At 40.3% G+C, this 72,089-nt stretch overlaps 1 protein-coding gene across 2 annotated transcripts; it reads left to right on the forward strand.

Annotated features, from left to right (window-relative positions):
- Positions 1–15,554: 15,554 nt before the first annotated feature.
- ATG4C (autophagy related 4C cysteine peptidase) lies at positions 15,555–57,280 on the forward strand. 2 transcript variants are annotated; one of them, XM_045027379.1, is made up of 11 exons: positions 15,555–15,670; positions 20,459–20,587; positions 22,209–22,292; positions 23,002–23,235; positions 29,416–29,707; positions 31,874–31,944; positions 33,981–34,117; positions 37,794–37,872; positions 38,540–38,616; positions 43,155–43,274; positions 47,647–57,280. In XM_045027379.1, exons 2-11 carry the CDS (start codon positions 20,512–20,514, stop codon positions 47,815–47,817), a joined length of 1,341 nt encoding a protein of 446 aa, XP_044883314.1. In that variant the 5' UTR covers positions 15,555–15,670; positions 20,459–20,511; the 3' UTR covers positions 47,818–57,280. The 2 variants fall into 2 exon arrangements, with proteins under 2 accessions (XP_044883314.1, XP_044883313.1); XM_045027378.1 differs by having other exon boundaries at positions 29,377–29,707; positions 47,647–57,279.
- The last annotated feature ends 14,809 nt before the right edge of the window (positions 57,281–72,089 follow it).

Raw genomic sequence — 72,089 nt, forward strand, 5'->3', positions numbered from 1 at the left:
CTATGCTGCATCTCAGTAGGCAGAGCCTGAAGCAGTAGGCAAAGACGGCTTTATGCCATCTTTGCACTGCCTAGATTCTGAGCTGTTGTAGGGGTTGTAATGGACCCACTATAAATTAGAAGAGTCCAGGGGCAGCCTTACTTAGGCTGGCTATGGACTTCTCTGAAGCCCAGAATCCCTATAGTACTGAGTGCTAAGACCATGTCCCCTCTCACCCTGATCTGTCCCCTCCCAGCTTTGCTGCTCCAGCAGTTCACCTTGGCCTGTGTCTGCGAGGAGGTTGGAGAGCATCTCACAAGGCTCCTACACCAGGGGAATTCTCCTCTACGTCTTTTATGCTGTAGCAGCATATAGCCCCTGGAGTAGTGGTCAGAAGGACTCTTTCTGGCAGCCGACGGTGGGCCCCATGTGCGGGTGGATACTGATCCACGACCAGTTAAATAAGACACTCGGGTGGTTTTGCATTGCTCAGATGAACACCTTCAGGCCCGTCCCCAACAACCAGCAGTATGCGAGAGACTACGACAACGCGTACACCATGAAGTCCATCATGGGGGACACCACTCAGGACTGGGTGGGCTGGGTGCGGGTGATCATCAAGACCCACTGGCCAAGACCCCTTCAGGCCAAACATTGTGAGACTTAAACCAGTAGAAAGAGAAGATTTTTATCACTATCGCAGGGGACACAGTATATGAATCTAGTCCTGTAACTTACTGAGAGACTGGGCTTTAGAATTATGATGATATTGCATACAGAAAAGCTAATACTGATGATTTAGAGGTTTCTAAGATTCTGATTATAACTCTTCTTTCCTTCTGAATGCAGAACTATTGAACTCATAGTAACAAAAGAACCTGACTTGGCATACAGGGACATGAAAAATAGTCCCAATTTTTTAAAACTTTGGAAATACAGATTAAAAATATTTTTGTTCTTAAATTTGTGGTATATAGTGAATACTTAATAATAAGGTGTATAATTTTCAAAAGCACCCAAGTCCCATTGACTTTCAGGGAGGCTTAGATTCCTAAGTCACTTTTGAAAATGGCACTTCAACAGAAAAATTAAGTAAGTCCCATTTTCAAAGACTTAGGGTACATCCATACTACCCGCCCAGATCGGTGGGTAGCAATCGACTTCTCGGAGTTCGATATATCGCGTCTCATCTAGACGCGATATATCAAACTCTGATATATCACTCCCGTCGACTCCGGAACTCCACCACCGCAAACGCGGTGGCGGAGTCGACGGGGGAGCCGCGGACATCGATCCCGCACCGTGAGGCAGGGGCGGCTCTAGCAATTTGGCCGCCCCAAGCAGTCATGCCCGGGAGGCGCCCCCGAGCCGCGGGAGCAGCGGACCTCCCGTGGGCATGACTGCGGAGGGTCCGCTGGTCGCGCGGCTCGGCTGGACCTCCCGCAGCTGCGGGCGGTTCGCTGGTCCGGCGGCTCCGGTTGAGCTGCCGCAGTCATGCCTGCGGGAGGTCGAGCCGAGCCGCGGGACGAGCGCCCCCTCCGCAGTCATGCCTGCGGCAGGTCCACTGCTCCCGGGGCTCCGGTGGACCTCCCGCAGGCATGACTGCGGCAGGTCCGCCGGACCAGCCTGCCGCCCCCCCGGGAAAGGGCCGCCCCAGGCGGGTGCTTGCCCCGCTGGGCTCTGGAGCCGGCCCTGCCGTGAGGACGGGTAAGTAGTTCGAACTAAGGTACGTATTCGCGTAGCTGAAGTTGCGTACCTTAGTTCGACACCCCCCCCACCCCCCCCAGTGTAGACCAGGCCTTAGGAAGTTAGGAATCTAAGTCTCAATGAAAGTTAATAGGACTTGGGATCCTAGCTCACTTTTTAAAATGTCTACCTGTCATGTAAAAGATTTTATGATTGATTACTCATCAGGATGGCTTGACTTGTAGAATTTGAGTAATGTGGCTTTCCCAAATAAAACCTTTAAACTACACCATCATGCAGCGTAATATACCATTGCAAATACCTGTAATATATTTTTATGCATTGTTTCTGATTATATTTTCCCTTCTCATTGCAGATCTAAATTGATCATTTGATAAAGTTTGTATTCTCAATTATAGCTCACACTCTGTGCTGTTCTTCCAAGATGTACACCACAGTAAGGCACAACGCAAGGGGGATGGACTGCAAAAGTAGCTTTAAGCCACATTTGCATACATTTGATTCTGAGCTCCATGTCCAAGGTCCCTTGTAGCACTCAGTCAGCTCTGCACAGGGAAGTTGCATCCACGATGCACTGTAAAGTACAGAATTCAGGAGCTGCTCTAATTTACCATGTCCCTCTTCCATGCTTTCTATTAGCTATTGCACAGCAGCTGATAAATGAGAATCCCTGTCACTAAATGTATTGGATAGAGCTGGGCAAATTTTTCTCTCTTTTTTTTCCCCCATTCTATTTATTTATTTATTGGAAAATAGTAAAGTCACACCAAAAACTGCCTTTTTCAGGGCACCAAAACTATTCACAAACTTGCGTTGAACTTGGTGAATAGTTTTGGCTAGAAAAAAGCCTGGAAATGTCTGAATATTTTTTGAACAAACCATTTGGACATTTTGTTTTCAAATGACTTTTTCGAAATGGAATGTTGATTCCAAAGGCTATGTTCGATCCATATTACATTTTGGGGTGGTTTGGGCAGGAAAAAAATTGGGGAAAAAAATCAGTTTTGGTTCAAAAAGAACCAAATTTGGGAAGGGAGGTGGGTAGATTTTTCTTTTTCTTTTTTAAATAAATTATTTTGTTTTAATTTTGTTCAAGCAGGTAAATATCCATAAGTAGCAAAGTATCGAAGTAATAATAGAGATGATAAAATCCAGACTTCATGTTATCAAATGTGTAAGATCTGCCCACATAGAGAAGAATGTATATTTAAGTTTCCAAGCTATAAAATGAATAAAACGAATATAGTCTTGTAGCTAATGTAGATTAAACCATTATTTATATTCCCTCAGTGTAGAATTATCCATTGCAGATTGATAGGATATATGGTCTAAATATGAAAAAAAATATCTCAACCCAGTGAGCCTCAACAAGCAAATATCAGAAAAATAATAGAAACATTTCTTGTTACTTTCCAGATAGCTACAGCCCAGCAACAAACTACCACATCAGTGCCAATGAATTTAAATCATATCAGATGGGTGAGGCTGGTAGAAACGTATACATGACCTTGTGAGGAAGACCAACAGATACTGTAGATTGACTGTCTCAACAATTTTTCAGCGCATGGAACATTAACCAACAGAATGAAGGGAAAACTGAAGATCTGTAAGAAAAGGTGCAGTCTCTTTTCTAGTATGCTCCCAATAACAGCAAACACTAACATTCATGTTATCAATAAATCTTTTCTCCACACTACTGACAGGCAGACTGACTGAGCTTTTGGTTCAGAACCATAAACTCTGAATTCTAATCCTAGTGCTGTCACTGACTTGCCGTGTGAGTCACAACCTCTCTGCCTCAATTTCCTCATCTCTAAAACTGGAGATAATCTTTACTTGAAAAGGTGGTGTGGAACTAATTTGCTAAATTTTATACATTGATTTTGAAAATATGAAGTGGTATGTAAGAGCTAAGTAGTACTGTGATCCTGCAACCATTATTGGAGTAGTGCAGGGGTCGGCACCTTTGGCACACGAGCCGATTTTGCCTGGCACGCGGCTGCCAGCCGGGGTCCCAGCTGCCGGCCCCGCTCAGCACACAGCTGGCTGAGTGAATGGAACCCCAGGCTGGAAGGAGGCTGAGCGGGGCTGGCAGCCAGGACCCCAGACTGGTGGCAGGCGCACCCCCCAGCTCTCCCCTCACCGTGCTCGGGTTCTGCGGCTCCCAGGAGTGTGAACCGCCGGGGCACGGGGCCCTGAGCCTGCTGCGGGAGGGTGGTGGCAGTGGCTCATACTCCCGGAAGTCGCAGAGCCCAAGTGCAGCGAGGAGGGAGACGGGGGGTGCACAGGGACCGCCGCCCGCATGCATCCGCTGCAGGAGCCCCCCCGGGGGGGGGCCACTGGGCCACAGCCCGGGCAGGTGTGCCCCCTGGCTTCCCCCTCACCGCGCTCGGGTTCAGCGGCTACCGGAAGTGTGAGCTGCTGCTGCCCCTCCTGCAGCTCCCCCCTCCGGCTGCCTCAGCACTCCACGTGGAGCCAGCATCTGACTGGCATGGGCATGGTAAGGGGAGTCCTGGGGCGCAGTCAGGGAGCAGGGGGAGGTTTGGATGGGTTGGGAGTTCTGGGGGTCCTCTCAGGGGGTGGGGAGTGGTTGGATGGGGCGTGGGAGTCCCCAGGGATCTATCTGGGGGCGGGGGTGTGGATAAGGGTTGGGGCAGTCAGGAGATGGGGGTAGGGTTCTGGGGGGGCAGTTAGGGTGGGGGGGAGTCTCAGGAGGGGCAGTCGGGGACAAGGAGAAGGGAGACTTAGGTAGGAGGTGGGGTTCTGGGGGGCAGTTAGAGGCAGGGGTCCCAGGAGGGGGCAGTCAGGGGACAAGGAGCAGGGGAGCATTGGGGGTTCTGACCGAGGCAATTGGGGTGGGAAGTGGGAGGGAGTGGATGGGGACGGGGCTAGGGCAGGGATCTCCCCTCTTTTTTGATTGTTGAAATATGGTAACCCTAGGCGAGGGGGGAGCCGGGGGGCACATGGGGGTTGGCGCCCGCATACATCCACTGCAGCCTGCAGGAGCCCCCAGAGGGGGCCCCGGGCCATAGCCTGGGCAGGAGGGGCGGGGCAGCTGCTCCCCACTAGTGGCGCCGCCGCCTTTGCAGGGCTGCTGCCCCCCTGCACCGCACCGGCTCCTCCACGTCTGGAGCTCGCTGCTGCTGCAAGCGGAACACTCTGGCTCTCCGGTGCCTCCGGAAGGCGGCTCCTCCCTGCCGAGCAGCTGCAGCGGCCCAAGCCCGGCAAAGCCAGTAAGTGGACTCGGGGCAGGGGCCACCTGGGTGGGGTGGGGAGGGCTCACGGGGGGGGGGCTGTGCACCCTCCAAGGGAGTTCAGGAGGCAGGGAGGGGGGGAACCTGGTCTGGGGAGCAGCCCCTGGGCATGGCTGGCCCCTGTTCACGGCTGGCCCCTGGGGTCTATAAAGGCTCATTGGGATTTGCCCCTCAATGAACCGATGTGTGGGGAGCAGGGGGGCACAAGGTGGAAGTTTCTCCTAGGACGCAAAATATCCTTGCACTGGCCCTGCCCCAAGGGGTGCGTGCCCACTACAAGTCAAGTACTGCAACTTGATTTTCTTGGTTGGTGTGAGGCAGTTGAAATAGTTTGCAGCCAATTATTTAAGCATAAAACGAACGATGATTTCACTTTTAAATGACCACAGCTAGTTATAAAATCTGTACTAACATGGTTGTAAATAGGAGTTATTCATAGGGACATAGATGTTCAAGATGGAGAGACACTGGATGACCTAGCCAATATATCTATGTGCCAGTGCAAGATTATTGCCAGCTATAGATAGATAGATATGTAAAATGGCGGAGATGTGGAACCTCTCCCACTCCACCAATCAGCAGCAAGGCTTTGAAGGCTAAAACTACTCCGGAGCCTCATTGGCTGGGGATGGGCAAATAGGAGTAGCTGACCTCTCTACATCCCAGAGTCCTGGTTGGCTAGAGATCTGTCAGCACGCAGGAAGCCTGGGGGCTATGCCCCCCACTTTTTAACATATGTTTCTTATGTGCTGTGGGAAAGACATGATCATACTGCTAATGGCCAAGATGCACTATGAGATCGGATCAGATGCATTGCCGTGAATATCACGGCAATCCTGGATAATCATGTAATGAAAACTGCATTAAGTTTACATTTTTTGCTCAGTAGATATCGTATTACTTCTATCTTACAGCCTATTGATGGTGTTTGTTAGGTTTTCTAAAAATATATTTATTTTATTTTTTATAAAACATTAGAAAAAACATAATTTTATATGGTAGCTCATAGACGGGGAAACATTTACCTCCCTTCAAAGTTGTTTGATATTATTTATTTTGTTGACACCTTTTTACAAGGAGGTTTAAAATTTAGGGTTACAACTGTTAAAATATTCATTACAGATAAACAAGGATGATTCAATTGTGATGTTACAGAATTGCAAGTTACAGTTCAATAATAATAATAGTGCAGTATTAATAGTGGAGTATACGCAATAAAATTATAAATGCAAGTGACATACAATACATGAAGTGCAAAAATAAAATGAAGACCCAATGTTTCGAACTAAAGTTGTTGGGTTTTTTTGTTTGTTCATATTATAATATACCTTAAATATTATAATGTGGCTACATTTTGTATTCCGGTTACTTATGTTACAGCTGTACTCTACAGGATATTTAAGTAATACTTTAATTCCCCTGCCACGTTGGCCTTGGCCCCCGCACACACTTCTATAAAGGTTCTGGCACCCTTGGCTGGTAGGAAATACCACTCCTCCTTGCCACTGCCAGTTCTCCACTGATTAGATTGCCAATCGAGAAGGGACCATGCAGCCTGCAGCCCGGAGAGCATGTTGCCACTGCAAGGATACAGCAGGTTGAGATTTCTCCACTAAAGAATCAGCCACTGTCTCAAGGGAAGGAGGAGCCTTAGTCTGGGACAAAGGAGCCAAGACTGGGGCAGGCAAGATTGTTTTTGATTGATGGAGCTTGAGTTCCTTGTAGGCATCTGGGATTTCTGTATCATACCCACTGACTGTTCTTAGCAATCTCAGTGGGATTCTGTATAGACTAATAAAGCTGTTGGGAGAAAGCTGTGCCTTGGACTGATTCTTGGGTGAATTCCTGCCTTCCCAAAGGCAGAGAAGAGAGCCACCAGGACAAAGAATTAGACTGAAATGGATGTTAAGGGAAAATGAGTTTCACATAGTCTAGCCAAACACCTGCTGACCTAACATATAATCCATAAAAGGCACATACTGGATCTAAAACCCCAGAATGAGGCTCAAAGAGGGCTCCAGTTAGTACTGGAACAAATTAATTAGGAAGGTTGTGGAATCTCCATCATTAGAAGATTTTAAGAGCAGGTTAGACAAACACCTGTCAGGGTTGGTCTAGCTCAGGGGTCGGCAACCTTTCAGAAGCGGTGTGCCAAGTCTTCATTTATTCACTCTAATTTAAGGTTTCGCGTGCCAGTAATACATTTTAACTTTTTTAGAAGGTCTCTTTCTATAAGTCTATAATATATAACTAAACTATTGTTGTATGTAAAGTAAATAAGATTTTTAAAATGTTTAAGAAGCTTCATTTAAAATTAAATTAAAATGCAGACCCCACCCCCCGGACCCGTGGCCAGGACCCGGGCAGTGTGAGTGCCACTGAAAATCAGCTCGCGTGCCACCTTTGGCATGCGTGCCATAGGTTGCCTACCCCTGGTTTAGCCAATACTTAGTCCTGGCTCAGTGCAAGGGATTGGACTGGATGACCTATTGAGGTCCCTTCCAGTCCTACATTTCTATGATTTTTTATTAAATAAAGCCAATCTAGATTCTACCATTAAGGTTTTAAAAACTACCAAAGACAACATACATGGATAGTCTTTAGGCCCCATATATGTTGCAACCATAACTTCATCCGGGGCCCCCAATTACAACATTGTTGAAGTGTTGTTGGGACCTAAGTGTCCCTACAACTGGTTTAAAACTCTGAAACATCCAAAGCTTTAACCTGGTTATGCTAGATAGGCCCTAATGCACTACAGCTCTTATCCAAATTATAATCAGAGTAAGGGAAAATCCTTGGTGTAACTAGCATTCCTGACTCTGTTTATAGTTGTAATGTAAACAGAGCCTTCAGTTTAATTCACTTTATGGACCTCCAGTGTAAAGAGTGCATAAGTGAGCAAACAAGCTTCTGTATTCTGGACTAGACTCCAGCAATAAACAGGCATTGCTGGAAACCTTAAATTAAATTAAAATAGCCCAGTGGTATGGTCACAAAGACAAATGTTCTTATAGGGTTGGCACAGGATTAAGAAGAGTGAATCCTGGCCACACTGGACAATGGGAGACACTTAGGGACATAATACTGGGAGGGACTGACTGGAACATCAAGTCCAGCCCCCGCTGTTGCACACAACCCCATCATATAATCCCATTCATAACTTTATCAAGCTCCATTTTAAAACTAGGTAGGTTGTTTGCCCCACTACTATTGTTCCAGAACCTCGCTCCTTCTAATTATGTACTATATCTGACCCAGGGCTTTCCATGGGGAAAGGCATGCGCAACAGTACTACCAACATCTTAACTAATCTGCTATTTTCAAATAAGCCCTCTCCATTAAGTGGAGATACATGGAATATATCAATAATCTCTTCCAATCATCAAGACTTGAAGTGCTGGGGGTCTTGACGTACCCAGGATGCAACATTATCCAAAAGTTACTCCAGTATAGGGGCTGAATTTGTAGTGAGAAGATGAGTTGGAATTAGACTGCTGAAGAGATGAGAGGGTTTGAGGTGAAACAGGATAAAGAGGATAAATAGAGAGAATAGTAGAGAAAGGAGGAATAGGAAAATAGGAACGAGAGAGGTGACAGAAAGAACCAAAAATATAATCAGGTCTTTTCTCTGTCTTCCTAGGCATTTGTACAGTGTGTAGCATAATAAAGCCATTATTCTGACTAGGGCTTTTGGGAGCTGCCATAATATAATCTACTTAATATTTAAAAGGAACCAGAATGAGAGGATAGAAAAGGGAAGAAGGTGAAAGTAGTACAGGAATGAAAAGGAGAAGATGATACAGGAGGAGAGGGAAAGGGAACAAGAAAGAAATGGCTTGCTATAGCAGTAACTCCTCCTGTCAGGCAATATTTCATAGGCAAGAATGACTTGAAATGTGATAAAAGAGGTAACGCTGTTCCATTCTTTGGGGACAACAACGTTAATGTTACTTTTGTACAAACACACTGCAATATCTAGACCAAATACAGCAACTTTGAGGGACACTGTAGACTGACTCCCCCAGTTGTTTCTGCCTACAATACTTTTTAAAATGCCCGTATATCTTCTTTAACTGCTCTGTTGATCTTGGGAGTGAGAGAAAACTATCAACTCATGACATCAAGGGCTAAAATGCTAGATGGGGGAAATCCAAACTTCTCTGCTGGGAAATTTAGCAACAACAAATTCAGGGAATGACCAATCAATTCTATGTATCTCAAAGTTATAGTTAGGTTCAACCTATGTGTCCATATACTGAAGGTTCACAGACTGACTATATCTAAGAATATTGATATATTTATGACACTGCAGCAATTCTACTGCACTGACGGCCTTCTGCACCCAGGTGTAGTGGGAGGGAAGAGAAGTAACTCAGCTATTCACTGAGGTATCTGTCCACTAGCCAGATACATCTTTTAAAATAAGTGACTACATTTTGTTATCTTTATTTTCTGAACTTTTAAGAGAATTTTTACTTGGTTCTTATCACAGTAGGTGAGTGACGTTCTGCCAATAATAATGATGAGTCATCAGGCTTGTTACCTATGCTGTCTAGCTCTTGCACAACAGTATAAAAGATCTCTTACATTACCTTCAAAGCACTTTGCAAACACCAGTTAGGAAAGGTATTAAATAATAATTGATATTGTCTTTATTAGCCTATTTATTCAATTCTGTCTGCCATTACTGCTTGTTCTATTATTCTTACATAAAGTCCCTCAAAGAAAACACACTTTCCACTGATAATATGTCCAGCATAACCCAAAGTGCAAATAATAGAAATATTGCAAATTAAGAGAGCCATCTATTGACAACTAGGTGAAACCTTTTAAACTCATTAAGGGCCAAATCTTATCGCCTAACTCATGCAAGTAGTTCCATTCAAGTCAGTGGACTACACATGAGCAAAGTAAACTGGATAATAAGGATCTTTGAATGTTTAATGTTCCCATTACATCCCTCAGCTCTATCTTGCTCCTTTTAAAGGTAATTATATTAATAGGCACAAGAAGGTAAGTGATTCAGCAAGTCAGCGACAGAGCTGGGAACAGAATCTAGGCTTCCTGCCTCCCTGTCCCTTGCAGTAACTATTAGGCTCACACAAGCACTGAAGATCAAGAAGTTTAGATGGTGAAGGGTGTTCTTCACCTCTCTGAACTATCTCCCATCAATACAATAAGTCAGGGACACTCATTAGTTCTGAATATCAAATAAAATCATGCTAAGAAAGTTGTGGTGCAAAGCAAGCATCTTTCTAAATCAATGGCTCCCAACCTGTGAGGCCCACAAGGGGATCATGATTCCTCTCTGAAGCAGGTACAGCGGTTCCAGTTCCATCTCATCTCAGATGCCACTAAGGTGATGAAAAAACAGAGCGGGACTCTGAGCTCCTGCTCTGGTCCCCATGAGACTAGGAGAAGAAGTTGTTGACACTAGAGCAGTGGGGCTGGAGTAACTGCTAGACTCCTGCCCCTACCGCAGAAGCTCTCCTTTGGAGTGGCGGGAAGAAGGTCTGAAACCAAAACTACAATGGCCTCTTCTGCAGCCTATGTAAGGCTAGTGAAGTATAGAGCATCTCCCTTAACTTTTAATCTTGTATTTGTCACAAGTTTACTATGACTTGTTCTTGCCTGCTAATATAAAAAAGCAATATACACTTAAATTATGTTTTCTATCAACAGATTTTAAATATTTACTTGCTGGTATTGCATAATTTAGCACTATTGGAGCTGGGAAGTCGTTTGTATGGAAGTTCATGCTATTACAATGCTAAAAGTATAAACTCCCTCTGTGACTTTTGTGTGAAGTTTGCTATATGCAAGACGTTTTCTCCAATCTCTCTCCTACAGAAAGGCTCTCAACCTTTCCAGACTACTGAACCCCTTTCAGGAGTCTGATTTTTCCTGTGTATCCCCAACTTTCACCTCACTTTAAAACTACTTGCTTACAAAATGAGACATAAAAATACAAGTGTCGCAGCACATTATTACTGACAAATTGCTTACCTTCTCATGTTTACCATATAATTATAAAATAAATCAATTGGAATATAAATATTGTACTTACATTTCAGTGTATCATAAATAGAGCAGTATAAACAAGACATTGTCTGTATGAAATTTTAGTTTGTACTGATTTCACCTGTTGTAAAGTACCCCTGGTTGAGAATCACTGATTTAGTGTATGTGAAGCAAACTAATTCCACGTATATTGTTATTTATGGTTGCTTTGTGTAATTATTTTGTAATCAAAGCCTTGTTTTGCATGATCTGACAGATGCACAAAGCAGAAAATAAATATTTTCATTCTCTTAACCTGGGTGACCTAGGGATTAATAGTGTATCTCCAGATGGCATATTGTGTGTCCTATCAAATTAAGACAAGTTATTAGATTTCATTGTAGGGAGGTGCAGGCGACTAATGTCAGGCAAGGGACTAGTCATTTTATTTGATACATTGAACTACTCTTTGTTCTTATGTTGGTAAATTCTGGCCACCCTAGCTGCTCTGAACTCCGTATGCAAGACCATACACTAACAGACAAGTACCCTTATCTGTCTTTGTATCTGAAAATAAAAATAAAGATTAAACTCTAAAAACATATTTTCAAATTAGGTTATAAACCAGTAAGGGCAGGGATCTTGTTTTCCTCTCTTTGTATAGTGCCTACCACAGTGGACCCTCACTCCTGATTGGGCCTTTGACAGCTTAGTCCAAGAGCAAACAACAATATATAAGACTACAATCCTGTTTTGATTATTTAAACATTTTATCATCTTTTTTTGGCAGACAAACACATGCAGCATAAATTACTTCCAGTCCTTCCTCGTCTCTTTCTTGAGCTAAAAAAGGACAATAAAGAATTGTATGCTGCAGGTGCAGCAGTAAAATAGAAGCTAGCTCTTTTATAACATTTTTAATCAGTTTCTCTCAAAGCTCTTTTGCTATCATTATCCCTATTTTACCGATAGAGAAACTGAGGCAGAGAAAGGCAGTGACTTGCCCTACCACCCTGCATGGTCAGTGGTAGGCAGGAATGGAACCCAGGACACCTGCATTAGCTCTCCACTGGGTGTATGGTACTTTCATGTTTCATGTGATGCAACATTTCTCTTGTGTGATTGTAACAAATGTGTGTCTAGAGAGAACTTGGGGATCTTTTGCTCTAAAACAGCTCCAATAACACGAGACAAGTAAAATATCTATGGAGTATATTAGCACTGAGTCGCATTTCCCTATGTAGGTAACCTGATATGGTCATATGTTTGTAAGGAGATCTGACATTTCACAGAATCATAGAAATTTAGGACTGGAAGGGACATCAATAAGTCATCTAGTCCATTCCTCTGCACTGAGACAGGACTAAGTATTATCTAGACCATCCCTGTCTAACTTTTCTTTAAAAACCTCCCATGACACAGATTCCACAGCCTCCATAGGTAATCTGTTCAAGTTCTTAATTACTCTTATAGTCACAACCTTTTTCCTAATGTCTAACCCAGAGGCTGGCAACCTTTTAAAGAAGAACCATTTTTTAATTTTTATCTTTGACCAAAATATTTTGAGACACACATCACATGCAAAGTATTGGGGTGCAGGAGGGGGTGAGGGGTGTGGGAGGGAGTTTGAGTGCAGGAGGGAGCTCCAGGATGTTGCAGTGTTGGGGTGCAGGAGAGGGTGAGGGATGTGGGCTCTGGGAGGGAGTTTGGTGCAGGAGGGGGTTCTGACCTGGGGTAGGGAGGTCGGGCTACGGGAGGGGGTGCAAGGTACAGGCTCTGGAAGGGAGGTGCTTACCACAGGTGGCTCCCAGCCGGCGGCGCAGCAGGGCTCAGACAGGCTGCTTGCCTGCGCTGGTCCCACGTCGCTCCCGGAAGCAGTTGGCTGCTGGCATGTCTTTGCACACTGGTGCCTGGAGCTGCCCGTGTGCACTCACCTTATAGTAGTTTTGTCTAGCCTGTATTTCTCTAGTTTGTTTATGAGAAGATCATGAGACTTCATCAAAAGCCTTACTAAAGTCAAGCTATATCACATCTACTGCTTCTCCCCATCCACAAGGCTTGTTACCTGTCAAAGAAGGATATTAGATTTGTTTGACATGATTTGTTCTTGACAAATCCATATTGATTTATCTTATTTTCTTCTAGGTGCTTACAAATTGATTGTTGATTATTTGCTCCATTATCTTTCCGGATACTGAAGTTAAACTGACTGGTCTATAATTTCCTGGGTTGTCCTTATTCCTTTTTTTTTAGATAGGTTCTATATTTGTCCTTTCCCAGATCTCTCCCGTCCTCCATGAGTTCTCATAGATAATCGCTTATGGCTCAAAGATCTCTTCAGACAGTTCCTTAAGTATTCTAGGATGTATTTCATGAGGACCTGCTGAGCTTAGGACATCTAACTCATCTAAGTAATTCTTAATTTGTTCTTTCACTATTTTATCCTCAGATTCTACCCCATTTACATGGATGTTCACTATGTTAGTTGTCCAATCACTACTAACTTTGATGGTGAAAACCAAACTTTGATGGTGAAAACCGAAACAAAAAGGCATTTAACACATTGCTGCATTTTCTGTTATTGTCTTTCCCTCCTCATTGAGTAATCAGTCTACATTGTTCTTGGTCTTCCTCTTGCTTCCAATGTATTTGTAAAATGTTTTCTTACTACCCTTTAAGTCCCTGGCTAGTTTAGTCTCCAATTTTTGCCTTGACCTTTCTAATTTTGTCCCTGAAGGCGTGTTTGTGTGTGTGTGTGTGTGTGTTTAAATATATATATTCATCCATTGTAATTCAACCTCATTTCCACTTTTTGTATGACTCTTCCTTGAGTTTCAGGTCACTGAAGATTTCCACTTCCTATCTTTCATCCAATAGAAGGGAGTAGCGCAAAGAAAGGGCATATAAGTATTCTTTATGCACTCAAACCTGCCACTAGTGGAATGGGAACACAAGAATGCAGGAACCTATTGCTTATATAGTATCTTTAGAACAATTGCCAATCTCAAATTCAAAAATCATGAGTCAGATGCCCAAAAATAATGAAATTGGGCCAAAAATTGCAAACTATTTTCAAAATATTATATTGTTTATTGTCCTGTCTTTAGATTTTTTTGAACTTCCTCTGCACCCCCTCACTCTCCTCTGCTCATGTGTATTACAAATACAGTGTCGCCTCATCTCCCAAACTTTACAGAGTAAGGTGATTTTTGGCCCCTGCTACAGGAGCTCTTACTAGAAGACTCAATTGAGATCAAATGACAAAGATTTGTGTTAAAATGCCACCTGATGGTGCAGAGCTTCCAGCTTCTCCCCAGAGCCCAAAATGTTTACTAATTCTGTGTTCCACTGCCTAGCCCAGCAATTAATTCTGCCCCACTATTCATCTGCACCTCACCCCTCAGCACATCTCTACTCCTTCTGCAATTGTGAGGGCTTTTCACCCCTGCTTCCAGGATTGGGATGGCAGCTGCAGCAGGGGCCTATTCTCTCCCAGACTTGATGTTGCACTGGTGGAAAGGGAAAACTGACTGACCCATTTTTCAGAGGGGAAAAAAAAAGCAGAACTACCTTGAACTGCTGGAAAATTTCTGCTTCCTCTTCCCTTGCTGTGAAAATGTTATGAGCTGCTCCCTCTCCCCACCCACATCTCTTCTCCCAGGGCGGGGGCACCAGTACTATCTTCCCCTGCAGCAGTTCTGATTGGAAGGCAGTGGTGCCTAGTGGATAGGACACTAGACTTGGACTCAGGAATCCTACAGCCAAGTCTTGGCTTTGACATGAGCCTGCTGGGTAACCTTAAGCATGTCATTTCACCATTAGGTGCTTGGGTTTCCCATGTATAAAATGGGGGGAAATGCTACTTACCTCCTTTGTAAAGAACTTTGAGCGCTTCCTGATGAATATGCAAGAGCTGGGTATTATTATGATTGGCTGCTTCTCCACAGGAGGCAGGTACATAGGGAAGGCAGCCAATCAGAGGAGATATTCCCCCTGGCCAGTGATGAAAATCAAGCTTCTGGAGTATCAGAGGGGTAACCATGTTAGTCTGGATCTGTAAAAGCAGCAAAGAGTCTTATGGCACCTTATAGACTAACCAACGTTTTGGAGCATGAGCTTTCGTGGGCGAATACCCACTTCGTCGGATGCATGTGACTCAAGCTTCTGGAGTTATTGCTAGGCTGGCTCCAGCAAGGCATTATTGGCGATTACACCTGACACTGCTCTGGTGCGTTTAACAAGCAACTGACCCGTCCTCGCCCCCTCAGGAGCTGCCAGTCTGTTCACAGGAGGGCGGGGCTGCAGGCGCAGCGCAAGGGCCGCCCCCGTTTTCAGCGGCACGTGCGTTTCCACTGTCACGCCCGCCCTCAGCGCCTCCTCGCCTTCGCCTGCGGGGCTGCGGCTGCCAGGCTTGGTCTCTGCTGTAAAAATGCTGTAACCGCGGCCAACCACGAGGCCGGGGGGTGGGCACACGACAACCCCAGGGGCGGTCCCCAGAGAATACGGCTCCCGGCATACCCCGCGCGCGCCGTTTCTCCCCGCCGCGAGCAGAGCATGCTGGGACTTGTAGTCTCTGGCGTGTCCAGCGCGGCTGCAGGCGTCCCGTGACCGGAGGCCGGAAGTGGAGGCTCTGGAGCGCTAACGGCTCCTGGTTTTTCCTCCTGAGCTGTACGGCGGCCGCGAGGGGCCAGCCAGCGCGCGGTGCTGGAGTGAGCGGGCCGTGCGGGGTGAGCGGCTTCCCTTTCCCGTCCGTCAGCGGGGGCGGAGGGAGCGTCCGGGTCCTGCCCGCGGGCTGGAGGGGGCGAGCGTGGCTCCTGCGGGCCCCCATGGGGTCGGGGCAGCGGGAGAGGGTGGAGCCCGCGCCTCTCGGGGGACGGGGACAGCCAGCGCCCGGGGGGGGGGGGGAGGTGGGAGTGGTTCCTGGGGCAGCCCTTTCCAGCGGGGCGTGTCTGTGGTGGGGGGAGCTCCTAATCCCCTCCCCCCAGCTGCGGGGCGAGCTCCTCTGTGACCCCTTGCGGGGGGATGGAGAGACGCGCCTCTCAGGTGGGGTGTCCCCCGGAAACTCCCGAGGGTCTCGCCAGGGTGACCTCACGACAGGGCATGAGCCCGTCCTGGGTGCCGTGGGGTGGCTGGCTGGGCCCCCCATGGTGCATGCCTCGGTGCCGTGGGGAGGGCGGCGTTAGTTCCCGCAGTGAATGGGGGAGAGGGATGCTTAGTGCGAGGTATGTGCCTTCCTGTCTGATTCAGTTTTGGGGCATGGGGAGCAGGTTAAGATCATAATTAACCTGCTTTTCCATCTAGGGAAACAATCCTCCCCAAAGGGAAGGAAGCAAAGAGACTGCCCTGGGTGAGGCGGTATTTGGGGGTGGTTTAATTATGCCAGCAGGAGAGCGCTTTACCGCCGGCATAGAGCGGCTACACAGGAGACCTTACAGCGGTGCAACTGTGCTGCTTTAAGGTCTGTAGTTTAGACATTCTACAAGGGCTGCAAACTTTGTGCTCTTTAAATAAGAGCTTAAATTCTGTAGTAGTTGATGGCTTAGGCCTCACCAGAGAGCTGCTCACTTGCTGTTGATGAGTGAGCAAGCAAAGTTTTCAGTACCTTCAAGGGTTTTAAAAGAAGGAAGTTAGTACGTGTACTTTGATATTTCATTATTGTACTCTTCATCCATCTCTTCCTCTTATCCGTGCTTTATCATTCAAAGCAAGCATCTGTAAACTTTGTTCATAAAGTGCATGTGTATCTATGATGCCTCCTAAATACCTAGCCAATTATATTTTGTAGTACAAAATAAAGTTGTGAATAGCTCTTTATGCTTAAGAGGATACAAAAATGCAGTGTGACACCCTTACTGCTTTCAACAGCCCGATACTTACATTCAAGAGCCTTTAGAACAAACAAATCCCAGAAGAATCAGTATCTCTCTTCTCTCCATGAAGTTACTAACAAGGGTAGTTTGCAGAACTAGCACTAATTTCTGCCAATTTAAGTACCAAGGGATAATCTGAAACAGTTCCTAAAGGTCTGCCCGTCAAAAGCTTTTACTCAGCATTAAATCCTGAATGGGTAAAATGTTCTATCTTTGTCTGACATAAAAGCTTGTTCTTTTCACCTGCCCTTCAAGGATACTGTTTTGAAATACCCTTTACATTTATCAGAGTGTAATTTATTGACTGTCTGAATGTGTGGTTTTTGTTAGAAAAGTGACTGTAAAAATCATACCTTGGCATTCCATATTTGGTCTCTGTCAATGACTACCATATGAATTTTGTACACTGTCATTACTGCAAGTGCAATCTCTTTTCTGAAAAACAAACTGGTTTCTTTTTTCTTCTCATATCACCAATAATAAAGATCCTGGAATCCAGAATTTTGTTCTACTTAGCATGGGCAAGAAAATGCTCCTGAACCAAGTATTTTAAAGTAAATGTGTTTCTGGTGAAAGGTTCCAGCTTGACAACTATAGAAACTGAAGTCCTCTATTTATTGGCAAAGCATATGCAATTTGGGCAGTTGTATTGGTCAATAGCAACCTTTCCTGTTAAGTGGCACTGATGGACAGACTACCAAGGGAGTTCTGTTCAGTTCTCTCAGACCTCTTAGGAGAAGAAAAAAAATCAGGTGAGGGTAGTATGCAGCTTTTATGTATTATAAAAAAATGGGGCATTTGAAAGCTGAATCAATTTGTGCTGCAGCTTCTAACATGTTAATAAGTATGCACTGCATTTTTCATTGTTTGATTATTCCAGGAATCAGTTTCCCTTTCTTGACAACTTGTAAGTAGCTTTTTAAAACGTTAAGTGAATTAGTTTGCAAGGTAATTGCTGCTCCCACCATTTTATGTATTCGGTCTAGTTATGTTGCCAAAATGATCACATTCTAGCAACATGACTAGACCGAATACATAAAAAATATGTATGAAAAACCTTTTTCTCTTTTGTACAAAACAAGATAAAAGTAGAAAGGAAACTACAATTAGCCTGTACATGTGATTAGAAGTGATGTAAAGTACACTATAAAAGATCTCTAGAAAATATTGATGGAATAAATACTGTTGCAAAATATATTTAATTTCAAAATCTTCTATAACAAATTGTTTCTATACAAAATAGTCTCAGTTCTGTTGTACATAAACCTGTTTTCAGTAACTGTTTTCTACCTTTTCCTCCACAAGCTCAACACCTTCCTCAGGGTATGGCTACACTTGAGAGTTGCAGCGCTGGGAGTTGCAGCGCTGGTCGTACAGCTGTGTACGGAAAGCGCTGGTGTGTGGCCACGCTCACATCTACCAGCGCTGCAGTGTGGCCACATTTGCAGCGCTGTTGGGAGTGATGCATTATGGGCAGCTGTCCCAGGGTTCAAGTGGCAGCAGCGTGCTTTTCAAAAGAGGGGGGTGGGGTGCAGTGTGACAGGGACCGGGGGGGGAGAGAGAGAGTGGATTTTTGGAGCTGACACTGTGTATCAGCTCCCTGCCTTGCAAAATCAGAAATTTTTCCCGACCCCTTACTCTTAACTGCAAACAGCCTGCAGACCAGATAAGCAGCTGCTCCAACGGACTCCCTTTCTCACTCCTGCCCCCGCTGTTTCTCTTGTCAAGCAAACACTCATCCCCCTGCCTGCCTCATTCACAGCAAGGTAGTGGGTAGCTGTGTTTGTTTTTTAGATAAGCAGCTCCCGGAGCCCCGAGTTCACAACAAAACAAAGAGAGGCAGCATAACAAAACAAAGGGAGTAATTTAGTTAAAAGCATTCTGGGATATCTCCTAATACCCTGGAGGCCAATAACAGCGCTGGTGTGTGGCCACACTTTACGAGCAGCGCTGTAGCACCAGCGCTGCAATGGTTATACCCCAAGCAGACCCAGGTGTACAGCCAGCGCTGCAGCCAGGGAGTTGCAGCGCTGGATGTGCCCTGCAGGTGTGGACAGTTACTAATTGCAGCGCTGGAAAGCCTTATGTGCTCAGAATCCTAGATGTGAGCAAAATAAACTTCTAAAACTCTCTTGTATAGGGATTCAAGCATTCTATTCTAACTACAAATTGAAACTTGAGTGTGCCGTCACATACACTAGTGTGGTCTATGTGGTCTAGATCAGTGTGTGGAATAGAGAGCCGATGGAGGGCATATTTTATTTAGCTTTGTACAGTAGTTTTATTGTATATTTGGAATTAAATGCTTTTATTACATATTCCTAGAACATGTGATTGTTTTTCAGTTCCTGGAAGTGGAGGATTCTGAAAGTTTATTATTGTTTCTGGTCATATTAGGTTTAAGTACCTAAGCATGCTGGTGATACTATACAATGTATACTCTGTGCCCATAAAAAAAACAGGAGTACTTGTGGCACCTTAAAGACTAACAAATTTATTTTAGCATGAGCTTTCGTGAGCTAAAGCTCACTTCTTCGGATGCATAGAATGGAACACACAGACAGGAGATATTTATACATACAGAGAACATGAAAAGGTGGAAGTATGCATACCAACAGGCAGAGTCTAATCAATTGAGATGAGCTATCGTTAGCAGGAGGAAAAAAAAAAAAACTTTTTGAAGTGATAATTAAGATGGCCCATAGAAGGTGTGAGGAGAACTTAACATACATACATTCCCAGTCTTTATTTAGACCACAGTTAATGGTATCTAGTTTGCATATTAATTCAAGTTCAGCAGTCTCTCTTTGGAGTCTGTTTTTGAAGTTTTTTTGTTGCAAAATTGCCACCTTCAAGCCCGATGCCAGCTCTGTCCACATATCCATTCAAGTGATACCATCACAGGACCTAATCACATCAGACACACCATCAGGGGCTCGTACACCTGCACATCTACCAACGTGATATATGCCATCATGTGCCAGCAATGCCCCTCTGCCATGTACATTGGCCAAACCGGACAGTCTCTACGCAAAAGAATAAATGGACACAAATCTGACATCAGGAATCATAACATTCAAAAACCAGTGGGAGAACACTTCAACCTTCCTAACCACTCAGTGACAGACTTGAAGGTGGCAATTTTGCAACAAAAAAACTTCAAAAACAGACTCCAAAGAGAGACTGCTGAACTTGAATTAATATGCAAACTAGATACCATTAACTGTGGTCTAAATAAAGACTGGGAATGGTTGGGTCATTACACCAATTGAATCTATTTCCCTATGTTAAGTTCTCCTCACACCTTCTATGGGCCATCTTAATTATCACTTCAAAAAGTTTTTTTTTTTTTTCCTCCTGCTAACGACAGCTCATCTCAATTGATTAGACTCTGCCTGTTGGTATGCATACTTCCACCTTTTCATGTTCTCTGTATGTATAAATATCTCCTGTCTGTGTGTTCCATTCTATGCATCCGAAGAAGTGAGCTTTAGCTCACGAAAGCTCATGCTAAAATAAATTTGTTAGTCTTTAAGGTGCCACAAGTACTCCTGGGGTTTTTTTTTTGCGGATACAGACTAACACGGCTGCTACTCTGAAACCTGTCTCTATGCCCATAGTTATGTTTATTTTTTGTTTTTGCAGTAACAAATTCATGTCTTGCAAGACAGTGATGGCTTTTTCTCTAGAATTTGAATATGGAGGCCACAGGGACAGATGAAGTGGAAAAGCTAAAATCCAAGTTTATGTCTGCATGGCACAACATGAAATACAGTAAGTGAAACAGTGGATAAAATCCAGACTCCATTGAAGTAAATAGTTTTGCCATTGACTTGGGGGCGGGGTGGAGGGGCAAGATTTTGCACAGTAAGTGTACTTATATGAGTGTATTAATCAAAAATGTAACTTGGACTTTGAAACCAATTTGTACTTCAACAATAAACTAAACTATTTGGGAAAACAAACTAATTTAGATGTTCTCCTTCAATTTAAATATTTTAAGGATTTGTTTTTCAATGACTGACTTAGATCAGAAAAACAGATGGGCATTAAGCACAGATGACGTGACAGTTTTGCATAGGATCTTAAACAGAGAAGTTGTAAAATCAGGCTATGTCTAAGACCACAGCAGCACAGCTGTAGCTATACCGCTGTAGTGCTTGTAGTGTAGATGCTTCTTACATCGATAGAAGGGGCTTTTCTGTTAGTGTAATTAATCCACCTGTCCAAGAGGTGGTAGCTAGGTTGACGGAAATTGTATCTACACTGTAGGGTTAGGTCAACATAGCCATAAGACTCAGGGCAGGACATTTTTCACATACCTGAGTGACAGAGGTAGGTCTATCTAATTTTTAGGTGTAGACCAGACCTCAGTATGAGCAGTTCTCACTGGTAGCGTATTTTGATAAACTTAAGACTCTGGGTCAAATCCTGTCTCCATCAAAGTCAATGGGGTATGGATTTCACCCTTAGTCTCTTATCTTTCAAAACAGTTCAGAAGTAGGCAAATCTCAAAACTTGGTAACGAGGAATTAGTTAGCTTTTTTAACCCTCATCCTCCCAACCCTAAATCAGCCTTTATCTTAATCTTCCCATTTCCACTCAAGGCCTGAGGTGAAAATTCACATCTTAAGTCAGTGGGAGTTACCGTATTTTTGTGTGAAGACTCTGTAGGATTTGGGCCTAAATATGTTTGTGGGGGTGAGGAGTTGGTGAGATGTTTGCTAATATTAAATATTCAAATCAGGACGTGCAACAGTTAAGATTAAACATGCAACCTTAATTCTACCCTTTGTGGCTATATGTTACGCTATTGTGTTTCTCAATGAAATATGTAAGTGTTGAAGTTCTGACAGCAACATTAACTCACCCATTTTGTGCATATATATATATATTTTTTATTCCTGTTTTTTTTCAAATATGCATCTTAATCTTGTGACTAAATGTATACAGTAAAACTTGCAGAATATGCAGATTGGCTGTTTTAGTATTGCTGTTGGAAGCTTAACTTGAGTATTTTTTTAAAAATCACAAAATTAAAGTGTATAGTAATGAGTTCATGCAAAAAGGCAGAGTTAACAAGTTCAAACTTAACTTTTGTATTTCATGACTTCATTGCTTACCTATGCAATTTTCAGGTTGCATAACATCTTATGTGGGTGATACTGTATTTACAAGGGCTAAGTTATTTTAAGCTTGTTGACCATAAATCCATTCAATGTGTCTTAAAACGTAGTACCTGTTCGTATTATTCAATCTATAAAATAATTCCAATTCAATGTGGTGTTTCCATGTTCTTACTAACTTGTGTGACTTTTTGTATAATCAAAATGCTTTTGGAAGTGTTTTGAAATATTTCAGCCACAAGCTTTTGTTTGCTTTCTATCTCTTTTAGGTTGGGTATTGAAAACAAAAACTTACTTTAGCAGAAATTCTGCTGTCTTCTTGCTGGGAAAATGTTACCATTTCAAGTCTGATGGTAAGTGTAAAGGATTTAATTAGTTCTGATCCCATTTTGGCACTGCTCTGTGAAGTCGTAATCATCTACCAGAACCTTTATTAATAGAGAATTAAAGTTCACAATTTAAATATGGAAAAGTTAGAATATTCTCAGTTAAGTTTCCAATACCAGTCTTAATACCTGCCCCATCCCACTGTTCGCACATAGGCCAGAGAACCTAGCCATTGTCAAATCAGACTTCATCCTTTGTGTGCATAAATTTTATAACCTATGCTTGAGTTTACTTATCTGTCAAATGGATACTGAGGCTTAATCAAAGGTACTGCATAAACTCAGCCTTGTTCAGGAGAATGAAATGGTAATACCAGCGTCAAAGTAACACCTTCCTTGATGATTTCGTAGTCTCTTAACTCTTCCCTGTGCAAATTTGCCCTCTTATGGGAACCGTTTTCCCAGCATGCCTTTCTTGGTTTGGCCACTTATATTTAGCAGGACCAAGCAGCTGCAGCCCTAAAATGGCCATTTCAATTGACAGCTGCTGCCTGAATCATTCTTTGTTTCAGCTGCTACATACCTTTTATTTTTCTCCTCAGCTTTCCCTACTTGTTGCTGAGGAGATACTATAGTCTCCTAAGAAATTCCTATTTTTAATAGTATAATTTTATTTTAATTAAAAGCCATGTCAGTTAATTTCAAATCTGTAACTTGTGTTATGTTTGTCTTGCAGAACCCAGTGAACTCTCTCCAGATGGATCCTGCTTGGATATAGTTGACAAAGTCATTTCTGGAAACGTAGAAGAGTTTCGTAAAGATTTTATTTCTAGAATATGGTTGACTTACAGAGAGGATTTTCCTCAAATAAAAGAATCTGCTTTGACAACAGACTGTGGTTGGGGTTGTACACTGAGAACTGGCCAGATGCTGCTGGCTCAAGGGCTTGTGCTTCATTTTCTTGGTAGAGGTAAGCATGAAGAGTAGATCATTTTTGGTTTTGTCAGGAGGTAGGACCAAGCATCAGGATGCAGGTGGCCCTTTGTTAGTGATGAGGAACATGTGTCAGCCTCTGCATATGCATCCGCTAAACTTAACTAGCTGAAGTGTTTGCTTGCTTTTGTCTGACTGCTTTTTAAGAATATAGGAATTGCTTTACTGGATTAGACTAATGGTCTGTCTAGTCCAGGAACTAGTTTCTGATGATGGTGAATATTAGCTGCTTCAAAGGAAGCTGCAGGAAACCCTGTAGAAGTTAATTTTTGTTGTGGACAAAACTTCTTCCTAACTCTTATTATCCAGAGGTTAGCTTACAGCTGAAGTATAAGAGTTTATGTCCATTTCAAAACTCCTAACTAAAAAATAAAACAAAACACGCACCTTTACTTCAGTAACTGCATCTTCTTGTTATCCGTGTAAATGTTCAATCCTTTTTAGAGGTTCTTGACCTCAGTGATATCTTGTGGTAATGAGTTCCACTGCCTAATTGTGGGCTATGTGCAGAAAGTATTTCCTTCATCAGATTTAAATTTCTTTCAATTTTCTTTAATTCTTGTACGAGATAGGGTTAACAGAAGTTTCTGAACGATTCACTATTTTTTTTTTTTTCCCCTCGTGGGGCTTGGAAAGTTATTTTTCTGCTTCCCTTTGTGTTTTCTTATCTTAACCTTGTTCTTTCATGATATACTGTCTAACAGCCGCAGTCTCCTTTGGGGAAAAAAGATTGCTTTCTGGGGTTGAGCATATTACCTCTCGTGCTCTCCCCAGTCTTTTCAAACCCAAGAGGTGATAGACTGGAAATACAAAGCTGTTTCCTGCATGGTACAGTGGAACCCATTTATCTCGACCTCGGTTAACTTGCCAATCCTATTAAGTCGACGTTTTAGAAGTGGAACCGCCAAACTCCCTCTTTTTCTTATCGGTTTCTCATCGGTTATGTCGATTCTTTAATCTCGCCGAACCCTAATATCTCGAGCACAGAAGAGCGCCGAATTTGCCACTAACCGAGGTCGAGATAAATGGGTTCGACTGTAACTCCGGCGGCGGCCCTGCCCGGCTCCTGCCGCATCCCTCCCCGGCCACGCGACTCCTGCCCTGGCCCCGGTTCCCCAGCCGCCCGGCTCCCCGCGTCCTCGACCCACCGTGTCCCCAGCCGCCCGCTCCCCGGCTCCCCAGCCACGCTGTTCCCCAGACACCCGGCTCCCCGCGTCCCTGGCCGCCCGGCTCCCCGCGTCCCCGGCCGCCCGCTCCCCGGCTCCCCAGCCCCGCGGTTCCCCGCGTACCCGCCTGCCCGGCCCCGCTTCACCGGTCCCCGCTTCGCCGCCCGCCCGGCCCCGCTTCGCCGGGCCCCGCTTCGCCGGGCGGCCCCGCTTCCCCGGTCCCCGCTTCGCCTGCCGCCCGCCCCCCCGGCCCCGCTTCCCCGGTCCCCGCTTCCCCGTCCGCCCGGCCCCGCTTCCCCGTCCGCCCGGCCCCGCTTCCCCGTCCGCCCGGCCCCGCTTCCCCGTCCGCCCGGCCCCGCTTCCCCGTCCGCCCGGCCCCGCTTCCCGGGTCCCACTTCTTTGGCTGCCCGGCTCCGGGTCCCCGTCCACGGCCGCCCGGCCCCGCTTCCCCGTCCCGCTTCGCCGGATCCAGCCACGTGCAGGCACCGCGGTAAGGGGGCAGGGAGGGGGTGTTGGAGAGAGGGCAGGGGAGTTCAGGGGTGGGGGGGTGGATAGGGGTTTATCTCGATCATCGGTTATCTCGACGCTTTTTGGCAAACCCCTAGGCCGGCGACATAACAGGGTTCAACTGTAGTTTGTTTCTGGACTACTAGGTCTGCAAGCCAGCCACCTTCTCAGTATTTCATCCTCTTTACTTCCTTTCCTTCTATAATATATGTATCCATTCCCTGTTGATCAATTCCTGTGCTGGGTTGGCTGCTCCCATTGTCAAAGACCTTTCAACTCTTGTCAGTTCCAAATTCTGGTTTGTTGCAAGGGAGTGTGTTTTGTTTATTCCGCCATGAGGCCTATGAGAGCTGTATTTATAACTAACATACAAAACATAGAATTCTGAAGGTCCAGCTCAGTAATATTTTGCAAATATTATGCAAGTGAAGAACCAAAATCTTGCATGGTTCTTATAAAGTCCTAAAACCATCACACCAGAAAATGCAATTTTGACTATTCTTCAGTGATCCAGTAGCAAAACTGATCTGTGGAGTTGACATATCTAGCATTCTTTTTGTTGTAAGCACTTTGTCTGCTCATAAAATATTATTTTATTCCATTTGCCCCCAACATCCAAACATATGAGATTATTGTGTTTGGAGATGGCTTATCCCCTGATCCTACCTCAGTTTCCCCATAAATACAGCTTTTGTTGCACATAAATCTTTTATTTAATTTTTTTAAAACCCTGCACAATCTGGATAGAACACTAAACATGAATATGCAGGTGAGGCTGTAGGAGTGGCCCAGTTTAATATTACCAAAACAAAAGGACCTTGACTAGTCTTAATCTAAAGTGTATTTTTTTAAAACTGCACTTAAAAATAATTCTTGTACTATCCATGTATCCTCACTTGTGAGTCATGTGCTGCACTACTTTGGAGCTACCAAGCTCCCACATTTCTGTGGGAGCCCCTCTGTATAGGGAAAAGAGACCTGTCTGGGCTACATGAAAATCTTCTGTCATCATCCTGCCCTCAAGGGATAGTAAATCTTCTTTAGAAAAGCTTTTGGTGAAATTGGGGTAACTGAAATATGTTGTATTTTATATCTTCATATGAAATCTTTCATTGGTTGTAGATCCTTTTCTAGAGATTTTTTAATAGTATTTTCTTTTAACAAAAAAACCCCCTCACCTAAATGCCACTAATAGGCCTGGTCTACATTAAGGGGGGGGTCGAACTAGGGTACGCAAGTTCAGCTACGCGAATAGCGTAGCTGAACTCGAAGTACCCTAGTTCGACTGACTTACCCGTCCAGACGTGGCGGGGTCGAACTCCGCGGCTCCAAGGTCAACTCTGCCACCGCCGTTCGCGGTGGTGGAGTTCCGGAGTCGACCGGAGCGCGCGGGGAGTTCGAACTATCGCGTCTTGATTAGACGCGATAGTTTGAACTCCGAGAAGTCGAACTCACCGCATCGACCCGGACGGTGAGTATAGACCTACCCATAGTTAAAATGCTCATCTTTCCACAGCTACACGAAATGCTCCAAATACCGCAGAATGATGTTGTCAATAAGTTTCTATTTTTAATTTTTATGTTTTAGAAGGTTTTACATTTAATTTTGTGGTATGTACATAAACGTGGCAGCTTGAGATGTCAAGGTTCAGGAACAGCTACATCCATTTAATTGTTCTGTTACATTTACATTTGCATCTTCCTTGATTTCTGAATCTTTCTATGAAGGGCTTAATATGAGGCCAGAGTTCAGTAAATCACTTCCTATGACTGAAATCTGTTTCTCTTATACATATTAAAGTAGATGTTGTCAAACTGTGATCCATAGTACACTTGTTAGTGCCACAAGGATGGCAGCTCACAGGGTCTTGTGTCTTCTCATTTCCAGTTGTTTTTACAGGCTTCTTGGCTCTTTATTGGAAAGAAGAGACTGGAGGTCTGTAAAAGCATCTACAAGCAAGGAAGAGGATCAGCCAAGTTGACTGCCTCTACCAGTACCAATGCTACTACCAGCCTTATTCCAGCAACTGCCCTTTTAACGGTGCTTCTTCTCTTGATGCTTCCAGAATGCCCCTCCTATTTGTCACCTCCCAAAAAGCTGTACATCCACAGACCTGCTTTCTGAGCTAACACTGACAACCCAGACCACATACACACCTGTACCACCATTTATAGTCCCTTCAATGGCTTCTTCAATTTTCCTCTGCCCACAATCTATTTCAGTGTTTCTCAAACTGGTGTCGCCGCTTGTGTAGGGAAAACCCCTGGCGGGCCAGACTGGTTTGTTTACCTGCCCCATCCGCAGGTCCGGCCAGTCGCGGCTCCCACTGGCCGCGGTTTGCTGCTCCAGGCCAATGGGAGCTGCTGGAAGTGGCGTGGGCCAAGGGACTTACTGGCCGCTGCTTCCAGCAGCCCCTGTTGGCCAGTGGGAGCCGCAATCGGCTGGACCTGCAGACGGGGCAGCTAAACAAACTGGCCCGGCCCGCCAGGTGCTTTCCCTACAAAAGCAGTGACTCCAGTTTGAGAAACGCTGATCTGTTTGGTATTTGCATTGGACAAAGTGCAATAGAGGACATTATATTCAGACACAGTACACATCCTGGTAGCTTTAGTTCTTGAAGATGATATTCATTTTTAAAGCTAAATAAATCTGGAGTTTAAAAAATAATTGTGCAATCTTACTGTATTTTATACACAATTTACAAATGATCCGTGACATGTTCACTTTACACCTACCACCATAAAATAGTGAAAAGACACTACTTACAAATCTTAAAGTCAGGTGGCAATATTCTGATGTCAGCATTATCATTTCCATTTGTATCACTTGCACAGGCCATTTCTATTAATCAGTAGCCTTTGTATTTTGTGGAAAGCTGAAGCTAAATTCTGCCTCAGGACTGCTGGATTCTGTGGCACTCGGATGGAAGTTCTGTAGCAATTTCAGATTAAACGGAAGATGAGATTTTTATTAATATGAATTATACAATTGGTACTGTTTTTCTTAATTTAGATGCTAAATTCAGTGTACATCATCCCCATAACTTAAGTTTTGATGTGCAGTAGAATTTTGTATTGAAGATGCATACCTGCATCATAGTAGTTATTGGGAGAAACTGGAGGACATTATAGCATCTGGCCAATGTCAGTTTAGGCTTTTAGCAGCTGGGCAGACATAGCAAGCAGTTTGAGATTGAGCTAGAACACTAACTGCAGGTTTATATTAAAATGATCATAAGGAAATAATTTAAGTGACATTTTAAATAATCTTCTTTAGGTATGAGAATTGTACTCTGTTCATTTCACTGGGCTCACAACCTTTTTAGAGCTGTGTCAGGCTTTCTGCAAATTCAGGGATACAACACTGCATTGAAGTTCACACTTATACATTTTCAGGTTTATTTTCATAACTCTGAAGGCTAGAACACAATTGTTTTTAAGGGAAAGGCACATAGATCTGCAGCAGGGATTAATTCCTTGAAAAGTTCAGCAGAATCGTAAAGTACGTGGCTATCTAGTTTGATGATATTTACCTCATCTGTCACTCAGACTCATAGACGTTTGAAGGTTTCTTCACAAACCCCTGCTGCAGGGACTTGTTGGGACCTATGGGAGGGACCCACAATACACTGGTAAGAGAAGTGTTAGTGAATCATTAGTGTTGTGTTGACATGCTGAACCAGTTTACGCCAACTAGGCTAGTAATGTGGACACTGCATGTAAGGCGAACTGTTACAGAAAAAAGCAGAACCAGAAACATGGACAGGAGATGCTTTGCTATAATAGCTAACCTTGAAACAGTTCTGTTCTCTAGTATAGACAGACGTTAAAATTTGTCAAACAAAGGAAATTGTATGTTCTAGAGTGTCACTCTGCTGACCTTTTTTTGACTGATGTGCATTTTGAACATTGGGAGGATGGTTCTTCTGTTCACATTATAAGAATTCTTCATCCCTGTTTAAAAAAATTAGAAGACTTGTCTTAGGAATCAACAAACAAGAAAGAAAAAGAATCAGTCATCAAAGGCTTTGACTTGGATAACTATCAGTTGAACCTTTTTACATGTATTAAATAGTTAACTTACTGTGTTGATGATATGTAAATTCCCCTAATCTTTATCTTGTAATTATACCCTAACTGCCTAAGTCTGCAGAGTCCACTATATCCTCTCCTGGAAAATCCTGCTAGCATTAATGGCAAAGAAAGAAATGTAACGTGGCTAGTGTCTTCCTTTCTTCCTCCTTTCTCCTGCACAAATAAAAATAGCACAACCATATTATACTGAGTTGCCATTTTTTGCCTATATTCTTATCAGCAGTATTTGCATGTCTGTTTAAAACATAGACTATTGGTCTTATTAAAAATTGGCACTTTTTTGGTAATTATACAAAAAAACTTACTGTTAAGAAGTGTAAAACATATCTTTAAAAAATACTCTGTTGCAGCCTGGACCTGGCCGGGTGCACTGAACATTGAAAATTCAGACTCTGAATCATGGACAAGCCACACAGTGAAAAAGCTGACTGCATCATTTGAAGCATCACTTACGGGAGAGAGAGAACCCAAGGTCCTGTCAAACGATCATAAGGAAGCACTAAAGAGAGACTGTGATGACAGTGAAATGAGAGATGAAGTTTATCACAGAAAAATAATCTCTTGGTTTGGAGATTCTCCACCCGCATCTTTTGGCTTGCATCAGCTAATAGAATATGGAAAGAAGTCTGGGAAAACAGCTGGAGACTGGTATGGGCCTGCTGTAGTAGCACACATTTTAAGGTAAAAATATCTTTAAATGATCCTTTATTATTACAATGCCTTAAGTGTTACGGGAGAAACATTTAGAAGTGTCTTGAGATTTCTTCAGGTTACTTGGACACCTAACCATTAATTATTCACTTAGCAACATGTCCATGTTAGTAGCAATTTAGAAGAGTTTGGGTTTTTTAGAGATAGGAAGGGAAATAGTAGATTCAGGAACTGAAGTATGAACCTCTGTCCAATCTTGTCATTTATTTCTGAAACATTCCTATTTTCCTCCAGTCTCAGCAACAAGAGACCCAAGGTCTCTCCATACCTGATCTTTAAATAGGGCTGCCTTTAATGAGATGTTCTAAAAACTAACCACTCTTTCAACCTTGGAACATGCATAATATTATAGATTTTTTTTTTATACTGTAACCTGGGGGCTGTAATGTACTGATAGTGTAATGAAATGTCAGAGCTAAAATTGATGTTTTCAGCATTTCTTTGCACACATCAAATTCTTGTGAAACCGTAAATGTATGGGACTATTAATATTATAATTATATTATAGTAAAAGTAAAGGATCTTTGACATTCAGTATGAGTTTAAAAAAAAAAGTCCAATTTCTCTATACTCTGTGCCTTTATGTGCCATTTCTTTGGATACTACTGATTTTGTTTTTTATAGTCTTATGTTCTAGGTGGGTCCCAGTTTAGCCATAAACGGAATCATTAATAAATCACCTAAGCATGAGAGGTCAAAGTTCATATGTAATTTTTCTACATTTATGTAGATGCTGGAATAATTTCATATACAAGTGTACTCTCCTTGAATGAGCCTACATTGAAATACTACAGTGTTTGTGCTATGACAGGTGAAGGTTATTTATGTATTTGCCTGTATTTGTAATTTTTTCTTCATGTAGTAGATATCTGAAATTGACTGTTTTGTGAAATTTCAAAACAAATATTTTCTACTAATCCATTTTCTAATTTGCAAAAGTGTATTTGGCTTCAAGATCCACATGATCAAATCATGCATTCCCTTCAATATAATCCCTACCGTTATTCGAACATTGCAAAGCTTTCCTTTCCTAGAACTCCCCTTCTCCCATACTGAGAATGTATAGTTCTCCCATAACTTGAGAATGTCTGTATTAAATGATTCTTCAGAATATATTGTGAAATAAAGGGATAGTGACTGTTTAATACAATCACATATCAGAAGTCAAAGGCTAATCTTTTATTTTGAACAGTTTTTAATTTCTTTACAGATTTTGTCCTTCACTGATGATCATGATTCAGACTATCGACATATATTTTCTTTTTAGTCTTTAGGTTCATTACTCTTATTCTTCTGAGGCTAGTTTAGTATTTCAATTATCTTTTTAAAGTTTCAGTGAAACCTTGGAGCTGTTCAAATGTTAGTTTTTATTCTAATAGATGTCTGAAGCTAATTCTGTATATCTTTAGCTTGTCTTCTTAGGTTAGTTGTGTGAGCTGAAAAACAGTTCATACTGAGCCGATACTACTTTGAAGGTTAGTTAAAGGAACCCTATCAACTTGAAAAATCCCATTTCTGTTGGCAAATTCAGTATTTCCTATAGTTACAAATAAGACAAAGGATTATTATAACCAAAAGTATGTGGGGTGGTGGTGGTGGTGTTTGTGTTTAGTTAATTCTGTGCACTTAATTGCATTCTGTGTATTGTCACTTTCACTGTTTCTTCTTAATAGCCTGTCAGTTTCTGCTTTGCTGGAATGGCTTTTATAAATATTCTGCAGGGGTGGCTAAAAAAGAAAAACCAATAAAATACATAAAAATAAGTTGAAGTTTATTTAAGGGATTCTTGTTTAAAAGGTGATCTATCAGAAACCGGAATATTTTGAACTCCGTTTCTTTTAAATTCAAGTTAATAGTACACCTCTACCTCGATATAATGCTGTCTTCGGGAGCCAAAAAAATCTTACCACGTTATAGGTGAAACCGCGTTATATCGAACTTGCTTTGATCCACCAGAGTGTGCAGCCCCCCCCCCCCCCCGGAGCACTGCTTTACCGCGTTATATCCGAATTCGTGTTATATTGAGTCGCATTATATCGGGGTAGAGGTGTATCTCTAAAAATCAAGAATCTAAATTCAGTTTACTGTTAATTTCTTGAAATGAAATACTCTATCAAATCTTTTATTTGCACTTAGAAAAGCTGTTGAAGAAGCAAGAGACCCTGAGTTACAAGGGATAACTATATATGTTGCTCAGGACTGTACAGGTAAGTGATGTGGCTATTGTAGGTTTTAATCAACTTTATAAGCACTTCACTTATGCTTTTCAATTAGTGCTCAACAATATTACGATTTCAAAAGAAAAAACTAAATGCTATAAATATGTTTTGAAATCCTAAGAATTGGAATCATGAGCTCAGAGTGGTTATTGATTCCTGCACTACATCTTTGGCTTTTGTCTGGATGAATCAATCATAATAAATGGAAAGGTTGGTAAATTGCTTGTTTGACATCTGATTAGGATAATGGCACTCAAAATAGTTTGTGGATCCTTTTTTCCATCTAATCTGCCTGACATGTATAATTTCACTCCAATGACTTTTTATTTGATTCTAGGGAGTCAGTTGGTTTTTCTGCTAGGCCTACTCTTTAAAATAAATACATTGGTTTACATTTCTCTTCTCTGTCTTCCTTTCACCTTTTGGTGAAATGCAGAAATTGATAGAGATTTTTTCTGAAACAAACTGTAGTAATTTAATTTAATTATGCATTTTCTTAAATATTAATTTGCATTCTCTTTGCAATGCAAAGGTCCCATTTTTTGCAGGAATGTGTCCATGGGAAAGTTAATGCACCAGTTTCTAGTAGTAATAAATCTAATCAGTTTTCATTCAAAGATGTGAGCAGTCCAATAAACCAAACACTATGGTTACCTATTTTCTACTCTAACACAGTGTATAAGACATCTCACAAACACAAATGCTTTTAAATACTTGGTTGTTATCACAGGCAGGGTAAATTAGGGTGCAGAAATGGAGGGTGACAAGACAAACTAAAGATGTAATAAAACTTTACACTAATGACTATGACAATCTAGGCTTTCAAATGAAAGCATAATATATTACTTCTATAGCCGTGTTCAGTTGCCAAAATTATTATTATATTTATGATATACTGAACCTGATCTTGGGAGATAATACAGGAATATCATTCCTTTCTATGATCAAGCTAGTTTTAAAGGGACACACTCAATTTAATTGTATATTGTAAACAAATTTCTTTACCATGTTACAATTAACACCTATGGGCAGGGGTTGGAAACCTTTAGTACGTGGCCCATCAGGGTAATCCTTTGGCGGGCCACGAGACATTTTGTTTATGTTGACTGTCTGCAGGCACTGCCCCCCACAGCTCCCAGTGGCTGCAGTTTGCCCTTCCTGGCCAATGGGAGCTGCGGGAAGTGGTAGCCAGCATGTCCCTGTGGCCCGTGCCGCTTCCTGCAGCTCCTGTTGTCCAGGAATGGCGAACCACAGCCACTCGGAGCTGCGGGGGGCCATGCCTGCGCACGGTCAATGTAAACAAAATGTCTCGCAGCCCACCAGCAGATTACCCTGATGGGCCGCGTGCCAAAGGTTGCCGACTCTCTTGCCTTGGGTTATTAAAAGTGAGAGAATTTAAAAAATCTAATGTAGTCTTAATTTAAATAGTAGAAGTGGTTTTTTGTCTTTATGCATATCTCTGAGCGGAGGAAGTAAAACAATGGTATTTTATTTTTGTTTAACTCGGGATCTAATACTATATTGTTTGAACGTTAACGTTTTAAAAAAGCTTTTCTTTGGGTGTTTTTTTGTTTTGTTTTTATTTTAAATGTGTAAATGTTTCTATTGGTCACAATTTTTTTTTAATACGAAAGTTAGTTCTAGAACCAAATTTTAAACTATCCATTAATTTTAAAACAAATAGAAGGAATGTTTCTCTGCTCTGCTCAATAACTACTTTCCTACACCCTACATGCCACATATCCAAACTGTTGAAGTCAACAGTGTAACATATCTTTCTACAAAATGCCACTCGAGGTAAGGAAAATGTGATTAGTTTCTATTAATACAGGTTTTTTCCAGAAGACAGTTTAATGTGGAGAGTGTAATCTTTTCAGAAATGTAAAGTTTTGATTTATTATGCTTAAATGTAATTTTGTAGGGACATAAGATTTTGTAAAAGGTATTCAGGATATTTTTATTTATTTAAAAAAAATTACATGTGTACCTTAATGATGATCAAGTATATTCATTCTTATTTTCAGTTTACAGTTCGGATGTTGTTGATAGACAGTGCTCTTCCATGGGCTCTGAAAAAGCAGATATGAAAGCTGTAATTATATTAGTTCCGGTAAGACTTGGTGGAGAGAGAACCAACATGGACTACTTGGAGTTTGTAAAGGTATGAAATAAGAGTTCATTGTCTGTTTCAAACAGTAGTACTAGATATGAAAAGATTCTTCATGGTGGTAATCTTCTAGCTATTAAATGCATGGTGATGATTTTACAGTTATAAGTTGTAAAGTTTGACTTTACAGATTTTAAATGTCAATATTACAAGATCTCACGTAATTGCAGAGCACATAATGTCCTATGGCAGAGGTTGACAACTTTTCAAAGCAGAAGAGCCTTTTTTATTTTTTTTTTGTCTTTGACCAAAATATTTCGAGAGCCGCATCACACGCAAAGTGTTTGGGGTGCAGGAGAGGGTGAGGGGTCTGGGTTCTAGGAGGGAGTTTGCAGGAGAGGGCTCCAGCGTTGGGCAGGGGGTTGGGGTGCAGGGTCTGGGAGGGAGTTTGGGTGCAGGATGGGGTTCTGACCTGGAGCAGGGGTTTGGGGTCCAGGAGTCGGTGCGAGGTGCAGGCTCTGACTGGGAGGCACTTACACAGGTGATCCCCAGCCGGTGGCGCAGCAGGGCTCAGACAGCCTGCCTGCCCTGGCCCCATGCAGCTCCCAGATGTGTCTGGCTGCTGGCACATCTCTGTGTGCCCCTCGTGGGGAGGGGGTCAGCGGGTCTTTGTGTGCTGCCCGCGCCCACAAGCACCGCCCCTGCAGCTGTGAGGATGGTGCTGGGGGCGTGGGCAACACACGGAGTCACCTCTCCCCTACCCTCTCCCCTTCTAGGGGCGCAGAGGGACATGCCATCAGTCAGCCACTTCCAGGATCAGCGTGGGGCCGCAACATGCAGGCAGCCTGCCTGAGCCGGACCAAAAACCCTTACGTTATAGAGCACTATTGCAGGGTCAGATTAAAGAGCCGCAGGTTGCCTACCCCTGATCTATGGTAAAAGAGTGATAAATATTCCATTCCTAAAGTAGTTTCCAGAAAAGACCCTAATGCAGTGACTCGAATTAAAAATAATTTAGTATATCTATGGTATTTATATTTGTGGTGTCTTAAATGAACTTTCATATTAACCAACACTTAAAAAATATAAACCAAGCTGCTTATTTTCTTGTTTGGTTTTTTTTATCCTTAAATAGAAGACTACCAGCTGCACTTTCACAGTTTATTCCTTCTACCTCTTTTTTTCAGATTGAAGGGTTGTAATCCGTTTGACCCAATTGGCAGTTTTTGTGACCATTATTTCATTAGCTGGAGGTTCAGATGACTCTGTATGTGGAAGAAGAGAGTGACGATTAAGAATGAAAAACCAACCAGTGTATCAAATTGCAGGACAGAGCTGGGAAACAAATAATTTAGTGTAGGGTTTTTGGTCTAACTTCTCATCAACAAATATTCAACTTTTTTTAACTGAACACTTAAAAATGGTCTCTAAGAAACTGGACCATAATTCTCATTCCTCTTGAACACATGTTGATAGTTCTGCTGGTTGAAGGGAAGAACTTGCTTAACTTTGTTCCTTTGTCTTTACTATCCTATTGTCAATCACACAGAATCATCCTTTTGAGTCCCATCTAAATTTGTATGTTTTTAAGGAGCTGCTCAAGTAGCATTAAGAAAATCTGAGATGGGCACTTTTGTTACTGTACCTATTTTTCCTTTCTCTTGACTATCTATTCCATTTTATTACAAAGTTTTAGAGAGAACTATGAAAAACTTTTATAGCCAAGGAGGACAGAACTGCGAAGACTTTTTTATTTAAAGTATGAAGTAGCTGTTCTGTCTTGATTCCTTTCCTTGTGTGTCTAGACAGTTGGTTTGCTCTTAGTTAGGTCTGGCACAGTAAAACGTATCCATGGTTGCAGACCTGATCTAAGAACCCTATTCCCATTACAGTACTTCTGCAAAAGAGCTTTGAAATCTCTGAATGTGGAATCATAATGCTTTTATTTGTAGGCTAACGCACGCACTGCTTTTGCCTCTATTTTCATAAGGGTTTCTGATCTTGTGTGGTCACTCTTCTTTAATGTGGGCTTCTGTATTAGTGTTGACCATTATTGGTTTACTGGAAAACGTGCTGTCATTTGCAGATATCTCACTGGGGCTAGGATAAAAGGGGCTTCAACTGCATGCATGCAATCATCCTGTCTTTGTAATTCATTGAAAGTGACTTAGTATCTTTGGTGTGGATCTAGATAAATGAAAACACAAACCTCAGAACTGAATTAAGTAAATAAGTGTTTACAAAGGATTTGGCAATTGGTTGATGATAGTTGTTACTTGATTGATTTATAATACCTTTATACAAGAAAAGTACCTGATTACCATAGGGAAATCAGACCTTTGCTTTACCTGAATAGCTCCTGTTTCAGTTTTGCTGCACTGGAATAGGTTGAGTGGACACAGACTTAAACTGTTTTTTCCTCTTTATCTTATATGCATAAGCATGTTTTGTAATGTTTATTACCCCTTGTTAATATTTGAAATAAGTGGTATTTACTCCTTACCTATTTAAACCACTCAGAAGTTGGTTTCCATGTTGTTAATATCTTGGGTTAGTAATGTGATAGCGCTGCAAAAGTAGAAATGCTGTTGTTTAATATTGTCTTTTACGGCCAAACTTCTTGTTGAGAGAGAATCTTCACAATGTAATGATTTGTAATGGTCTTACCTTTAGTGGCTATAGCCCTAGAAATTGGGCATAAGTGCCACTGCCATTTTAGCTCAAATGGTAGTCTTTTAGGGGTGGAGGAGAGACTTAATTCCTCATATTGGCCCATGTTGACATCAGAGTCCTTACCAGACTCTCCTCTATTCCCTGGTGTCTGCTATTCTAGGGGGAATGTTTCTCCCTCTATTGCTCTATGCTTCTATAGGTTCCTGTGTGAGGGATGACACACATACTTCTGCCCAACCCCCTGCTGTTTACCCCCTTCAGGTAAACATAGGGTGTTTCTCTTCGAAACAGCCTCAGATTAATTCAGAGAGGGTTTGGAGATCAAGAGGCAGCGCTAGTGCGCCTTACTTACCTCCTCTTGTCTTTTAGAGTAACTGCTCTCAGAAGCAGCTGCAGACTCTTCCTGTGCTGTGGGGCTTTTACCTATGAACAGGATGGAGGGGCTCAGTGATGGGCCACTGAACATAAAACTATAAAATATGTAAAACTTCATGCCAGGTAGCCTACAGTGACTCCAACTTTTGTTATGTTACATCTATTCTTTTCTAAACTGTCCGGCCTGTCTTTAAACTGTGAACACCTCAGAACGACCGGGGTCATCCCTTCTTGAATGTCTGCCAGCAGGTGGTCAGTTATGCCAACCACAAGCATTCAAAAAATGCCTCAGAAAATCATGACATTTACTGAAAAATCATGATTTTTTTTAATATCAGCCTTATTTGTCTTTTGATCGTTGAGTGCTAAAGGTTTACATTTCCTAGATTTTTCTCCACAGCCACAAGACCTAGATACCTATTTTAATATTGAGTATTGCGGTTCTAGTATAATTGCATGACTCCAGGAACTGGGGCTTTCAGAAGAACACCAAATCATGAGACTTGCAATAAAGCTGCAAAAGTTGGCAACACGGGGCACTTCCATAAGTCATTCACCCTGACCTCACTCCAAATGTGTTGGTCAGGAAAAATTAAATGAATAAAGTTACACCAAGTTACTTTAATTCATCACCTTCTTCTGTTAGCCTTTAAATCTGAATTATTTAATATTTTGTTGGCAGGGAATTTTGAGTCTTGAATACTGTGTTGGTGTTATTGGTGGGAAACCTAAGCAGTCATATTACTTTGCTGGATTTCAAGGTTAGTATTTTAATAAGAGATGTCTCTTTAGTGTTTTCCTTTTAAAAGCTAGAAAGTTTAATATAGGATCAGTGGGCAGCAGAATGATTAAAATAGCAAAATGAGTACCTTATTAATTCATCAGATCTGCCAAAGTCCAGTCATTTGTCATTTGCCCCACATAGTAATTGGATTCTGTAAAATGTACATTTAATTTCCTTTGTTGCATAAACAAGGCATAATTTATCCGTTTCACCAAACTTTAGAAGCCTTTGCTGCTACTGTCTGGCAGTTCTTATTTACATATTTACTTTTTACCAGTTTAAGTAGTGCTAGTTGATGCTCAAATGACAAGCAATATGTTCTTCCTGTCAGGATGAAGTAGCAGAATGCATTTTTCATATGCAAACTCTAGAATATAATTGTGTGTTTGTAAAAGTAATTTTATCACCAAAAATTAAATGACAGTCTCATCACTTTATAAAAATTCTGCTTATACAAGCATATTTGATTATGCAAAAGTTAATCTGTCCTGCAAAAACCGATGCTTCAGTCAATGAATATCAGTCTGGCAAGCAGTTGCTTGCTTGCTTCTTTTTTTTCAGCTGTTCTGCATAGAAATTGGATTGTAAGCAGTGTAATAATAAGGTGTTTTTTGAATTACTTGTCTTCTGTTTTGTCCTTGTAGATGACAGTTTGATTTACATGGATCCTCATTACTGCCAATCTTTTGTAGATGTCAGCATAAAGGATTTCCCTCTTGAGGTAGTGTGGATAAAGAGCTGGTACTGGGTTTTTTTTTTCCCCCATATGAATCAAACACTAATTATTTAGAGCTGTTCTAGCTATCTGTATTTTTACAGTTTTAGTTACGTTATTTGTCAAAATTTTGCCCTTCTTTATAGACTTATAATCAACAAAAATGACCAAAGGTTAAATACTTGATAGTGGATTTTAATTTATTATGTACTTCATTTATCTTTGTCTGTATCTTGTTATATAGCAGAGACCCTCCACAAATAAATGATCATGCCACTAAGTAATTTTCCATTATAGACAGCGAGGCAGTACCAGAGACCTTAAACATTACACATGGGTTCTCTTAAAATAATAATAATGAATTGGTGTCAGAAATGTATGTTACAGTGTAATAGGGTTCAGCTTTTGAACTATAGACTACACAAATTTACCCTCTGCTTCTTTGACCAGGAATTTTCAGTGTGTTATCTAGGAAGACTTGGTGATTACCATTTCAGTACTGTTGTCTACTCGTAATTACTTTATAGGTCATTCATTTAACTTCTTAAATCTGGATTTTCCATTGTATTGCTTTTACTGATGTCTTCTATGCTGTTCCTCTCAACAGATTGTTTTATTATTATTTTTAATCAAGTTAGCTCCATGGATCAGTAGCTTTCAAGGGCTTGTCAAGTCTGAAAGTGTAGTTACTGTTTCTTTTTTTAGCTATGGCATTCTGTCTCCTTCTGGTTATAGTTAATGCATCTTGTCAGGCTCTGTCTAGGTCTTGAAAAATCAGACTTTTACATGAGTATTTTCTCCCCTTCTCCTCCAACTCACATTAAAAAAAAGGAGTAAATCCAGGGAAAAGTACTAAAGAACTGCATTTACAAGCAGTTCGTAGACAAGCCAATATGTCCCCAATACTCATGCTAAAAGAGGTATTCAGTATAGCAGTTTAAAACTTCTCCTTCTTGATCCTGTGATGTCCAGCCCTTACATGAACCTCCAGCTTCCTCTGAATGACACTCTATCAGCTACGGAACCCATTTGGAGCCTGCTCTTGTTAACTTCATTGTGCACCAAGGGTTCACAGCACCTTGCAGGATCAGGCCACTAGAGCATAGAGCTGGTCTCTAGAGTATAGTTCTTAGCACTGGGTTTTTTCTAATTAAACATTACAAAACTTAAAACACAATTTCACAAAACCACACCATATTTGTAAGGGAAAGACATTTACCAGCCCCCATATTAGTTGGTACCAGCAGGGTTCTGTGGCTGTGATGTCACCAGCATAATGAATACTATGGTAACACTTGAAGTTTTGCTGCAGATACTTGCACAGGGTTGGAGGTGGGGGAAAAAATAGTAGTGAGTGCATCCTTTAACCTGCCAATTGGGGAATTCAGCACATTCTTAAACTGATGACATTTAGTTAAATTTAAAACACAAGTCAAATGGTTTGTAATGAAGTATTGTTGGTTCTGTATAACAATTGGTTTAAAAACAGAGAGAAGATCAGGAATTATTTCAATTTCCTTGTCTAATACTATTGTGAGTAAAGTGCAGTTAACATACCAACTTCAAAGAGGTAACATGCTGAAGTCAATCATATCTTAATCAATATATTATCAAATAGTGTGTTTAGCAGAACTGTTTAGATACTTTTAAGCGTCTATAAACACTAGTAAATATAATTTTAAAACCTAGCATGGGGTTAAAGCAATAATGAAACTAATTTTAATGTTTAATTTTAACAAGATGTTTTAATAAAGGTGTCATGTAGTCTGAGATTATAAAGTTCCCCCTAGAAAACTAGTGGTTCTGAATTTAAAAAGAAATATAGATCCTTTGTATAGTCTCAAGCAAAAAAAATATGCTATACCTAAAACTTTCTTCATTTTATAGTGCCCTTCTGAGGTCCTCAGATGGAAGTTGGTAAATGAGCTAACTTTATTTGTATTAGGCTAGTGCCTGTAGACCCTAACTAGTATCAGCGTCCCATCCTACTAAGCACTGTGCAAGTGCATAATAAAATACAGTCCCTGCCCTGAAGATCCTACAGTCTAACTAGATAAGAGGTGGGAGGGGAAACAGAAGCAAAGAGAGGTGAAGTGACTATCCAAGGTCATAGAGCAGCTCAGTGAGACAGAAATAGTACCTACATCTGTGGGCTCCTAGTCCAGTGATTTATGCACCAGAGTATGCTGCTGGGTGTCATTAATATGAATTTCCAAATAATAATATACTTTAAATGTATTTTGAAAATGCAGAAGCTGCCAGTGTGGCTTGATCATGTCATACACAATCCTGTATCCAGAAAAGCAGTATCGGAAGGTCATGCTCAGTGCATTGAATAGTAATGTATGAGTTGTCCAGAAGTGTCAGAACCAGGGCCGGCTCCAGGCCCCAGCACGCCAAGCGCATGCTTGGGGCGGCATGCCGCGGGGAGCGCTCCGCCGGTCGCCGAGAGGGCGGCAGGCAGCTCTGGTGGACCTCCTGCAGGCGTGCCTGCGGAGGGTCCCCTGGTCCCGCGCCTCCGGTGGAGCATCCGCAGCCTGCGGATGCTCCACCGGAGCCGCGGGACCAGCGGACCCTCCGCAGGCACGTCTGCAGGAGGTCCACCGGAGCCACGGGACCGGCAACCGCCAGAGCGCCCCCCGCGGCGTGCCACCGTGCTTGGGGCAGCGAAATTGCTAGAGCTGCCCCTGGTCAGAACGTAAACAGAAATTGCTCTCTTAGGGTGGATAATAGCTTGTTAGCTTTCTCTGTAGGAAATATTTTCAAAATTGACAAATTGTCCAGAATAAGTTGGAAATCAATCCATTTCTGTATTGGCTTCTTTGTTGGATGAGTGAAAAAAATAGTATTTGTTGGATGAGTGAAAAAAATATGCCTATCCACATCTCTCTGTGGTAGTGACTTTCACAGCATTAATAAGACTTCTCCTGAACATACTACAAAACTTTTCTTAGGATGTTCCAATACCACCTTTAATGTTACTGTTAAAATGCTTTTCTTAAAGCAGACTCCCAATATCTTACTTTGATTAACTGTGAACTGAATATAATATTTGGGCAGTATTATAGAAAACACAATAAATAGGTGTAACAGTCTTGCAGAAATATAACTTGCTAGTCTTTATTGATTTTGTAACAAAATTTAATGTAAAATGTAAACTGTTTTATTTGTAATTGGACCAGTCAGTAGTAAAGAGCAGTACATGCCAATAGTGTACAACTACCACAATGAGAAACACCTTAAAATTTTATGTAGCAATCTGTACTCCTGCCGAGCTGCTTTTTTGCCGAGCTCAAAAATGAAAAGTAGGGAGGTGTTAGGAAGAGGGATTCTACACCAATAGAGTGTTGGATATTAACTTGCTTTGTTGCTGTTTCTGTAGAGTCAGGTTAGAACTTAACAATTGTTATTTTGACACAAGGGTAAGCTAACTGAGTTTGTGCCTGATGCACATCTACATATGTATTTCACATTACTTCCTTTCATATTGGTCACTTGGGAAGTACTCAGAGAATAAAACTACTAGTCCAGTCTCAGTAGAACATGAAATGTGGAGCGTTGAGATTTGTTAAATTTAAATACTAAGCTATTATAAGAGGCTTATTAATGATTTAATGGAGGGTCTGGGGTATGGATAGCTCTGGGTAGTAGTAGGGTACAGAGCCTTACCCCTTTAGATCACTGACTGCAGCCTAGATCAGTAGTGACCAAATGGTTTAACCATCAGGTGGCTGTACTGCGACATGTGAAATGAGTTAATGACTTTTGTCCAGCTCCAATAAACGTGAAACCAACAACTGTTACCCATGGTCACAGTCTGTAGTAATTAAATGGGCCCTGAGACTGACGTGAACTACGCTATATGTATTCTTTCTAGATCCGGGTGAAGTAGTGGGGGGAAGTTTGCACAGCTATTGCTCGTAGTTTCCATTTCAAAGGCTGTCAACATGTCATCTATCATAAGAACAAATTTTGCATTTAAAATAAAAATCCTTGTGTGTGTAAAATATGAAGTGGATTTTTGTGCTAATGGTATATTGTAGTACTCGGCCTTTTTTTTTTTACCCATTTCTCTTACTAATGAAAATATATGCCATCATTTCTCTTTTAGGGAGGCGTGGGGGAAATGGGAGGTGGTGGTAAAGCAGTAATTGTAAGAGTTCAAATATTGCTACAAATGCACTTTGCAGAGGAGCATTCACCTTCTCTACCTTCGGAATATTCATAAATATTCTCTAGGGCCTCCAACTTTTGACAGATTTCACATCCTTTTTTGGACTGGCATTAATGTGGCCTAGTGTGGGAGTTTAATAAATAAAATATAAACAGTACTAGGTTGTGGTCTTATGAATGTCTAGGGGTGCAATAACTTGAATGTTTTGGGGAACAGAAATAACTTTAAAAGCTTGTACGGGTTTTAGAGCATATGTGGCATGGTGAATTATATGTTAAAACCATTAATAGAAAGGCAAGTGCATTGATATCTGTGCCTTCCTCATGTCTTTAAAATATCTTCTAAAACGTTTTTATCTCCATAATTGCAGTCATTTCACTGTCCTTCCCCCAAAAAGATGTCATTCAAAAACATGGATCCTAGCTGTACAATAGGATTTTATTGTAGAAACATGCAAGACTTTGAAAGAATTTCTGAAGAAATAACTAAGGTGAGTGTTGAAATTATGAAATTTAATCTCTGTCTGATACCCATTATAGTATGTACTATATATATTAAGGATAGAAAATACAGTCTTAAATATACTAAATAGAACCCATCCTGTTCTAGAAATAGGGGTCATTGATGAAGCACAAACATACAAGAATTCTAGAATATTTTAAATCCCATAATATGAACATGTTTAGTCTAAAAGGAGAATAACTACTGTAATTGTGTGTTAAGAGATGAGATGATGAGTATAAGAGAGAGACTGAAACATAACAGATACTGCACTGGTTTGTAGACTCACTATAAGATTATTCCACTAGGTGGCACTATTGAAATGAAAATATTTTTGCAGACAGCACCTTTTACAGTCATTGGATTGTCTTCTACCTGAAGAGGAATTTTTAAAATGCAATCCATCCCTTGGAGACGAAATTTTTAAGAAATGGAAATATTTGAGCAAAGCAAAACTGTGCATTATTTCTTGTTAGTATAAGTGCTTTTTTGATTCCATTTAAGATAAAGCAGTGTTTTTATGACTTGGAAGCATTGTTTTAAATCAGCAAAGCAGGTATCATCCAGTAAACCTGCCTAATCATGTCAATTCCACTTTAAGAACCTAGGAATAGGTTTATTTAGGTAGGTTTGAATGTAGTTGGCAGACGTTTTCTTCTAGACTATTGCAGTGTATGAATGCCAATAATGTGATGCAGTGCTAATGTGTGTTGTGTTAGCTATGGTACCAAACAACCAAATGTTTTATTATCAAAAATTGCCTATAAAAGGATTCAGCAATAACAAAAGATGCATCACAATATTAATACATGTGCCATAATGGTTTTCACATCTGTGCAAGGAATTAAGGTTTGTACAACATTAGAAAATATAACTTTCTATATAAGTGATAAATATTATTAGATAAGTTATGAACCAATAAGTAATATCCAGATTTTAAACTTAGTAACGACATATAGTGGTCAGTAGATTTTTTTGGTTAATGCTGAAATTTTTTCTTTTGTATGATTCAGGCATAGAGGTCTAGAAAGTAGATTTAGCGGACAGGCACTCTAAGCAATAAAGAAAAGGAATGAAAGTTTATAAAGCAAAGTTTCATTATGTTTAGTTTATCTGCCCTGCTGTGTTTGCGAGATTTAAGAACATGACAGAATAATGAATGAGAAATTGAGATATGTAAGAACCTTCTTTTATTTTATTTATTTCCATTGTCTTCCTCTTAAATCTCAAGCCAGGTGAATTTCTCTCCCCATCCATTTGTTGGATGCTGTGAAACAGCATCTAGTTTAATGTCAAAGGAGCTGATTTTAGTCTTAAAACTATTTTACTAGCATTTTGGATTGGGGCTCTTTTAATATTAATATGATGACATCAATGTAAGTACACCCAAAAATAGATTATGTATTTTCCAAAAAAAAGGAAAGTTTTCATATGAATATTGTGTGAAGAACAATCCTACTGCATTCTCCAGTCTGCCCCATCAGTCTGTTCATTTTTCCTGCTCTGCCTCTGACTACTACTTTTCTGTTCATTTATTATCACTTTAAGAGTAACTTGATGCCTTGAATGGTAGCACAGTTTACTTCCGAGTTGGGACACCCGGGTTAGGTTAATGAAGGACTTCCAAGTCTTGCTTCTGTGGCAAGTGACGTAATAGGGTTCTGTAGACCCAGACTGTGAGACTTGCTGCTACTGGTTTTAAAACACAGTGTATATATACTCTTAAAATCACAAAAAATAAAGTTGTTAATCTTTGAAAGTTAATTACTGACCATATACTTTAAATTTTTACAAAAATTATGAAATGTAGCTAAATTCCTATGTTGGTCAGAGAGAGCGAGCAGTGGTTCTCAGGCTGAAGAGCTGTTTTTGTCATGCTTTTGCAGCATCTCATAGTTCATTCAAGCAGTGATACTTCTGGTTCAGGATAAAGCTTTCCCTGTGTGTGCGAGCGTGTGTGTGTTTTGTAAGCCAACTAAATTGAAAAACAAACAGCTCTTTGAACACTGTTTGGTTACTTTGTTCATATTTTTTTAGAATGGGTGTTTCTTTGGTAAAAATGCAACAATGATCAAATTTGTACGTGAAACCAAAAAAGAGAGGTTGTAAAAAATATATATACGTTTGAGAACCACAGGGATTTATTCATTTGGAAGTGTGTCCTCCAGATACAATAGAAATAAATGCTTTAGAAACATTGCAGTCGGTTAATGGGACTCAGCATGTCAAATTAATGAGATCTCTTTTGATAATTGTCTCCTGTTCACGTGAACGTCTGGGTGGAAGTATCTTCTATAACAAATGTTATGTACATGCACACTTTTTTGCATTAACTTTTTTGATGCTAGAATACTGATTAAGAAAACCCACATCCAGAATTTGCCCATTGACTTGGAAGCTAGTGGTAATCCCTGAGTGATATGCAATTTGGAAATAATTGCTCATTTTAATCAAGTTCCATACTGCAATTCTTTCATGATCAGCTTTCTGCTACCTTTTCTAGTTACTTTTTCTTTCTCTCTAATCTTTTATAATTTCCCTTAGTATTTAGTCCTCGGAGAGGTGTCAGAATAGTGGCTCTAAAGAATGAAATCTTCTGTCATCTCCCATGCTGCCTCATTCATGTATCTCAGTCCTGACATAGAAGGACCACCTTTAGGGGTGAGACAATGGTTGAGTCTCGATACTACTTTGGCTTCTCTGAAACTGTGGTGATGGCTTTTGTGTTGCAGACGCATGTCATTTAGGAGTTGGACTATGTGTACTAACCCATTTCACAGGCCACCAAACAGCTGCCATGTGACTGTCAGGGCTGGCTTCATCTAATGTCCTAGTGATGAAAGACTCTATATAAAATTACCCAGTCCCCTGAGATCTACAATCTTTCTTCTTGTCTAAACTTTTTTCTTTCTTCCTCAGTACTCATTCTTTTCTTTTTCCCTTTTCATTGCCTTCTGCTCATCTCAGTTGTCTGCATGTCTCTCACTTTCTCCTTGCCCTACTCCTCAGGTTTCTCAGTATAATAGAATGAATTTAAATAGTCTAGAATAAAGTGGAAAATTGCAGAGCACAGTAAAAATTGCAGAATCTGATTTTACTTGGAGCATAATTTTCCAGTGCCTTATTTTTTTTAAATAGCTCATGCTGCTTAAATATCTATTTAAGTTTTTTAGTGCTTCAGATTGTTTCTCATTAAAACAAATTATTTTTGGAGTTCATAGTTTGATCACTTCAATGCAGGTTATATCTGTAGACTAATGTAGCTTTGCATATACTATAGCTGTATATTGAGATTTACTTTCAAAAGTGATCAGCAATTTTTTTAAACTTCAGTGAGTGTTGAATCCCTTGATAAAGGCTCAGCTTTCTCGTCTCTGAGGAGACAGGTGGTATGTCTACACTGTATTGTAAATCCAGGTCTGTGGGACATGGGCTTGTGGCCTCGGTATTTCCAAGCCCATGACTGAGTGTCCACATGGCATCATAAACCTGGGTTTATAATTGCTGGACCCTGGTGTCTCAGCCATGCTAATGCAACCATACTGCATTGCGCAGACCTTCTGACTTCAGTCTGCAGCTTGAGCTGCATCTACACTGCAGAATGACAGAGCTTGGACCTGAGTCTGAGGAATTTGGACTCTGACCCACCCTACTGGCAGGGCCTTAGGACCTGGGACGTGAGTGTTTGCTGACCTGAGTAAGACTGATTTGTGTGGGAACTGATGAGGGGCTTGAGCTCAACCCTGAATCAGAACCCAAACTTAGTGTGCAGTGTGGACATACCAAGAGAGGTTTCTGACATGTATTTAAAAGCTGTCTGTTAGCATTTTTAGTCCACTGTCAGATTTATCTGCTCTTAAACTGGCTTATTTCCCTTAAATGTATATGTTTAAACTTAATAAAAATATTGATGACTTAGGTGCTCTGTCTCTGCCATAAAAATGCTTCCAGAAATTCCAGAAGGTGCTAACCTGCCCACAAATCCTGCTTGCAATTCAAGAGATGACAGAAGATATGAAGACTGTTCTGCAACTTGTTACACATGAGTGGAAGCTAATGGAGTTCTGCATATGTGTAGTGGTTCAGTTCGCCTGTGTGGAACAAGTTGCAAGATTGGGGCCTGAAACTCCAAGTGTGGCTATTGTTTCATGAGGTGACTGAGTTAGAAACATATTTATTTACCAGAAGAACTGGGCTATTGAGAGTCTGTGCAGTGTTTTTATTCTAATGTGACAAATGAAAATAAAAACAAATATGCATGTTGCAAATTATGTGCTGCTGTAATTAGATCAATACACCCAGGGACTGTATCCCTTCATTTTCAATTAACAGTTTATCCGGTATGTTATCTTGCATTATAGATGCTGAAATCTTCATCTAAGGAGAAATATCCCTTGTTTACTTTTGTAAAGGGTCATTCTAGAGACTATGACTTTGCCTCCAGTCCACTCCATGAAGAAAATGACCTTTTCTCCGAGGAGGAAAAGAAAAGATTAAAAAGATTTAGTACAGAAGAGTTTGTCTTGCTTTAAGGATATTTTACAGTAGGGTATTGGCAGCTGTCCAGGAGAACACTTGCCTTTTAAAAAAAATCACACAACACAAGGCAAGCAATATTGAAATTGATCTATTTTCATAAAGATTATAATGTCGTATATGTTTGGTCTTTAAAATGTCACTTATAAATGTAATTAATTATTTTTGTTTGTTCATTGATAGTTGGATGAATATGATGACACTTCTTGTTAGTGAAGATAGATAGCATTGTTTAGAGCCAGACACAATATAGCGTGTAAGGACATGCCCTCCTTGATAGCTCTGCCAATGAGCCTAAGTCTTGACCTGCAGTCCCCACTGCTGTTCCAGTCCTGAACAGTCTGCCAATTATATGGTGGTTTTGTGGTGTGGACATGTCATCTAGTTTTGAGACTACTGGATTGTTTCCCGTTGTAAGCAAAACTTGAATCTAGGGCTCCTGAAGAAAAAGCCTTGTTCATTTAACCTATTTTGCTGTCTAAGTCCCTATAATGTTTAATAATGTAACCATGAGGTACCTTTCTAACATTGCACTACTCAAGATGTAACTTTGATATATCAATACTAATTGTTAGCTACAATCCAGATGCAATTATATAAGCAGAATTGTGAGTTAAGATACTATTTAGCAATATGATTTTATAATGGCTACTCATTAAACTTGCTGTTGAACCTTAATATCAGGAATGAATATAAAGTATTGGCTTTTCCCTACCATTTTTAAAGGTTATGTTGTTAATATTAACTGCAACCAATCAAAGCAGATAGACAGTTATTAAATGGGAGCAGTGTTTGTTTCCTGTCTCGACAATATAATTGAGACTTCTATTCCTACCCAGGCAGCTTCTAAATCAGAGCATAAAACAGCAAATTGGGGGTAGACAGTAAATATTCTGGGATATGATCTTCTGATATGTGCCATTATTATACATTGCTCTTGGTGATCTTAGATGTAGAGAACATCTAGCAAATAAGTCTACATGAACAGTTTCATGCTTTAACAAAACAAATTCAGAGTTTAAAATACACATTTAACACTGCCTACATTTAAAAATAACTTTATTAAAGGTGTGAGATTAAATGCATGTACTTATGAACTATAATGGTAAATTTCTCTTGCTTGAATTGTTTGAATTCTGGATCTAAAAAAAATTGAGGTATTGAGGCAAATACTCTGTAATAAGGCAAATTTTATTGTATTGTAAACCAGCTATTAACTTATTCTAAAGTGCCATTTAGGCACAGAATGCACAAATGTTGTCTACCCAAATATTAAATATTCTATGTATCACTAAAGTAATCTTTTCCTTTTATAAGAATGGAGAGTAGAGTTACTAGTAGGGAGATTTTAGGCAAATCTGGGACAAGCGCATGTTCGTACCAGAGTTGAATTAATTTTCACATTTGTTCATTGAGTTATCACTCCAAAAAAGGAGGATTATTTTTCAGTTTCATTTGTTTTCATTTTTTAAATTTTTTCCAGTTGATTGGATAAGGTAATTTGCTCCTTATTAAATAATATTTTTAATCAGTGTAACATTACTTTTAGATCCTGCATATACAGAAGGAATCAGTTAGGGCTGATCTTATTTGATATTTTGTCCTTAATAATCCGGAAGTAGTAGTAAAATTAACATGTTAATGAAATGCAGATGTTAATTTGGGAAGAGTTATGAATTTTAGTGAGGGCTAGAAAATATTGTAGATTTGAATTTGGCTTGCATTTTTCTAATGATATTTTTGCTATGGAAAAATAATGCAAAAAATAAATATTAGGGAGTATGTCCAGAAAACAAAACTACTGAACAAGACCTATGTGGGATAGTGGACAACAAATTAGACATGAACTTGCACTGTGCATTCAAAAAAAATGAAAGAAAAAGCCAGTGCAATTCTGGGCTATGTATCTAGACACTTATGTAATAAAACAGGGAGGTAGTAATTGTTCTTTCTGATCTCATTGATACTTTCCTTTCTGCTGCCTCTTTGCCAGGAAGGTATTAACAAATTAAAGTTCACTGAAAAACAATAAAAATGATCAGGGGCCTGCAGGCATAGATTTAAGGCAAATTAACAAATATGTATGGCTTTGTTAATCTAATACTAAGGGAAGGGCATGACACTTTACAAATATTTAATGTATAAACACTGGTGAGGAGATGAGGAATTACTTGGGTGGTACAAGGGCATATAACTTTCTGAAATAGGATGAAACTAAAGGAAAAACTTCATACAGGAGAATATTAGGCTGTGTAACGCTCGCAAGGAAGTGTTAGAAGTCCCATCACATGTGACTATTGATACCTGACTGACCCAAACACTAACAAATGTACAATAAGGAATAATTATGCGTAAGGTGAACTAGATAAACTAATAACATCCCTCCCGTTTCCAATTTCTTTGACTGTAATAATAAAAGAATAAAATTAGTATGCCTAAAAGGCTTTAATGCATTGGAGTTTACAAGTAACTTTTTAAGCAAGGAACCAAGAGTGACATTAATTTAGTGAATATTTAAGTGGATACCCAGTAGACTTTTTCCTGATTCTATGATATACTTAGTTTTGACCATGGGGAATAAATATGCTACAGTAAATATTACAATAAGTTGGTATGTAAGCATGTATGTACATAAAACATCACATATCTGTTAAAAGCAATGTCCCTCCATTTCCTGTTAGAGGCCCCATTCTTTACAGCAGTAACCATAACTGAGCTGCTAGTCTGATGTCTCAGGTTTGTCCTATGGTGGATAGCTAAGAAGCAGAATTAAATTTTGGAACTGGAGTGGGTTTGAGAGGGAAGGACATTTTTGCAAAGTGGGAAAGATTAGGTTTGGTATTTAAACTAAAACAAAATTATCTGGGCTAGGTAACTTTATACATGTTTCATCTAAGAGTAAATCTGTTTGCCACAATTACAGACTTCAATTCAACAAACCATTTCAGCATGTTTTAACTTTAAGCATAGTACTTCCTGTTTTTAATAAAACCTTCTTGCTGTAAACTTACCTACAAATCGATTATAGGTAAAAGTGCCTACTGCAGTTCAGTGCATGTAACTTTTAACCTAGTATGCTGACTTAAGGATTGCCATTTCCTCCTCCTTTGCTCCATGGCGGAAGTCACACATCACAAAATAAAACATGCATGTAACCACACAAGCTAACTGTGTCTATAGAGATGCATGTAAGGATGATTTTATGTACGTGAGAAGAATGGATTGGCGTTCTGACTGCAAATAGAAATGATTTTATTGTAGATAAATGTTAAACATAAAATGTATCTAACACTTCAACAGGTTCACATTGTTCTAGGATCTGTAAGAACATTTTCATTTCTTACTCTTTTATAACTTGTGAAGAAGGCCTAAGGTTGAAATACCTTAGCTAACTTAATTTTAATGATATACCTTTTGTTCAGTGTATATTTATGATAGGAAAACTTGCATTGCAAAACTGTCAATAATATTAAGACAGCTGGTGATGATGTTATTGGGTCCTTTAGTCTACCATGATAGTGTGGCACTCAGAGCCAGCTGCACAAATTTGTTAGAACTAGTAACAATTTTCAGTTACCTTTTCTCTCACTCCTCCAACTTCCATCTTGTTCCTTTTTCCATGTTGGTGATTTAGGTAAATGCCCCAAAATCTGTGTAAATAAGCATCTAATAAGGAAGTGGAAATGGGCGACAGAAATGAAAACTGGGGAATTTTTTGAAGGAGGCATAGGGATTTAATTATAATTCTATGGTGGTACTTGGAAAAAGTAGGATAGTCCAGGCCAAATTCCAGCTTGGGTACTTAAGGAAGAATTTAAGTTTTCCACTTGTACTTTCAATGAAATGTGCTTATTTCTGGCCTTAAATTTTTTTTCCTCCATCCCTCCTGGTCAGATCACTTGCAGCCTCTGTTCTATAACCTCTCTTCCCTGTATTCCTGGCCAATTTGATCTGTTACCATGGATTTAACTATCATGTCTATGTTAGTGACTCCTGCATGTCCTTTGCTACCCATGACATTTCACCTTTGATGGTCTTCATCTCTACCTGTCTACGTAGTTTTCAAAATGCCCTATACTAGGCCTCGCTATTTTAGAAATACAGCTAGTTTCATGACTTTTCCATGTTGCCCATAAAGCTAATTACATAGGTCTTGAAACCGAATAGTTCAAGATTCTAACTCCTTCCAGTCTTACTTCCTGTTTAGATCCCATTGCCCCAATGAAAAATGGCTAAGGCACAGAAAGAAGACCTTGGTTTTGAAAGCATTCTAGTATATTTCCTGACTCCAGGACAGGCAAGCTCACAGGTAGTCCTCATCCCTGAAGGTCCATGTACAGTGGTGACACAAGTTAAATTACTAGAAATTAATGTTTTTCTGTAACTACAGGGGACTTTAATTGGAAACTATGTTAATCGCATAGTAATTATCTTTACTTCTACTGCATTATCTCCTGAAAACTGTGCAATTAATTTGTGTCATCACTGTTACTGCTGCTGCCTTTAAACACAAACCAACTGTGCATTAGTTACTCACACACCCAGCAGTGGCCTATATTCTTAAGTGGCTTATACAAATCATTGACTGATTAGTTACTTGCTTTCTTGATGGAACCAGCGTCTCAATATCATGGAATGTGGCAAATAGGGGCATCTTTTAAATAGGTTTGTTCTTTCCCCACCCAATAATTGTTTCTGCTGTTCCCTTTCTTTTATTAGGAGGGGGGCATTTTTGTTTATCAAGTCTAATAGCAGCAGGAGTCACCTCTGCCAGATCTTTGAATAACTAGCTGAGACTTTGTCTTCTGCATCTAGTCAAGGGTATATGCCTCCATTTATCAAAGTGAAGCGAAGTCTTGGGGTTGTCTTCCACTCATCTCTAGATGATCAGTGACCACAACCCCTTTTTCCACCAGCTTTCTATGAAAACCTGGTTCTGATGACCTACAGAGGGTCCATTTTTGTGATTGTGCACCTACCTATTCAATGAGACAGACTACCCGTCATGAGCACTTCACCTACGTGTTCCACTTTCTGTTGGTTCCCAGTTTGTGTCCAGTATCCATTCAAAGCCATGGTCCTGATCTTCAAAGGCATCTGTGGGAGACCACATCACTCAGGATTTACCAAGACAACTGCTCTCTGGGACAGTTCAACTTTCAAAGTGCCAAGACAAAGCATATGAGAGCCAGAAGTGTGGAGGGATAGCTCAGTGGTTTGAGCATTGGCCTACTAAACCCAGGGGTGTGAGTTCAATCCTTGAGGGGGCCATTTAGTGATCGGGGGCAAAAATCTATCTGGGGATTGATCCTGCTTCAAGTAGGGGGTTGGACTAGATGACCTCCTGAGGTCCCTTCCAACCCTGATATTCTATCATCTTGGTCAAGGGGATACACAGGTAGAACAAATTTCCAGAGGAAATTTGATTAGGCTAGAGTCTGACTGCTTTCAGGACATATTCCAAAACCTTGCTCTTTGACAAAGTATTTTCAACATGATAGGCAGGGCCAATCAGAGGTGGGCAGGAGGAAGGAGGGCCATTTGGCCTGGGCCTCAAGCTCAAATGGGGCCTCACATTTAGACACCTGTTAATTTTTTGGCATTTGATACGTTTTGCAACTTTTTTATGCACATCCCTATCAGACCAGAAAAGCATTTGTTAAATAAAAATATATTCAAATTATGTCTCACTCTTCTCTTGGTGCCTTATTTTGTTTTCATGTGTCATCATTTTTTATTTTTAATATAGCTAGGGGCCTCAAAAGCTGGAAATAGCAGAAGTGAGCATGAAAGGAGGGCTAAGACTAAGGAGCTTTCTGCTTGTGAAATGACCATAGAAATCTGTGTGCGCAGCTGTGTATTAGTTTTACAGCAATCAGGTGTGTTAGGCTTGGATGGTTGTGTCCTAATTTCTTATCTTGTTAAGCAAAGAATTTTTCAGCCCAAGGAAAGTCTTGTGAATTTTTAATCTCTAGACGTAAGAAGTGGTGTTCATGGATATCATGATGCAATCTTAATTGCTGAAAGTGTGGCACTTACATGGGGGAGCATGTTTGTAAGTTACGTTAATTACAGTAGAGAATGAGCCCACTCTGGAGACCTGATTTATTTCCAGGAGTTATTGATGACCTGTAAAATCAAATGGTGAGTGAGTTATAACGGTCAATAGTAGCAGAAATGAACATAAACAGCATGTTTAAAGTCCAGCCCACCTCCTGTTCTGTTTATGCATCGTTTGTATTGAAGGACTATTTTTGTGTATGTGATGGAGCAAATAGTCTGTGGCTGCAGTACCAGGATCCCCCAATAGGGGCAGATGGTGCTTGATTATTTTAAGGTCTCCCAATCCATGAATTATCCATGATCAGAATGTGATCCAGCACTGAACACACTGTGGGTGCTGGGTGAGAGTATAGAATGTGTAACAAAATTTTACCCTGTAGTTTGTTTGTGAACATCTCACTGATTTTCATTTACACTAAGGGCTATTTACACATCTATGGCAGTGTAAACTAGTTACACCCATTTTAAAGCCCCTTTATAGCATCACAGCCATGTAAAAGATTCTTAAGATATGTCAACACTAGAGACCTTCCAGAGGCACAGCTGCACCACTGTAAGGTGTCCTGTGTAACCGCCCTATACCAATGGGGGAGAGCTCGCCAGTCGGCATGATTAAACCACCCTGAATGAGCAGCAGTAGCTATGTTGGTGGGAGAGCGTCAAAAGTTTTACCAACAAAAGTGCTAGTGTAGACATAGCCTTAGTGTAAATGAAAAGCAGGACCCTGAATAGTTGTCATTGGACCGTACAATTAGTCACCTTCATCAGATGGTATTGTTTGCTTCCTCATTGGAAGATATAAGCTTTACAAACAAGTGTCTCTTTCACAGTTTGCAAGGAATCCATGGGCAGTCATATTGTTTGTCTACTTTGTGAATAGTAAAAAAAGGCTTTTCTTAATGGTCGCAAGATCTCTTATGTGGGAAAGCTCTTGGATGTTTATTCACACGTAAATTCAGGATGGTTTTGTTTTCTGCAAATGCTTTTTCAGATAAAAACTTACTCTGATGTTTATGAATAAAAGCAATTGCAATTGCCAAACAAATCAGCAGGTTTTTTGTTGTTGTTTGCTTAAAGCAAGAAGATGAACAATAAATGCTTAGTGGTTTTTGCCTACCTCTAGCATGTGTGTGTGTGAGAGAGAGAGAGCATATATTAACAACGAGGGCTTTGTGAGTTCTGTGCTTAATCTAAATGAGAGTAATACATATACAGTCTTTCCTTCTGCTCACCTTTTAGGCCCTCATCCTGTAAGCTGGTCTGCTCAAGTGAACCTCTGTATCCATTTAAATTAAGGGGCCTGTGTGCGGGCTAAAGGACTACACATGCAAAGTAGCTTGCAAGATCAGGGCAGTGGATAAGGTTATCTAACTTAGTGGGACCTCTGCTGAGCAAGAGTTGCACGTTTGGGCTCCTATCTTAGACAGTAAGAGTTGGCAATTTATTGCAATCCCATCATTTCTGCAGAGTGGTACTGAGTGAATGCCCACAATTGTTTTATTGGCATGTGCTGACTCAGTGGAGCAAGGTTGCATAGATTCTGTTTTTCAGGAAGTTGCGGGGAGGGAAGGAATTGTTGTTGCTCTGCATCAGTCAGTGGCTGTCTTAATTAAATAAGGAAGATGATCTTCATTTTTAAATGTAAATGTCAATTCCACTTAAAGACAATTAAAAAATCACTGCAAAATAATGCAAGAAGAGCAGCGTCGGATGCTTGAATTAGCATATTTATTTATTTAATTTTAAACAAAGTGGGAAGTTTCCTCTTTGGTTTTCCGTGTCTCTGCTAACAACTAGGTCGGTTAATAAATAAACTGAAGAAGAAAAACCCCTCTATGTAAATCTAAAGAAACATTTAGAAAGAATCTTATTAAAAAACAGGAGAACTAATTCTCCAAAGTTGTTACCTAATACACTGACCAACTTTAATCCTTAAACTGGGACAATTGAGAGTTACTTGCATTGTATGGCAGGCCACTCTGATTTTTTTTTTTTTCAAGTGCCTCTCTAAAGCTTGCAGTGCGGGCATCTGTTCCAAGAGTTGCTGTGTTTTCTACCCCTAAAAATAAATGAAATAATCTGACAGTTGTCTGCTTCAAGATTTACCAGCACCCTTAGGTTCATAGTAGATTAATTTGAAATCGGTGCAGAGGTTTTAAAATCTACACAGTATTGTGATAATCCATGGTTAAACACCGTACAGTGGGATCTGGCTACCTTAAATTACAAAAGGTCTGAGCCAAAGGTGTGGATCTGAATTTTGTAACTCCTGTAAGAAGCAGAATCCAAATGCTAGATCTGAACATACCTGAATTTACAGGTTTGAAATTCAAACCCTAATTTTGCTGATGTTTCAAGGTGTTGGGATGCAGCTGGCAGCAGCCAATCATGGGCACTGAACTGAAATATGAACCTGAGTCTAGATTTTGTTTTCAGCCCTATTTCTCCTTCCAATGGGATGGGTAAGAAGACATTAAATTTTACAGCAGCTGTGAAAAGCAGAATGAAGTATTTGCAAAACACAGCAAGCTGATGTCTTGCAAATATATGAAGTTCTTTGGCCTTCATAGCTCAACCAGTGGTTTGTTGTTTTCATGCTAATACAAATTCTTGTATTAATAAGAGCACGGCCTTGGGTTTCTTCATCCGTATGGGAAAAAGTTACTTGTCTGGTGGTAAACAAAGAACAGAAGAATTGATTCACTGTCTTCAATTTTAAAAAGATGGTATGAAGCAATAGTGGAGCAATTTTAATTGTAACTATGTAACACTTGCGATCAGTAAGATCATTTGTGTTCTGTTTTTAGGAATTGGGGAACTAAAGAGTACATAGAGCATTAGAAATGCAAAACATGACCGCATGTTCTCAGGATTTTGTCAGTGTTACATGAAAGAGCGCTTGTGCTGGGATGCTCAACTCTGAGGGTATTCTCTGTTTAGTGTGTATTTACAGAGATGTATGAATATTTGATTAATGAGTCATGGTCTCTGGAGAAATTTAATAACTGTACTGCTGTACAAAGCCAGCTCCTTAACTGTTAACACAGCTGCCAATAGTGTCATTGACACTGAAGCCCTTTCTGCATCTAATATATTCTGTGGAGTAAATTCCTTCATTACAAGGGGATCTGTGGGACACATTATTCAGTTATCTGTTTTGAACTGTTACAAGCTCAATTTACAGATCCTGATTTGTAAAGATTTTTCCAGTGGAAACAAGCAGTGACACATGAGCTGTAAAACAGCAGTTTCATGTGGTTATGTTTTTACAAAAGTTAGTTGGAAGGTCAGATTTACAAAGTGTTGTTTTAAAAACTTCTCTATATATGATGATAAGGTCTGGGTACAAAGTATTATTACCTGCAACATTAATACAAAGTTTGTATACTATAAAAGCATGTGCAACATAGGAATAAATGATGTGTGTGTGTAAATATCTGTATTTGTACAATCCAATAAATAAAAATTGAAGTTAGCAATACTTTAAAAAAAAAATGGAACTAGTGCATCCCAGATTGATCCTAGTAATCCTTACTCACCTGAGCAATGAATTCAGTGAGACAACTCTGGTGAAAAAAGACTCTTTTGATACTATTTTCAGAGTGAGGTGCTAGTTGCCTTTTTTTAAATATGTCAGGATAGATTCATTATTAAATGTTTGTTCAATACTTTTCCAAAAATAATTTACTGTAATTTTACCATTGTCTCCATTTTTATTTCTAATATCTGTGAAGACATCAGTTCTTACTTACAAAGTTAGGTGGATATTTTAGTGGTGTTACTTCAGTTAAACTACTTTAAATAATAGAGGAAAATGTCAAAAAAAGATAAATTTAGTGCCGAGGCTTTCACTGGAAGCTTTAACTGCAGGTTAGAATTATACATGCTATGCAGAATTTCCTGCAACACTTCTCCTTAGGGCCACAATGCATTACAGCAGACGTATAATGAAGCTGCTATAAAATCTCTGGTAATTAAGGGGGATTTGACAGTAATTGCAACAGTGAATCAACTTAATTATTACCTGCTTCAAAGAGAGCTAACCTGATGTTATAATCTAACCTTTTCTACTTTTAAAATGAGAGATTAAACAAGTATATGTAGCATTTAAGAATTAAATCTGTTGAGATAGAATTCTATTAATATACTTTATTATATTATATATACTATATTATACAGTATGTACTATATATAAAGTTCTTCTCCTTTAGTTGCTGTGTACATATAATATGAGTAAAAAGCAGCTGAAGGAGAAGAACTATCATCCAATGATTTAGAAACACACGGCGTATGTTCGTTCATATAATAAGCGGAACCTTAGCCCATGTCTCTGATGGCAACCCTCTTCTTGACTGTTAACAGCATAGGACCCATATAAAGACCTTTGTTATAAAATGCTACAACACACGCAAGGGTAGTTCCCTGAAGAGCCTTGTAAAGGAGACATGGTGAAGGTACTGTATTTGTGGACTGAATTTTAAGCAAACTGTGCTGAAATATATTTCAGATGTACTGTAAAACCACAAAAGCAAGGGGATGCTGGCTTGAGAATGTCACAGCACTCTTGTTTACACTCCAGTTGTGGCATTCACAATGCTGTGAGATTCTGTGTAGCTTTTACAAATGTATAAAAGTGTACACAGAATAGTTAACTTTCCTTTGGTCAAAATTGGTCAGATCCTTTTGGTTCACTTCCTCTAGGGCACCTGGCATTGGCCACTGTCAGCAGACAAGATGCTGGGCTGGATGGACCTTTGGTCTGACCCAGTATGGCCGTTCTTATGTAATGTGTAATCTCGCCACGTACTGGGAGGAAGACTATTGACATAGGAACATATTTAAACTTCATCAGTATTTTATCTAATTCTAGTATGACATTGTCAGCAAATAACAAACAACAAAGCAATGTGGTTTAGAGCTCTTTGGGCTGTGGAGCAGACAGGTTCCAGCCTCAAGGAGCTTCTAGTCGTCTTACCTTCATAAGCTCTCCTCATAAACATCAAGGGAAGAGTAGATCCTATGATGACACTATGATCTTACTGATGTGCACTAAAGGATGGGTTAGTGACTAAACATCAGGGGCTTGATCTAACTCCTTTCAATATCAATGGACTCTGAGACGAGTTGGGTTGGGTCCCAGGTTTGCATATCTTGAAGCATATGTTAACTCTCTGGAGGACAAGTTCAAATCCTGGCTGGTCAACTCACCTTTCCATCCTTCAGAGGTAGAAATACTGAGTTTCACGTGGTTAACCAAGTGTGGCTCTTTTGGAATAGACAATCAAAAAATGGAGACCTTTTCTTCATAGATTTTAAAGATCCCATAGGATCTCACATAAGACTAACAGGTTGCCTAGGGGATATTAACCAAAATTTTCTTCCCTGCCTCTTTTGCAGGGTGCTGCCCTAGCTGATTTCTATCCTTCGCATAGGGGTGAGAGCATTTCATCAGTGCTCTATGTACGTCTAGTATGTGAAGCATCTCAGAGGATGAGAGGCACAATATGAAATCAAATAGTATTCTCCAAAAGCAACAGAGAACTGGGCACAATTATGATGAGGATGATGAATCTTTTCCGTAGCACTATCCACACCAGGATCACCAGCCACAGAAACTAACAAATTTAGCCTCACAACACCCCTGTGAAGTAGGAATTTTACAGATGGAGAAACTGAGGCACGGAGATGCTATGACTTAAAAACCATGTGTTCTTGGAATCATACAACTACTCTGTTATTGTTTACATGTGCTTGTTAGGTTGTGGAAAGATCGTCAAAGAGATTTTTGTTTGTTTTCTGGTGCCATAAAATCCTGCCACTTACAATGTTAGTTTTTCCACTGTAGCCTTCAGTTTCTAGCTTGACCATTTCAAATGGCCAGCTTCTAAAAACGTTCCCAACCCATGTAGCAGTTCCAGGGTTTGTGCGAAAACAATAGTTTTTCATGCACATAAAAGGAACTTAAATTAACTGCATGGCACTAAAAGGGCAAGTCTGTGATATTGCCATTCTAAAACAACCATCTCCGGGACTTGTGGTATTAGCAGAATGCAGTAGTTAAATCTGTATCCTTCAAATAAGACTTAAAACACATACAATAGAAATAACTGCAATAGCTTCTTTCGGTTTTGTTGTTTCAAAATTCTAGTGCTGTTGCTGCCCGATGACTGGCAATTACAAAAAAAAAATCTGCTAGGCTCTGCCTTCTGTTTAAGAATGGAATAACATCTTAACTGTCGCTCTGGAACTCTGTCTAGTCCCCATAGCTACAAAATTGCTAGGGCCTGCAGGCTACAGGATAAGTTCCTGTGGCAAAATAGAAACAGCATAGCCCAAGCTGTAAAAACTACCTTCAGTAGAGAGAACTGAGCCACGGTCCCTATGGTGTCTGCTGTTCATATCTTATACTGAGACTTCCCCGTTATGCGATCAGGCAGTTCCCAGTCTGGAGAATCCCTTTACCATGCCTGTAAATCAAGAAAGAGTAAGGGAACTTGTTCAAGCTCACCCCGCAAGGCTGACTATGCTGTGGCATAATATACTCAAATAAAGCACCTTCTGTTCTACCACCTATCAAAACAGCCTTGTTTATTTTACTTTTATAAAATCTTCATGGCCACCACCAAGTGACGGGGCATCTCACAATATTAAAAAGAAGTGCCTGGGTGGCTCAATGGTGCTGGTACTACTTATTAACTGCCATCATGTGTCGTAGATAGTGAAATGCCTGGCTAAACAATTGGGCCTTTCACCCTGCCCTGAAAGGTAGCAGTCCCCAGGCTCTGGGAGCTCATCAGAGGAAGTGAATTCCAAAAGCAAGGACCCCCTGCTGAGAACACTCTGCTGAAGAGACCCAGAAAGGTTTATCCCAGAAACTGACCGTACATGTGCCCCAGTTTTTAACAACATGCAAAAAGGGGTCATCTCTTAGATTACAAGGGACCAAACTGCCCAAGAGACTGGGGAGAAATCTCAGTGACCACAGCCCCTCTAAAGTGTAAGTCATAAGATAGGTAGAGACCTGCATCTTCAGCAGTCATAACTCCTATGAGATTCACTCTAGCCTGTAACTTGATAACACGCAATGGAAACTTTAGAACATTTCCTAGAATTCGCTTGTGCATATAGGGTGTCCCAGATTTTATAGGGACAGTCCTGATTTTTGGGTCCTTTTCTTATATAGGTTCCTATTACCCCCCACCCCCGTCCTGATTTTTCACACTTCCTGTCTGGTCACCCTATGTGCATAGCAAAAGCTAAATACGTGATCAGATGCCTTTGGTCTCTAGTGGCATCAGTGGCTTCCTACTCATATATTCATGGGGGGGAAGTGGCAGACTTTTTAAATAACAAATTTTCACTGGTGCCTTTTGCTATTTTTACAATGCATTTTAACATAAATGAGAGATTAACATAGGAAAAAGTACTTCAGGTGCATGCTCAGGAACTATTTTTTCATAACGCTTTAATGGATTCAGGATTGAACGCTACTAAAATCTGGATTTATTAGAAACGCTCCGTGCATTTCAATGGAGTTTTTCTCATGAATCTGGATATTTTACATTATTTCAATAGAGCTGACCCTCTAACTCATTAGAAATGCTCCAATATAACCAATGGATCATTTCTAATTATTCTGGTTTTACAGCAAATCCAAGGGTCAGCTGTACTGAAAACAATGGTACTAACCTCTAGGTTTATTAGAAAAATGCTTGTGTCTCAATGGAGCATTTCTAATCAATTGGATAAATAGGAATCCTGCACCCAAATAAATCCCCTTAATTGGTGAAACAGACCCATGGATTTGTTGTTACTGCCATTCTTTAAAAAAATACAGTAGGACTTGTTTTGGGGTGGGTGCAGTAGGACTTTTTTGTACTTTCTAGTGAAATTCCCTCTCTGTTGTACTCACTTCTGTGAGGTAGAGGCACTTCTTCTTCATTTCTTAGAAGAAACCAAAGCACAGAGAAGTTCTGTGAGTTGCTCAGGGCTGGGATTAGAACTTGTGAGTTCTTGACTTTTTAATCATGTACATGGTTGGAGCACACCTCTCTCTGCCCACTTCCCTAGATGCTGCAGTGGGAGCATCATCACTGGTCATCCCAGTCCAGCCTGCAGCTATTGCGCTAGATCAGACCCTTGGGAACCTGCACGTCCTTCATCTTCCCCTCCCATTTCTCCCCCACTGAAAAATTCTATTGAAATGCATGGCCTGTCCATCATGTCCGATCAATGGGAAGATGCAAGGGGCAGTCTTAGGCACTACTCTTCAGTGGGACAACCAATAGACTTGTTCCCCTGAACTGTGGTCCCACCTTTGTAGTGGGACTTGGGGTGGTAATTGCAACTGTCTGGGCTGGAGAGGGGGAGACCCCAACTTCCTTTTTTGGGATCTCCCCATGACCTTCCTCTCTGGACAATCATTCCCCTGTATTCAGGAGGGTCCATCTCTAAGGAAAGAGAACTCAAACCCCAGTTAACCGAGCAGAGGGCACACGTGCGTGTGTGGACACTGCTGATGCCATCCCAGAAGAGCCATGATGGGGTATTGGAGTGAAAGAACACACACCTCCTTCTCCTCCCCCACCATCCCAAACAGCATCCTTTCCTGGGAAGCTCTGATATATTATGTGACTCCAGGAGCAGGGATCCTAGTCATGGGCCTAGAAAGCCTATGTAGTAATCCAGCCATAGAGGTAAAATGGTATGTGTTTTGGGATGGGGCTTCTGCAAAATGCTGCTAGGTAGGTTGAGCCTACTAAGTTTGGTGAATGACAGGAAAAAAAAGTGAGACAATTTTAATTATTTCAGGTTTGTTTATCTAATAATTTTTAGTTGAACTGATCCTATACAGACACACATGTTTTACTAAGATTCCACTGAGGTAAAACAAGAACTGGTAATGAATCCAGATTCCTTGTTCTCTGTGTGAATTACAAACCAGTCTAGTCCCAGACTGAGCAATATTCTAGCTCACTTTGTCACACTCTAGGAAATTCACTGAGCAGCTCATCTGTGGTAGTGACAAACCTACAAAAATGGACACTCCTCTTTAAAAAAGATTAGCGCAACTTAGTTGTCTCTTTTTAGGAAGCTAGATGATTTTACCTGGTTGTGAAAGTTAAGAAATCCAGGCTAGAGGCAAAAGAAAAAGATTCTGCCCCAAAGTTGCTAAAATGTTGTGCCTCTGCCTAATGCTTGAATATATGATCAGTGTATTCCCTGAATGTGGGAAGACATTGATCCGGCCTATGATGGTTACTGAGAGTCCAGCATAAAGACTGAGTATGAATGAGACCACCTTTGATTTCCTTGTTTCTTGGCACTTTTGCTCCCATAACAGAAGTTTATGCTTCCAGTTCAGTTGTCCTCTAAGTGATAAGGCCTTTACTGAAGAATGTAGATCCTGGTGGGAATATACTTGGTCAGGGAGATTATAGCAAAGATAGCAATGTGATTTCAAGTCTTTTCCTGCCCTAGAGGCGTTCGCAAAATCACCAACAGGCAACCTCCCCCTACCCACTCAAATGAGATACAGCAGTTTATCATGTCAAACCTCACTGCTGAGCGCAGTGTCTAGGGCCTCTGGCTGTCAGAGGCAGGATTTCATCTTGGGGTCCCTAAGGCCAAATAGAAAGCCTCAAATGTTCATTTATGTTTCTTATTGCCTGGCCAAACCTGTGTGTGCTTAAAAAAGTTTAAAAAGCTGACCCATGTATTAATGGGGCTCAGAAAAATACCCAAGTAAAAATGTTAAATATACGTTTTAAACAAAAATGCATTTTACTCTCTCCTTCTTTTGCATTAGTTGCCTATATAATATGCTTCCTATTGTGGTACTAGTTCTTGAAATGAATCTCTCTTATTGAAACCTTGGAAGCAATCCAATTTGAGATAAATACTAAAATATTGTTGGACAATCTGGTTCATAGACAGAACTACATAGAGGTGTGCACCTATAATGAAGTATGTGTGTGTATAAATATATATTATATACACTGTCCGTATACAAAGTTTGTGTGTGTATATATGTATATTCAAGTTATATCTATTTAAATATTTGTATGTGTGTATAATATATACACACACACACACATATATCTGTGTTCAAAATGGTGCATGGATGTACATATATTTGAGTTGTATATGTGTTTATATATTTATAGACTTGGAAGGATTAGATTTTTATTTGGTAAATGTTGGAAAACATCAATTTTACCGTACACCCACAAACCAACAGAAAAAATTTCATATCAATATAATAATAGAAATTTACAGATAGGCAAAGTAAGAAAAATGCTGCTTGACAACTTATTAGAGTTTGATTTAAGGATATTAACTTTGTGGACATCACATGTCAAAATATACAATTTGTGTTATACAGCTTTAACTTTTTGAATTTCAGCATCTAATGTTATTAAATAATTGTCTGACCTCTCCATTGTGTGACCCCCCCCCATAATTCTCCACAACTTTGAAAATTTAGATTGATAAGAATAGAAAAAAAAAAGCTTAAAACCCATAATTCTGTGCAACTGTGAAAATTTAAATAGATAAAAATAGAAAAAACACTTAAAAATAAATATTGATATTATCCGTCAAAATTATAAAAACGTAAAAATTGTCTTCCAAGCGTATATATTTGTGTTTCTCTATTTTTATATACATTATATCTCTATGTACATAAAGTGTGTATATACACATATATATTTGAGTTATATTTGTGTGTGTGTCATATAGAGTATGTCTGTAAAATATTTAGTATAGTGTGTGTGCATATGTGTATTCATGGTGTATGTAAATTTGTGTAAGGTTTTTGTGCAACCATAATTTAATCCTCTGTTCAAAATTTATTTCAGCTCACAACATGAGCTCTTTGAAACAATGTTAATTGTTTCAGAACCAAAATCATTGATGATAACTCTTTTAGGAATTGTCATGTTGTCTATAAATATTTAGCAACTGGATTGCATTTGCCGGTGTAACCCTGTATTACAGATGAAAAGGTAGCATCTGCTGAAATTAAAAGTGGCCACATTTTCACTGTAGCTTAATTAAATGCCAAAATTTATCTACATTAACAACAAAGTGGTGAAATTTATTGATCAATTCACATGATATAAGTTGACAAATGGCCTGAGCAATTTCCATAATTTTCTACACGTGTTAAAATTTGTAATGAAAAAAGAATACTATATTAACATTAAATGTAAAATGAAAGGGATATTTTGTAATGGGAGCTAATGCCTGGGGCAGTGTACTTTGTTTTCCATGCCTTGTCCAGGCATAGGCTGCTTGAGCTGTGTACAGATGGGTCTCTGACAGTCCTACAGCTGTTCTCCTAATTGTCCATTAAGTGTTCTATTGATTCTCTGATTCAAAGTACATGTCTTTCAGCTCAAGCTATCCTGTGAAGTGGCAGGCACATTCCTTGCAGAATGACAGAGCTGCTTGAAACCTAAAAATGTGGGCTGCCAGTTTCAATTGAGGATCCTGCTTTCAAAGGAAAAGGCTTGGTTAAAGGAGCTTTGTAATAGCTGGTTAGGTTTTAGTTTCTAAACTTTTAGCATCAATCAGTTAAAGCAGCAGCAACATGAAGAGTTTTAATTCCTTGTTAAACATGTACAGATTGCACCTGGCTGATAAAAGACTGTGAGTATATCAGTGCTTGCTAACAAGTGATTAGGCTTGTTTAGCTGTATGCAGATTTTTTTTTCCAGGCCCTTGACATGCGCAAAGATGTTCTCTTCTCATTTGACTTGCAAGTTCACTTTTTGCATTTTTTTTAAAGCGAGATCATCTGCAATTCCAGATTATGCCAGTCAGAACCCTGTTTAAAATCATCTTCCTTTAATCTGAAAAGTGAAAGATAAGATGCATATCTGTTCCAAGGACCATAAATCTTCAAAGAAACAAATAGCCATAGATAAAACTGTAAAAGTTATTTAGTTCTCCACTGAAAGAGGTTTATTAATCTAAAATTTCCAGTCCATTGTGTCATGATTTGGTTATCACACTGTATCTCATTTCTTGCAATTGTATGAGCCTTGTATCTCAAGCAAAGAGATGATAGCCCCATAGCTTAAACTTTATCAATTGCATTCAGATATATCTCCATCTCTAAGCAGATAAATAAATAAATAAATAAATTGCATCATAAAAAATCTCTTCCTAAACACAGAGATTTGGATTGTGCAATGTACAGATTTTTATCTAGAATTTTTTTACCCATATTTGTATATATTGATTTTGTAATTAAATACGTTTAAATTTCCACTTAATTTAAATTTCTGGTTTTTTTTAAATATAATTTTCCATATAGAATAAGCAAACAACAAGGAAATGTATATGAACTCCGTTGTGACTTACTACATAGAAACCATCTGTTAGTTGTGCAAAAAGTAAGCTTTTTCTCTATAATTGAAATTACAAAATGGCCCTGTATATTTTTCTAAATATATATATAATTGAAATGAGACATGAAACTGTTTCAGATAAAACTTATAATAAGGAGAGTTGTTTCTGTTCAAGAAGATTTTTATCCTTTATAGTTAAAAAAAAAAAAACCACTCTGCTGTGAATGTTTAAATTATGCTTATTCTTTAATCATCCCCTTTATATTATTCCCCATTTTAGTTTTGCATTGTACCTAGCAAAATTCACAATCATGCAAGATAACACATTACTTTGACCCATCTATCAAATTATTGAGAGCCTTTTAATTTAAACCAGAATCTTGCTCCTTGAATTACATTACATAGTTGTTGTTTTTTTCCTTACCTTGGCCCAGTTGTCTTTGGGATGTCAAATTTACAAGCAACAACGTGTGGTTCTAAGAAGCAAATGAACTAGCCAAAAATGCAAATGAAATTTCTGCCTATGATTCACAGGCAAAAAAAGATGCATTTGAGATTTTATAACCAGAGTCTCTCCCTATCCCATAAAAAGGAATATGTGTCAAATTAAAGAAGTCATCTAGGAGGTTGTAGAATATGTAGTAAGGCACATATTCTCAATTTAGGGATGTAAATTTCTACCTCCATGCATGGGGCTGATACACCAAAGTCCCTGTGCATCAAGAGGACAATAAACTACTTCGTTGTTTTCACTGTCAAACAGATTGAATAAAAAAAGTCTCCTTAATGTAATAATAAACTATATATTGATACCTGCAAAACATTTTGTGAATCTACTTAGATTCCAGCACTTTCAATTACGCTGTTAGCCAGTTTTTTAAAAAGATTTTTAGAAGCTTTCAACTGTAGACTTCTGTCTTGTTGAATGAACTTCAGCTACAGTAAATTTTAAGTAAATTTGTGATGACTGAGCAATATACATTGGCTGAGCTAGAATCCAATAACCCACAGGACAAATTAATTTTCAACAAAAAGGGCAGAAACCTCAAGTGCCATGAGTATATGGAATCTCAGTCTATCTCTCTGGAGCCATTTTTGCAAATCACTACAGCTATTCATAATCTAAATCAGTCTCGTTTAGCAGCAGAAAGATCTTTTTTCATGACAAAACAGAAGATGACATTCATTAGTGCCTAACTTGCATAAGCTACCTTAAATTTATTGGTGCTCTTATACTTATCGGGATAAGAATTCCTTTGTCTACAGCTATTGGAAAATTCCGGATGTACTACTAAAAAAATATAAATTGTCACTTTTATCAGAACTTTTGGCAGTTTACTTTATTTTAGAAGTAAAACTGGTGGTTAAGGTTTTAAGACTTCCAATGGGCGTTGTTTCAATCATGGTTAATATGCACCCAGGATAGCAATACCAGTGTAAGCGAGTGGCTGTACAAAAATCCACACTTCTTAGAGAATTGCTGCTGCTTAGAGCGAGAGGTGTAAACTCCGCGCTACATGGTGTATAAATACAATTTAGGGCATTACAAATGAACCCTAAAATTTATGGGTGGATTCATGACCGAAGGCCAAATCCTCAGCTGGTGTAGATCAGTGTATCTGCACTGACTTGTAGTGGTATTATCCGGAGAAATGGTGTATCACAGTGCTTCTATTTTGAACTGCTCCCTATGCTGGAGATCTTCTAGTGTACTCCTATTCCCTTTCCACTATCCCACATCCTGCAGAAGCCATAGAGCTTGGTTGTGTGAAAACGTATTATTAGGACAGCGTTAAGGAGTCAAAGTGTAAATAAATGTGCTGAAGATGCCTGGTGGTTTCTGTCCTCCCAGTTTATACTCTTCATTCCCTCTCCTGGGTGTAGGACTCTGCATTTATTAGTATTGAATCTCCTCTTGTTCCATGCAGTTCCTGCTCTTCTCAACTTTCCAAATCTCTTTGCAGTATGTGTCTGTCCTCTTGGATATTTGCAATGCCTCCAGTTTTGGTGCCATCCACAAATTTGAGCACTGGTGGATTGGGCTACCCCTCTGATAACTAGCAGAAAGTATATCTGCTTAAAGAAGGACAGATGCTTTACCACTGTAACACAAGTCCATGGGTTTTGCAGACCAGTAGATGTCCATGGACCACAATTTGAGAACAACTTCTCTATCAGAGCCTTTAAGAAATGAAAAATATATTGAGATCTGTTGGGATGCACATTTCTGATGTAGAGTCAGGGGAGCAATTTCTGCCTGCAGTTCGGCTTATCCACCTCCCATTGCCAATGGCATCTGCCTGTGCATATTGGAGTGTGTGCAACATTGGACAATGATGTTTGTTGTCTTATTGTTCTTTAAAAGCTGACAATGTGACTGATGCGTAAAAGACATGAAATAAATCCACCAGTGGATTCGGGGACTAAAACCACTTTAATGGCTAGGGGAGAATTATCCTTAAAGACTTGTTCATAAAACATGGACAGCAAGGGCAGAATACTTAGATTAAGTGCATTAGGGCAGGGACCATTTTATTGTTATGAATACAGTGGGTCCATGGCTCCTAGGTAAGGTGCAGATGTCCAGATAAAATCGGGACTGTCCCGATATTTCATGACAGCATTCCACTTTTTTTTTTGCTCCGCCGACACCACTTCCGCTTTTTTTTTTGCTCCACCAGCAAACCCCCCCCCCCATGTGTCCCAACATTTTCTTCCTCTCATCTGGTCACCCTACTCCTAGGTGCTACCACCATGCAAAATAATAATAATATAATATATTTCCTGCTTATACACTGTTAGTTTTAGGACATGCTCTTTAGTATTGTCTCTCTTGTGAACCCTACTCTCTTTAAATGTTCTGCTAGTACCTAGAGGCAAGAGTCAATTCTTTAGGCCATCCTCAGAAAATCATGGTAACTCGTCCATCAGGATTCAGTGGTAGCTGTGTTAGTCTTCATCCATCAGGAATCATCTTTGCATCTTCCTCAAGACTAGAAAGGAGGCCCAAATTTTAAAGAGAGGGCAAGCCCCAGACCCCGCTCCCCAGCAGGAGCTTGAGGGCCAGATTTAAATGGCTGGCAGGCCGGCTACGGAGGGGAGGCGCAGCACCTATTGTGTAATCTAGAAGAGTCCTTTTCCTCTCTCTTTCCCCCCCCCCCGCCCAAAAGAGGACTGTTCTAGTGGAACAAATTTGAAAAAGGCTTCTCCTTTTTCATCCTTTATTGAAATCATAATCCTTTGTTTCTGACCTACTGGTTTGTTACCAGGGAAATTCATAGGGCTATTGCAGATTCATCATTTTGACTCCTCTGTTCTCTCTATATATCTAAGTAAATGGGTCTAAAATTTAATTACAAGAAACATATCAATGACATGAGAACTCACTTTCTGATCTCAAATCCACGTGATTTATAAAAGCGGGGTAAGAATGAAACATCCTCATCTTGGTACAGATTTTCAAAGTTACAATAAGTGCATTCTCCTGCACATCTATGTTTGCATGCAAATACCGTGGCTGCAAATCAGACCTTTTCCCCCACAGACATGGTTGGGTTTTCACACTCACCTGATTTTGTCTATACCCAAAAACCTAATGTGCCCATGTATGCTGGGTATTTGTTTCCCTAAATTAGACATGCAATTATATGTGAATGCCTGACTTTGAAAATCTGGCTTTTTATGGACTTTATTGGCCTCCCTGGCATGTAGCCATATTGATGTGAATCCACGTTTTGGATCCATCACAGCATATCCAAGACCTATATGTGTATTTTACTGTGCCCTGGCGCCCATTTTTTTAATACTAGACATACAATATGTGTTAAATAACTCCAACATGATGGACTAATCAGCATTGTCCTTGCCGTGTTCCACAAAGGTATGGGAGGCACTTCACTTTTTATCAAGCATTTCTCTGGCACATAGAACCTCTTCTTAACCACATTGCAAAACATTCCTTTTTCTCTATTGGTTTTCAGCCTTTTGCAAGGTCATTAATCTTCTAGTGATGGTCAAATCTCATAAGTGTCAGAGGTTCAGATTGGCTAGTAAAGCACAAAAGTTTGGATGTTTAACCCAAATCTGAGAAGAACTATCTGAGCATTGCAGGTCTGTAGAACCCAAGATTATCAGTACAAACACACCTTCTGCCATAGTCTTCCATCTTGTGTACTTCTGGTTCCAGACGGAACCAGGAAGTTCAGATGTAGGGGTGAAAATCAGATGCAGGGGTGAAGAACAGGATATGCTTGGAGGAGGTATAGTGGAATTCTTCTGCAGTTTACTGTTTCAGATTTGGACAAAAGCTCAGGTTAGTTTTTATTTTATTGTTTATCTGTACTAGAAAAATCAGGAGTTCTTGTTTTATCATCTGTGTTCTAATCCTAGCTTTGCAGCAGCCTAGGTAGATGACCTTGGGCAAGTTTTTCCCCTCTATAAAATGGCAATAGTAATATTTACTTCCTTTACAGAGATGTTGTGAGGCTTATGGCTTGTCTAGATAAAAATTTAATTCACCACAAACTGGGGTTTTATACCCTCTACTAGCCTGCTGCAGACTAATTGTCCATGTGGACTCTGTTGACTCTCATTAGCAGTTAGTTAATGTGCTTTGATCTAGTCCCATTTCAAAGAGGACTAGATCAAAGTGCATTAATGAACTGTTAATGTGCTTCAGCAGAGTCCACATGGACAGTTAGTTGGTGGCAGGCTAGTGCAAGGTTGAGCCACACTGCACTAGCCCTGAACTAATTGTGCATGTTGACAAGCCCTTAATGTCTGTAAAATGCTCTGAGATCCTCAAAAGAAGCACAAAAGATTGTGGAGAACAGGGACTACTAAAAATAGCCCCCCGTTTAGAAAGTATGAAAAGTGTGCAGGGAGATTACTTAATGCACTATATCTGTTCCTAAAGCCATGGGCATTCCAGGTGGAACAGGCATTTAAGCCCTGTGTAAGTTTCCAATAGCCTCACTTGTATTTAACAGCACAACAAAATGACTCTTACCTGACCTGATGGATTTTCTCCAGGAAAGCAGTGAGCACAGCAGCAACTGGGGAGGAATCTCCCTCCACCGGTTGGGAGGGCTAGGGCCTTGTGGGGAAATCCTGTTGGAAAGAGCCTTTTCCTTGCTCCTGGACCTCTTTAACATGTACGTCTCCACTCTTTATGAAAGAGGATGATTTAAGAAGTATAAATGGATGCATTCTGGTGCATCATCAGAGCTCAGCTACGCTTCATGGTTCTCTTGCCCTAAGAACGTGGGCTACACGCTTGATCAGCCAAGAGAAGCTGCAGCATCTCCACTGATATATAGTCCAAAAGGTGCAGTGCATAGCCACTGTAAGAAGGGTATTAACATGTTCCTCAAACCACCCTTCCAGGAAAGTTATGACACTAGAGTACTACGCAGGGGTTCTCAGGACAAATTTTTTGGTCGCCTCAGAGTGCGGCCACCAACTCTTGCTGGTGGCCTCTCTCCCACTTTCCCCCAAAATACTTAATTAGCTTTAGGAAAAACAAATAATTATGCACATGTACATGTCCAAATCATTGTAATTTATTTATTGCTAGCTAGTAAGTCTGTTGTAAAAAGTGATATCGTTAAGCATGAAAGTATTACTTTTCACAGAAGACTTACTCAGCCCCAGCAAGCCTGGGGACAAATTAATCCCTGGATGGGGGGGGTCAGGGTAGGCAATAGGGGCCGGGGTGATGGAGTTATGGGGGCCAGAGGAGCCAGTGTGGGGCCAGAGACTGAAGGCCCGTGGGATGAGGATGGAGCCTGAAGCCGTGCGGCCGGAGCCTGGGGTTGGAGCCTGAAGCCCTGTGGCCAGAGATTGTCATC

This window comes from Mauremys mutica, chromosome 8, assembly GCF_020497125.1.
Source record: "Mauremys mutica isolate MM-2020 ecotype Southern chromosome 8, ASM2049712v1, whole genome shotgun sequence".
NCBI lineage: Eukaryota > Metazoa > Chordata > Testudines > Geoemydidae > Mauremys > Mauremys mutica.

What these genes read in the sequence shown, in the direction of transcription:
- ATG4C (XM_045027378.1), top strand. Translation starts at nt 20,512, where the DNA reads ATGGAGGCCACAGGGACAGATGAAGTGGAAAAGCTAAAATCCAAGTTT. An exon ending in TTACTTTGCTGGATTTCAAG is followed by an intron (nt 37,873 to 38,539) that starts GTTAGTATTTTA and finishes TTGTCCTTGTAG; the next exon opens with ATGACAGTTTGATTTACATG. An exon ending in TTTCTGAAGAAATAACTAAG is followed by an intron (nt 43,275 to 47,646) that starts GTGAGTGTTGAA and finishes CTTGCATTATAG; the next exon opens with ATGCTGAAATCTTCATCTAA.